The sequence below is a fragment of the Triticum urartu genome, chromosome 3A, assembly GCF_056163025.1.
Source record: "Triticum urartu cultivar PI428250 chromosome 3A, HENAU_Tu73, whole genome shotgun sequence".
Classification (NCBI taxonomy): domain Eukaryota; kingdom Viridiplantae; phylum Streptophyta; class Magnoliopsida; order Poales; family Poaceae; genus Triticum; species Triticum urartu.
This window is the reverse complement of record NC_141875.1, coordinates 738,922,009-738,993,397: the sequence shown is the minus strand read 5'-3', so window position 1 is coordinate 738,993,397 and position 71,389 is coordinate 738,922,009. Positions and strand designations below refer to the sequence as shown.

At 46.7% G+C, this 71,389-nt stretch overlaps 2 protein-coding genes, 2 long non-coding RNA genes and 1 pseudogene across 9 annotated transcripts in view; 3 read left to right on the top strand and 2 right to left on the bottom strand.

Moving 5' to 3' along the window:
- Positions 1-17,383: 17,383 nt before the first annotated feature.
- On the bottom strand, positions 17,384-20,099 carry LOC147982507 (uncharacterized; annotated as a pseudogene).
- Positions 19,368-26,016, top strand: LOC125546346 (protein ACCELERATED CELL DEATH 6). Of its 2 annotated transcripts, none has more exons than XM_048710590.2 (4): positions 19,368-19,499; positions 23,055-23,689; positions 24,060-24,595; positions 25,249-26,016. In XM_048710590.2, the coding sequence occupies exons 2-4, from the start codon at positions 23,071-23,073 to the stop codon at positions 25,846-25,848; spliced, it is 1,755 nt and encodes a 584-aa protein (XP_048566547.2). In that variant the 5' UTR covers positions 19,368-19,499; positions 23,055-23,070; the 3' UTR covers positions 25,849-26,016. The 2 variants fall into 2 exon arrangements, with proteins under 2 accessions (XP_048566547.2, XP_048566548.2); XM_048710591.2 differs by lacking the exon at positions 19,368-19,499 and adding an exon at positions 22,092-22,212.
- A 21,071-nt stretch (positions 26,017-47,087) lies between these two features.
- On the top strand, positions 47,088-49,403 carry LOC125527453 (uncharacterized). Its single transcript, XR_015617855.1, has 6 exons — positions 47,088-47,137; positions 47,554-47,624; positions 47,829-47,916; positions 48,092-48,259; positions 48,336-48,404; positions 49,012-49,403. It is a non-coding gene; the product is annotated as an uncharacterized LOC125527453 (long non-coding RNA).
- Positions 49,404-63,228: 13,825 nt separating this feature from the next.
- LOC125546352 (uncharacterized) overlaps positions 63,229-71,389 on the top strand; it is a 12,418-nt gene continuing 4,257 nt past the window's right edge. For 3 of the 5 annotated variants that reach the window (XR_007300609.2, XR_007300607.2, XR_007300606.2), the window contains exons 1-3: positions 63,230-63,848; positions 64,082-64,629; positions 65,191-65,314. This is a non-coding gene — a long non-coding RNA (uncharacterized LOC125546352). Of the gene's footprint in view, positions 63,849-64,081; positions 64,630-65,190; positions 65,315-71,389 lie in introns of all 5 variants that reach the window. The other 2 variants (XR_007300608.2, XR_007300611.2) reach the window with 2 other exon arrangements.
- Positions 66,365-70,881, bottom strand: LOC147982506 (uncharacterized). The gene is made up of 5 exons (XM_087545772.1): positions 70,794-70,881; positions 69,801-70,724; positions 69,689-69,714; positions 67,333-69,607; positions 66,365-67,137 (listed from the first exon to the last, which is right to left on the bottom strand). Exons 1-5 carry the CDS (start codon positions 70,879-70,881, stop codon positions 66,365-66,367), a joined length of 4,086 nt encoding a protein of 1,361 aa, XP_087401898.1.

The window sequence follows — 71,389 nt, the reverse complement described above, 5'->3', positions numbered from 1 at the left end:
AAAATTTCTTCAAAAATTCTAAAAAATATTTGCATCTTCAAAATTTGTTTATCAGTTCGAGAAAATGTTCCTCTTTTTAAAAAAATGTTATTGTTTTAAAATTTCAAACCTTTTCACTGAATAAATAAGTTTCCTTTTTTATGAAAAGAAGTTGAGTTTTCTAAATTTGGTTCACAGATTTGAAAAATGTTCGAGTTTCTAAAAAGTTTTCTTTTTGAAAAGTATGCATGTTCGAAATTTAAGAAGTTTCGGATTTGCCGTTATCTTTAGTTCTAGAGAACTCACGTTAGTTAATTTGTTAAAGTGTGCGATAAGCTCTGTTGGCTAGCAATGCCGACACTAGTTCAGGAGATCCAGAGATTGAAACTCAGCAGCCTCTATTGGGCCGGCCGAGTTCTGCTCGCCCTGTGCGTCGGGTCACTGTTTGACGCAAAACGCGTCAAATAGGAGGTCCGAGGCAAATGCGCATATTTTGTTTGCATGCAATGTTTATTTTCTCTGAGCCCAGACGACATGGCAGAAGAAAACACATTTTTCGCTTATGTTTTTCCCAAAACCTAAGGAAAACCAGGGAAATACCGGACAAGCCAAAAAAAACATCTAAAAGGCAAAAACGCGTACAGAAAAAATAAAAAAAATAAAATCTGAACTGAGCGCCCCTCACATGACACGTGGCGACGACTGAGAGCGTGCTCCCAGCCCATCGAAAGCGACCCTTGGGGGGCTCGCCAAGGAATACTCGCTGAGTATTTGCTCTCCTTAACCGGCACGGTGTGCGCCGAATAGGGTTTGGCAAGGAAATGCCCATATTTTGTTTGCACGTAATCTTTATTTTCTCTGAGCCCAGACAACGTGGGCTTGAATCCAGTCAGCCTCAAGTTAAAAGGCCCATCTCGCCGCTTCCCGTCCAGTCACACTTCGCATTACCCTAAAAAACCCATTTTCGCTAAAAAAAGGGTTAGCTCGATCGGCGCCACGTATGGAGGACAGGGCGACGGCGGCCATGTAAAGAGGCGAAGGAGGAGGACCTTCCGTGACGCCATCTTCTAGGCACGTGCGTGGGCGCCTCCCCGTCGTTCTTCGGTTGTCCGCTGGTGTGCACACACGAGAGTGATGTATGGAGCGTACACTGTAATGTGCTAGGAAGGGCGAGTTTGGGCTGACAGAAAAGCTCAACGGGCTAAAGGATTCATCAATCAGCACAGGGGACTCGAGGCAAGTCTTTCAAACATTTCTTCAGTCTCTTGGCATTTTGCGGTAATGGAAAATGTATATTGCAATCATCTTCTTTTATCCATTTTGATGACAAGTATTTCCGGACGGAGGGAGTAGTATTTGCTTATTTTTTGTTATGAAAGGTTCACCGCGTGCACTATTTGATCGATGTTTGATTTCATACTGGTCTCTCCTGAATTCTTGTAAACTATCTCTGCAGCCAAACTAAAGAAAAGATCCGAATGTAAGCTGACCGGCGAGTCAGATCTCGAATCCAAACTGTCCAGGCTGAGGGGTTCTTTTGACATCCTAGCTTCAATACAACCTGAAATCTACATGCCTTGGGACACCTTTTTTTATCGCAGCTATCGAAGCCCTTGAAGCTAATATTGACACGAAGCTATTAATTATGTGGTACACTAATTTTCTTGGTTTTCGAGTTTTTTTTTTGAGGGTAGGTTTTCGAGTTGTTGAAGGGTTCCAGTACATGTTCCTTTAAGTGAGCTTCAGGCCATAACTTGTGACATTTCTTCTTTTCTTTCTTTTCATGGATTGAATTTGTCTTCAATAAAGTTGCCATGCAAAGTCCTGACAACGAGTATTTGTTTCGCATACACTGCGTTTGGATGTCTGTATTACAGCCTCGAATTGGATTTGGTATTCCCGAACCGCCTATTCAGCTGTTTGGATGCGCATTGAAACATCGAATGGAATGGAAATGAGACCGAATACAGCGCCGTTTTCGCTCTCACGCGCGCTCCCCTCCCACAATCCGGCTCCGATTTCGCTGGATTTGCTCTCACCCGCAAAACGTACCGCTTCGACCCCTCTCTTTCCCCCCGCGACCAGAAAAAGAAAACAGAACCGCGTCATGCTCCTCTGCGCATGGCTACTCCCGCATCCCGGCGACGTTGCAGCAACCGCGGCGTTCCTCGCGGCGGTGGCGTCTGGATCCTCTCCATAGAGCGTGGCCTATCTTCTCAGCCATTACTTCCGGCGGTGGCGGCGACCGCAACATCACGGAGTGGCGAGTGGCGGTGGCGGCGACGGCGGCCCAGAGCCAGCACGCGGGCGGAGATTCTCCCCACAGCCGGCGTCTGGATCCGCGCCATGGATCCATGCCCGACCTTCTCCTCACAGCCTGAGATCCGCGCCATCAGGGGGCGTCCGCATCCGTAGGCGCGGGCGGAGATGCTTCTGACGGCAGGCTGAGCGGGTGGCGCGCGGCATAGGGAGGAGCACGACCGCGCGCGGAATTAGATCCAGCCCCTCTGCGGGGTCTGCTTCGTCCTTTGATCCTAGCTAGCTGAGTCTTCTTCGTCCTCTGAACTTCTCCCCATTCACTAGGAAGCAACACTTTCAGTTCGTTGTAGCCAAGGCAGACGGTGGATGGTCCAGATCGAGTTTGCTTCTTCCTCTGAATTTCTCATTCACTAGCTAGCTGTATTGTGATTCCAAAAAAATGTATGGTGATATGAAACTTGTGATTTGTGAAGTAAACAATACATGATAGCTTTTACTCCAATTTGTTGTGCAAATTTCATTTTGATACACGAAGAGCAAAGCATAAGCCACAGACCGTATATTTTCTGTCATTTTTTATTGCTATATAATCATTTTTATTCTAGATTGTATTAAAAAAAAATTTGAGTCATAAAGAACAAAGCATAATCTTCATACTCATGTAAATATACAATTCCATAGTTTGCCATCCAAACAAGATTTGGTATTGAAACCTCTATGAGATTCCATGAGCCAATTCGATGAACAACCAAACAAGCGAATTCGTATTCATTCTCATTTCAGTTTCCTTGCTGAATTGGTATTGCAACCAATTCAATACAGACATCCAAACAGAGCGTAAAGGTCAATAAAGATGAATACAACTGTGAGTCACAAGTTTCTCACCTAAGCTCTCTAATATTTATACTGTTTGAAAATGTATAATCATCAAAGTTCTCATTTTCTCTATAACAGTAATTCAACGTATTCTATTACTGAAACACGCTGAAGAATTGGTGAACGATTTGAACTACATTAACGATCTATTCAAGTCAAGTTCGTTAGAACTTGAAAGCAAGATTCCAATCGGTTGCCATCAAAGGTATTCCATTTTCCCTTGCAGAACTGTATCATGTCCATTTTCCCCCAAATGCCAATTAGAATTTGGCACTGTTTCCCCCCAAGAGTAACTCTGTTAATGTTGCTGCAATAATGTTCTCTGTATGTATCGAGTATTTTACCTAAATTTCCACCAATTTGTTTTAATTAACTGAGTGTCGAGATGAACTGTTATGTCTGTATGATGGGAGGCTGGCAGCAGGTTTTACGAGCTATAATATCATGGGAACTTGAATTGTAACGTCATGTATGGCCTAACCTTCCTAATATTCTCGGTAATATACTCATGATTTAGTTTTCTGCTCTAAAGATGTTGGACTTCCACTTTGTTTTGCTCATTTGGTTCACAAATTTGCCAAACTTCAAGGAGTTTTAAACTACAAATAACCTGACCACTAACCGAAAGGAATGTCTAATGCCTACTGCAGAGCAAACTCTTTTCTGCATATTCCTTTTTGATACCAGTTATAGAGAGTTCTGCTTGTACTGTCTGCAGGGGTTCATCCTGCTATTTCATTGTGCACAGACACATCATCCACAGCAATGTCATCACCACCGGCTGCGTCAGTTGATACCACAAGCGAAGGCACCACCAATCAAAGTTATTCCCGAAGCCTGTCAAAGAATCAAGATCCACGTGCAAAGAGAGGTGCCCCTCCCCGATCAACAGCATCTCCCCTTACATCGGGATCTGGCACCTGCCACTCCCCACGCGTTGCTGTAAGTACACCATATCATCCCCTGGGTAGACTGCTAGCTGTTTACTATTATCATGTATACTCCGTAGAGAACAGCAAAATAGCATCCGTGCTGATGTATCACCACGGGTTTTATCATTCACAGGCTGCTGATGCAGGGAGTAGGCATTAAGCAATAGACAAAAAACCACTTGGGTTGATGCAGTTTGGCTGTGTCACGGTTTAGACGGCCCTCGTCGAGCAAATTTTTTTTGATAAAGGGTGGATTTTATTGCCTCAAAATGAAGCATCAAAAGAATACAATCACACTGAGCACACACCCGGTCTCTGTATAACTAAGATGCACACAGCCAACACCAACACACGCACACAAAAACATGACAGCAAATAACAAAATCATGTAAGATCAAAGCTATGCATAGGCGAGGAGAAGAAAAAAAAACAAAGCGATCAAATCAGCATTAGGCAAACTACACCAATGGTCATATCCGCACCAACCATGTCATGACACCACACGGACGCCGTGATTCTTCAACAACAACGCCTTCAAGAAGGAAATAACGCTCAAGCGTCACCATCACCGGATTCAACCAATGAAGGTCAGAATCTAGGTTTTCACGAATCAGTCTGAGCATATCTATGCAATGCCTTCAACAAGGTAACGGCGTAAAAACGTCGTCATTGCCAAGTATAACCAACTCGGGCCAGACCTAGGCTTTCATCCTGGAACTCAAGACCGGGTGCTCGAGTAGCACCACCATGGAGTCACAAGTGTTGCCACCACCACTTTTCCATGATCCCAATAGCCACAAGCGATGCACGATCACCACCACTACACAATCATCCCTCTGCGTCAAACTGTTGTCCATACTTTGCATCTCCCCGTCGAAAATCAACCACCGGATCCGGAGGAAGAAACCTCACGAAGACCTTTCGGTGGCCACCACAATCACGTCGGCCGCCATGCATCCTGATGAGAAGCCACACATAGGCCCGACTGCCGCATCCGGCAATGCCTACTCCGCGCCACACAGACCCACCATTACTACCGCCAACTCTTGATGTGCAACCATAGTGGTCATTGCTGAGATTAACTCCAACGCCTCGCCCCGCCATCCACCATGAGAGCTTTGCTCGGCAGCACACATGCAACGGCGAGGGGGGATGCATCGAGGAGACGAAGCTGGTGGCGTCGGCCTGATCGATGAGGAAATCCAGCCACCCCTTGCCTCCACCACCACCGCTCGATATTTTGGAACATCTCCCATGCCGCTTGACTCGAGGTTGGTGTGGAGGATGATCCATGGCTCCCTCGGCCAGCCCTTAACGAGATAGGCGCTAGGGAGATTGGTACTGGCGGCGGCTTGGAGATGGTGTTTTCGATCTGGAGCTCGATTGCAACGCCCCGGATACAACTTTTCATATTTGTAACTCCGACTCTTGCCTTTTTCGGAGATGCGATATGTTATTCCTTCGTGGTTGGGTTTTTGTCTTTCGTTTTGCATTTTGTTCATGTCATGCATCTCATATCATGTCATCATGTGCATCTTTGCATTCGTGTTTGTCTCATGCATCCGAACATTTTCCCCGTTGTCCATTTCGCAACCCGACACTCCCACATGCACCCGGGCACCCCTCTTGTCTCTTTTCGTGAGCGGGTGTTAAACATTCTTGGAATAGACTGAGATTTGCCAAGTGGCCTTGGTACATCACTGGTAGACCGCCTGTCAAATTTCGTTCCATTTGGAGTCTGTTTGATACTCCAACGGTTAACCGGGTAACCGCAAAAGCCTCTCATGTGTTGCAGCCCAACACCCCTTCAAAACGGCCCAATAACCCATCTAAACCATCTCCATGTCCTCCGTCGTTGGATCACGATCGTGTGGCGAAAACCGCACCTCATTTGGACACTCCAAACTCCCTCTATCTATAAATATGTGATCCCCTCCGAATTTTCGCGGATGAAACCCTAGCGTTCTTCCTTCTCGCGCAGCCGGACGCGTCCCTCCGCGCCGGACATGTCCGCCGGCCACCTCGCCCTGACCAACCACAAGCCGCCACGTCACCCCCGCCGCTCTCCTCCAACCACGCGCCGCCACGTGTCCCCGCCAGATCCCCACCGTGCCGCGGCCCGCGGAGCCCATCCAGGGCCCGCGCGAGCTCGACCGCGCCGCCGCCCGGCCCGAGCGCCGTTTGCCTGCGCGCCTCGCGCCCCGCCGCCCTTGCGCCGCCGCCCGGCCTCCCGCCGGCGAGCTCTGCCGGAGCCGCCTCGCCGCTGTCACCGCCTGCCGGCGCCCGAGTGCCCATCGCCGGAGACCAGCGACGCCGCCGCCCTGCCAGGTCGCTGCCTCCCTTCCCTCTCCTTTCTCCTCCATCTACCTCTCTCTCCCTCACTACCTCGCCGGCGCATGCAGGAGTTCGCCGAAGTCGCCAAATCGCCGCTGTCCTCGTCCATCGCCGGATCCGGGGATCTCGCGCCCAGATCCGGCCTCCCTCCGTCCGGGAGCACCCATCCCCACCAGAGCCGGCCTCGTCCGTCGCCAAAGACCCCTCGCACCGCTCGCCGGAGTCCTAGCGTCACCGGCCTCGTCCCCGGTCTGGAGGAAGACGATGCTCGCGCGCCCAACCGCCTCCCCTCCATCGCCCTGGTGGGCCCCGAAGGCGGCCCAGTCCTTCCGGCCCATCTCACCTCTCCTCTCTGGGCCGAGCCCATCTGGTGAGCGACCCCCCTCCATTCTTTGCCCGGTGCACGCTTTAGCTATTCAGCGCCCGCCTATTTTTTTCAAAACGACTAAGTCCCGAGAATCTCAGTAATTTTCATGCCCTGTTCGACATATCATATCTCCGTGCTCGGTGGTCCAAATCATGCATATGATATGTAAAATTATTCGTCTCATTGAGCTCTTCATGTTGGAATCATTTCCATGCATGTTACTATCTGTTATGATGCCATTTTCATTGATGCAAGAGTGCTATAAAATGTTAACTGCTGTTACTTATCAGATCATGAGGTTTTGTCATTTTTGTTGCATTTGATGTGTGCATCGTATGAGCTTGAGGTCTACATGTGTTTTGAACTACATCATGCCATATTGACAGATGTGCTTGTCTTGTATTTTTGTGATCTATGTGGTGACTAGAACAAGCATGCAAACTAGGCTTCGTGATGTTGCTATTTCTAGAGATAGGATTTTTAAGTCTTTTTCCTGCTGTTATTTTGATGCCATGTAAACTTGATGCTATAGTGATATCCATGCTTATTTTGAGATACTTAATTAATGATGTTTTGAACATGTGGTTATGATCTATCAATCCATGCCCCTGTTTGCAATTATGGAGTTGCCTAGCATGTCTTATTCTTGCTTTATTTTTGCTATAAAATGTTCCTGGCAGAATGTTAGCATGTTAATCAATATTGCCATGGTTGTTGCTAGTGATGCATGCATCCTATGAACTTGATCTTGCCATGGTTAGCTTCATGAACATGTCATCTTGCTGTTGGTATGCTTATATTGTCATGCAATGCTTTGTGGTGAGTGGTTTGAGCTCGCAAAGTTGCCTCCATAAATCTGTTATGCCATGCTCTGTTTTTCTGCTAAGTCTGCAACTGTTAATAAAACTTGCTATGTTTATATGGGTGCCATCATATCTTCTGTGCCTTTTTGGCTCATGTTCAGTAAGAGACTTTTGTTCTATCTTCTATGCATTTAGTAGAATCATTTCGTGCCTTTGTTTTCTATGATATCTTCCTGTAGCATGTTGTTTGCTTGCTCTAAACATTGCTTCCTGATATTGTTTTTGACATGTTAGTATTTTCACTAAGTTTGTGAAGATGATATCTTTTGCACTTTTGCCATGCTTGTTTGAACCTGCTCTTGTGTGTTTTAGCCGTAGCTCAATGTTCATGTTTTGTCAGGCATCTCTTGTACATCATTGCTATATGCTTTGTTGTTATGTTGGAGTGCAGTAGTTTAGTTTCTTGTTGCATTCTAAATGGAATCTTGCTGTTAATCACAGTTTTGCGTCATTCTTGTGATGCTTGCCATTTGCAAACCGTGCACCTGTTTACGGTGATCTTTATATCGATTTCGACCGAAATTACCTCATCTTTCCAGCGACATACTTGGTTTGCCAAGTTGATGCCTTGATCATTCTTTCCCTTCCGGAGCTCGCATATGCATTGCATATCATATCTTGCATATCATGCCATGTATTGCATCATGTTGCTTGTGCATTGCACCGTGATTGATTGTTGGTCCTTTGCTTGTGTTCTTGTTTTGGGTAGAGCTGGGAGACGAGTACGTGATGAGGAACCTGTTGAGTACGCTTAGGAGGATCAAGCTTTCGACGACTCTGAGAACTTTGCAGGCAAGATGACCATACCCTCGTAATCACTTCTATCTTTGCTTGATAGTTGCTCGCTCTATCGCTATGTCGCGCTACCTACCATTTGCTATATCATGCCTCCCATATTGCCATGTCAAGCCTCTAACTCACCTTCCTAGCAAACCGTCGTTTGGCTATGTGACCGCTTTTGCTCAGCCCCTCTTATACTGTTGCTAGTTGTAGGTGAAGATGAAGCTTGTTCCGTGTTGGAACATGGATATTGTTGGGATATCATTATTCTATCTTATTTACTTTAATGCACCTATATACTTGGTAAAGGGTGGAAGGCCCGGCCTTATGCCTGGTGTTTTGTTCCACTCTTGCCACCCTAGTTTCTGTCATACCGGTGTTATGTTCCTTGATTTTGCGTTCCTTACGCGTTTGGGTGTTATGGGAACCCCTTGACAGTTCGCTTTGAATAAAACTCCTCCGGCAAGGCCCAACATTGGTTTTACCATTTGCCTCTCCACCACCTATACTTTTCCCTTGGGAGTCGCGCTCCCAAGGGTCATCTTTATTTTAAACCCCCCTTGGGCCAGTGCTCCTCTGAGTGTTGGTCCGGAACGAGCTGCCTGCGGGGCCACCTCGGGGAAACTTGAGGGTTGGTTTTACTCGTAGCTAGTCTCATCCGATGTTGCCCTGAGAGCGAGATACGTGCGACTCCTATCGGGATTTGTCGGCACATCGGGTGGCTTTGCTGGTTTTGTTTTACCATTGTTGAAATGTCTTGTAACCGGGATTCCGAGTCTGATCGGGTCTTCCTGGGAGAAGGAATATCCTTCGTTGACCGTGAGAGCTTGTGATGGGCTAAGTTAGGACACCCCTGCAGGGTTTGAACTTTCGAAAGCCGTGCCTGCGGTAATGTGGCAGATGGGAATTTGTTAATATCCGTTGGCTTGAAAGCCATTGATCTCCACACGTGATAGCTCGTTTCTGAGAACACTTTTTTAAAATAATTGCCGTATTACAAGTTTTTTATTTTTCCTGGGAACTTGGCCACATATGATGACGCAATGTGAAGGTTCTCCAATTTTTTTGATTTTTTTGAATTTTTTATGCCCGTTTCAAAATGCGGTCAAAACGACGGGAATGACCGTTCCTAGCTAGTGGTTGAATCTTGGAATTTTTTTGGTGTTTCTCTGATTAAATAGACACTTATGTACCTAGAAATGATTTTTGGAAAAAATAAATAGCAAACTATGAGGCAGCTGCAGTTCAAATTTGACCCGCTTCCAACTGAATCGACGGAAATTTGTCTTTTTCACGAGAGGTGGATCAAAACTTTTTACACCCCAACCATTTTGTCAATTGTGCATTAAATATGTCCTAGTATTTTATAAAAATGATTTGGTCCAATTTTGCAACAATTATTTGGGAGGTCCTTCACAAAAAACCCTCCTTTAGGCACTCAAAAAATGGAAAATTGTTTTTTCGTCCAAAGAAAATGAAAACTTCCTTAGGCAACATTGTTTGCCATTCCAATATGCACCCTTGTGCACAATATGAGATCATTTGAACAAACTATGCCATGAATGTGGCCATAAGATTGACCATTTGGCTTGAAAGCCATTGATCTCCACATGTGATAGCTCGTTTTCGAGGACACTTTTTTAAAATAATTGCCGTATTACAAGTTTATTATTTTTCCTGGTAACTTGGTCACGTATGATGACGCAATGCGAAGGTTTTCTAATTTTTTGATTTTTTTGAATTTTTTATGCCCGTTTCAAAATGCGGTCAAAACGGCGGGCTTGACCGTTCCTAGCTAGTGGTTGAATCTTGGATTTTTTGGTGTTTCTCTGATTAAATAGACACTTATGTACCTAGAAATGATTTTTGGAAAAAATAAATAGCAAACTATGAGGCAGCTGCAATTCAAATTTGACCCGCTTCCAACTGAATCGGCGGAAATTTGTCTTTTTCACGAGAGGTGGATCAAAACTTTTTACACCCCAACCATTTTGTAAATTGTGCATTAAATATGTGCTAGTATTTTAGCAAATTGATTTGGTCCAATTTTGCAACAATTATTTTGGAGGTCCTTCACAAAAAAACCCTCCTTTTGGGCACTCGAAAAATGGAAAATTGTTTTTTCGTCCAAAGAAAATGAAAACTTCCTTAGGCAACATTGTTTGCCATTCCAATATGCACCCTTGTGCACAATATGAGATCATTTGAACAAACTATGTCATGAATGTGGCCATAAGATTGATCATTTGGCTCGAAAGCCATGAATCTTCACACTTGATAGCTCGTTTTCGAGGACACTTTTTTAAAATAATTGCATTATTACAAGTTTATTATTTTTTCTGGTAACTTGGTCACATATGATGACGCAATGCGAAGGTTTTCCAAATTTTTGATTTTTTATGCCCGTTTCAAAATGCGGTCAAAACGGCGGGCTTGACCGTTCCTAGCTAGTGGTCGAATCTTGGAATTTTTTTGGTGTTTCTATGATTAAATAGATACTATTGTACCTAGAAATGATTTTTGGAAAAAATAAAGAGCAAACTATGAGGTAGCTACAGTTCAAATTTGACCCGCTTCCAACTGAATCGGTGGAAATTTGTCTTTTTCACGAGAGGTGGATCAAAACTTTTTACACCCAACCATTTGGTCAATTGTGCATTAAATATGTCCTAGTATTTTAGAAAATTGATTAGGTACAATTTTGCAACAAATATATGGTAGGTCCTTCACAAAAAAACTCATTTTGGGCACTCAAAAAAATGGAAAATGAATTTTTCGTCCAAAGAAAATGAAAACTTCCTTAGGCAACATTTGGTCAACTGAACATTAAACGACCTAAGATTTTATAAAATTGATGTGGCCCAAATTTGCAACAAATATTTGCTAGGTTCTTCATAAAAAAATCATTTTGGGCACTCGAAAAATAATTCTCTTACAGAAAACTTATTTCCGAGAACACTTTTTTTTTATGATATTTGCATTATTCAAAGTTTGTTCTTACTGAAAAGTAGGTCACACTTGGTGACACAACGCAAATTTTTTGATTTCTGTTTGTTTTTATAAATTTTCTAGGCCGTCAAATAGCAGACATGTTTTAACATCTTATTTTCAATTGATTATAACCAATTTAAATGGTCTTAAAATCATCAAAGGGGTACTGTGTTTTGATTGGTCCAAAACCATCTCACGCGGATCATGGATTAGCACCGTCGAATGCGCCTGGATCCAACGGCAGCCCCCACACCCCCCTCGTCGCTCTCCCCCTCCCTCTCATCCTCATCCACCCACGAAAACCTTAGCTCACTTATCCCCATCGCCGCTGCCGCTCCCGCTCCCTTTTCCCCCGCCGTCGCCTGTCTCCTCCCTCGTCCTCGTCTCGTCGCCGCCGCCGCCACCTCCTCCCTGTCCCCGGCCTCCTTTCCTCCCCGTCCCCGGCCACCCCCACCCACCACCTTCGACCTTGTCTCCGCCATGGACCCTCTCCCCTAGCCTTCACCCCCCAGACCCACCAGTCCAGGCACGGCCATGGCGTCGCGGTCGGCTTTCTTGCCGGGGCGCGCGTGCGTGCTTCACGCCGGCCACGGGCCTCCGGCAATTAGGACGGCGACGACGTCAACGGGATCATCGGGTCTCCGGCGGCTCGTTCCCCTCGCGCAACTGCTCCCCTCCTCCCCGCCCTCCCTGCGCTCCAGATCCGGCCCCGACGAAGCCATGGTGAGTCCTCTCGCGGCGTTTGGCCTCCCGGCGACGGCGGGGATCCGCTGCTGCAGCGCCTCTGCGCGGGGACCTGCGAGGCCGCGCCGTGGCTGCGGGACGCCTCCAGGAACTCGGCCCGCGACCTGCTCGCCTGGACCAAGCAGGGCAGCGGCCTCCGTGCCATCCTCGTCATCTCGGTGAGCCCCTGCTTTCCTTTTCTGCGCCATCGTCCCCCTGCTTTCCTTTTCCACACCATCCTCCTAAAAACCTGAAGATGCTCTTCAGGTAGTCGAAGGCTTTCCTTGTCCTCTGTGATTGATGATGATGCTAATGTGTGCTCTGCTCACAGTGTAAGTACATCCATTATCCGATTATTTGTCAGCTTCAGTCAACTACTCGACTGTTTGGTTCTCTCTCACTCATAGAATTGATGTGTTGCCTGATTGATTGCAGGCTCGCTCGACTTGCCTGTGTGTTCTCCACGGCCATTCTTTTGCAGAGCCTGGTAAGCTAGCTTCAGTAACTCTTGTTTCAGTTAATTACCCGCTGTCTGCGCTTCAGTAACTCTGAGATGAGACAGTCTGCTTTCACCTTCTATTCATTTCTACACTTGGTTCATGCCGTTACTCTGTCTATGCATTGTGGGAGCACTTGTGCTCAAGAGGCACTGGGTAGTGGCTGGCGTACCAAGCTGGGAGGATGAGAGAACCAAAGGAGGGGGAGGAAGTGGGTATGCACCTGTGTTTGATACAAGAGTTTTGCTGATTGAGTTTGCTGATTGAGTTCTGAGTATTACGCAACCCTTCTTTTCGTATGATAATTCTGGAAGTATCACAAAGACTTCTACGCTTTTGTCATGGTATTTTTCCATTGATGTTTCCTTGATGTGCATTAATATGCATAAAAGGGCGTATGCTAGTTCATTACTTGTCTGCTGATGCATTAGTTGTGCAGCTGCTTGTGTCTAGTGTCAGTGGCAATTCGAGCACTGTAATTCACTAAAAAAATGTGGTGTGACTGTGCTGCTCTAAAATGTTTTCCCTGTTTGCTTTTTTCCATTGGATACCATGTTGGTCTGCTAGTCTTAAACAAACAGAAATTGAGTTGCATGTCCAACACAACCACAGAAAGAAACACGAGTTCAAGATCGGCGACCAGTTTTTTCGGAGGCATATATAGTACTGCATTATAAATAAGTTTGTATGTCGTTGGTCTAATTAGTTTGTATGCTGCATCATATATAGTACTGCATATCATATATAGTACTGCTAATTAGTTTGTATGCTGTTGACTTAGCTTGACCCAGAACATATCATATAGTACTGCATTATAGTACTGCAAGATCGGTGAGAGAGAGGCATAGTCTAATTGCGAACCCATGTGTGTGCATTTCTGTCTTATTGGAATATGTTGAGTACATATTGGAATATGCTAAATGCTATTGCCTGATATAGTATAAGTATGAGCTACAGCTTTATGCATATTTGTTTTGTTATTTTTATAAATGATGATAGTTTGTGCAAGATGTTCACATGTTATTTTATTTTTTGACTAAATTCTCTTATGCCCTTGACTTAGCTTGACCCAGAACAGCAGCATCCTTGATGCGCGTACTGACCTTCACCTCATTCTTTCTCTCGCAGACTCGAAGGAGACCATACGCAAGGCACCTCCTCTTCGGTTGTGAGAGTGTCCAAGGGTCGTGGGTGCGGCTAATGCCTATGTATGTGGCCGCACTTGACACTGCCCTCTCTTTAAGGGCACATATCATTTTTTAACTCTGCTATCTTTTCCCAAGTCTTCATTATCTTTCCTAGCCTTGTACTGATATGTATTGTTTGATGCTAATTACCCAAGTTAGTGCATGATGTTAAGGATAACCAGAGAACACTTGCCTAAGTTTATAAGATATGACATGTGACAGCCCTAGCCTGCTAGCCTCGCAGTCGTAGCTTCACAAGCAACCCAGCATCCTCTCATCTTTCCTCAACCTATACATCTTTTATTCTTCAGATTTTCTTCCATTAAGCTACCGGTCTGATGGATGGTGCTTGCTGGCTTGCTGCTCTTTGAATGCTTGTGCTGCTGTACTGTGCTTCTCTAGTTGTTTGAATGCTTTTGCTGCTAGCCTGCTGGGCTGCTACTAGCTTGAATAAGTGTGCACTTGTGCTGCCGATTTAATGCTTATGCTCACGCTGCTATTGATTAATTGAAGAGAACCAACTCCAACAAGTGATAAGTACATGTTAATTATTATTAGCTTCAAAATCTGATCGATGCCTTCTTGCAATAACAATAAGCATGAGAATTTTTTGGTAGTTTCTATGCCACTTTTCTACTCTGATATTTTCTTGTGTGCTATACCAGAATTTATAATTTCCTGAGCAATGCACATGGATGATATCCGGAGCGGTCAAGAGGATGAGCTGATTTTTGAAAAAAAGTTTGAAGAGGTATCTACTGCCCTTTTGTTTTGGTGCTCATTCTTCTTAAACTGCTGATGCTTGAGGTGGTATTAGTGATGTTGAACTGATAGCCTTGCTATGAGTTGTTGATGTGAACCTGCAATGCAGGATGTACTGCAGGTGCATGTCCTTGTGGTACTATGAGATTTATTGGCTGTTTGGAGATGTACTGATATTGTGCCATGTATTTTATTATCTATATGATTACACATCAGTTTTACTATCAAAATATGAACTGTAGCAGTCACTATATTGGGTCGCTCTTCGGGTCACTTCTGGATGGTCTTGGTTAGAGTCTTGTTTAGAGTCTGGGTTGGCAAACATGAATAGTTTTACTTATTCTGTCTTCTATGAAAAGCACCTATCATATGTCTCAGAGACAAACTTGTAAATCATGCTTTCAATAACATCATGCTCTGACACCTTGCTCTTTTCGAGCTTTTCCTGAGATGTGTACGTATGCGTCCTGCATAATAAGTGCTTGTTCATTTTTGGTTTTCTCTAAACTGTGTTTGTATGATTGAGGGCAAATTTACTTGGTTCTTTTCTCTAAACTGTGCTTGGAACATTCATTTTTATGATCTAAAATTGCCTTCCTGTGATGATGCAGGTGCCCAGTTTGTGCTCGCTACCGAAGGAGCTCCATGTTGAAGAAGATTGAAGACACTTGTAGAGCTATAGGGTTAACACCAGGGCACCGTATCACGTGTAGAGCTTGTATATGTTAGAGCTTATTATGTGTAGAGCTTGTAAAGTATATGTTATTTGTACAATAGGAGCTCTGTACTGAATCTGGCTGATAATATTTGGAGTATTATGTGTGTGTTTTGTTTGTGCCAATTTAAATACTGGTTATTTATTTACTGTTAAATTGAAATATGAAGAATATGAACTTGCTAGCTAGGACCCCCGTACCTGAACCTGACATCTGAGACCCATTTGACTAGTGGACCTTTTTTATATTACAAAAAAACTAAAACTTTCTAGCAGAAAAGGCCACGGCCCCAAAATGAGAAGGCTTAATTGTTGGGCTTGGCCCATCTACCTAGCCAAAATTAATATGAGAAGAAAACACAAATAGGCCGAATTGTTGGGCTAGGCCCATGTAGAAAATCGAATTGGACCGGGCTGAATCTTGTGCCACATCAGATTGCCACGCTGGATGCCAACGTGGCCTGGGGAGGTTGCTAGTGATCAAAACGCCACAGTAGACGTATTTTGGTCATAAACGTCTACGACCATTCCAGAAGAAAGGTCGCTATAGTCAGTTTACGACCGTCAGCTTTTGACCTTATGTTTTTGGTCATAAAAAGGTCACAAATTGAAAACAGTGACCATTCAGTGACCAATAGTGCTGGTCACAAGTTGACATATTTCTTGTAGTGATATGTCTTCTGATTCTTTTCGTGCTGTCTTCTCTCCGACCTCTTGATTCGCCTGTTAATATTCTTACCGCCGATGGAACGCCTCTTCCTGTTTCTAGTCGTGGTATTCTTTCCACTCCATGTTTTCTGTTCCCAGTGTTTCACATGTTCCTCGCCTTACCATGAATCTTTCTTCCACTGCCCAACTTACTGATTCTGGTTGTCATGTCATTACTGATTCTGACTCTTGCTCCATTTAGGATCATCACACCAAGGCTTTGGTTGGTGCTGGCACCGGGCGCCGTGAGTCAGAGGGCCTTTGGGAGGTTAACTGGCTCTGTGTTCCTTTCGCTGCCACCACTTCTGCCAGCTCTCATGCTCTTGCTGCCTCTTCATCTGCATCCTTCCAGCAGTGGCATCATCGCCTTGGTCACATCTGTGGCTCTCGCTTGTCTTCTTTTGTTCGTCAGGGCCTCCTAGGGTCTGTATCTGGAGATGTTTCTTTACATTGTAATGGTTGCAGACTTGGCAAGCAGACCCAGTTACCTTATCCTACTAGTGAGTCGGTACCTCAACATCCCTTTGACTTAATTAGTTCATTCCGATGTCTGGGGTCCTGCCCCCTTTGATTTGAAAGGTGGTCATCGCTACTATGTTTTGTTTATTGATGATTTCTCTCGCTACACTTGGCTCTACCTCATGAAATCTCATAGCGAGGTTCTCTCTATATACAAATGATTTGCTGCCATGGTTCACACCCAGTTTTCCACGCCTATTCGCATTTTTCGTGCTGACTCCGCTGGGGAGTTTATCTCCCAGCTGTTGCGTGGTTTTCTCGCGGAACAGGGTACTCTGGCTCAGTTCTCTTGTCCTGGTGCTCATGCTCAGAATGGCGTTGCGGAATGTAAGCATCGTCATTTGCTTGAGACGGCTCGTGCGCTGATGATTGCCGCTTCCCTTCCTCCACACTTTTGGGCTGAGGCTGTTTCTGCATCCACCTACCTCATCAACATTAAGCCATTGACTGCCCTGCAGGGTGGTATTCCTATGGAGTATCTCACTGCTCGTTCTCCTGACTACTCAGCCCTTCGTATGTTTGGATGTGTGTTCTATGTCCTTCTTGCCCCGCGAGAATGCACCAAACTGACTGCTCAGTCGGTTGAGTGTGTTTTCCTTGGCTACAGTGATAAGCACAAGGGCTATCGCTGTTGGGATCCTATTAGTCGTCGCTTGCGCATCTCGCGTGATGTGACCTTTGATGAGTCCCGCTCTTACTACCCACGTCCTTCTTACTCGAGTTTCTCTGTGGACGATATTTCTTTTCTTCTTCTCCCCAATACACCTTGCCATGTGCCTCATGTTGCACCTCTTCCTCCTGCCCCTCTCATTCCTCCTCATTCACCACCGACACCATCTTACCCATCCTCCTTCCACCTCTCCACCATTATCTCCAGTCCGTCGCCCTCTCTCACCGTTTCCTCTCCACTATACTCGTCACCCTCGTTCTGAGGATGTTTCTCTTGACACGCCTTCCACCTCTGGTGCACCTCCCTTCACGCCTCCCCCGGTTCATAACCTCCATGCTCGGCCTCGCCCCTCGCCTGATCGCTACTCTCCTGATTAGTACGGTCTCTCTGTTATTACCGAGCCCACTTCCTATCGGACTAGCCTGAATGGCAGCTTGCGATGGCCGAAGAGCTTGCTGCCCTTGAGCGCTCTGGCACATGGGATCCGGTTTCCCTCCCTTCCGGTGTTCGTCCCATCAGCAGCAAGTGGGTCTACAAGATTAAGACTCGCTCTGATGGTTCTCTTGAGCGCTACAAAGCGTGTCTTGTGGCCCGTGGTTTTCAGCAGGAGTAGGAACGCGATCATGATGAGACATTCGCTCCTGTGGCCCACATGACCACTGTCCGCACTCTTCTTGTTGTGCCTTCTGTTCGTCATTGGTCTATCTCTCAACTTGATGTTCAGAACGCCTTTCTCAATGGCGAGTTGCGTGAGGAGGTTTATATGCAGCCACCACCGGGGTACTATGGTTCTGATGGTATGGTCTTAGACTTCGCCGCTCCCTCTATGGTCTTAAACAGGCCCCTCACGCCTGGTTTCAGCGCTTCGCCTCTGTGGTGATTGCCGCTGGTTTCTCGCCAAGTGATCATGATCCTGCGTTGTTTGTTCACACATCTCCTCGTGGTCGGACTCTTCTCCTTCTCTATCTTGATGACATGATCATCACTGGTGATGACTCTGACTACATTGCCTTTGTTAAGACTCGCCTTCGCGACCAGTTCCTTATGGCTGATCTTGGTCCACTTCGCTATTTTCTTGGGATTGAGATCTCCTCGACCTCTGATGGCTTCTACATCTCCCAAGAAAAATATATTCAGTATCTTCTTGCTCGTGCTGCTCTCGGTGATGAGCGCACAGTTGTGACTCCTATGGAGCTCAACGTTCAGCTTCGTGCCACTGATGGTGACCCTCTTCCTAATCCCACTCACTATCGTCACCTTGTTGGCAGTCTTGTCTATCTTGCTGTTACGCGTCTTGACATCTCCTATCTTGTCCACATCTTGAGTCAGTTTGTTTCAGTCCCCACCTCTGTCCACTATAGTCATCTCCTCTGTGTTCTACGATACCTTAGTGGCACGATCTCTCAGCGCCTTTTCTTTCCCCGCTCCAGCTCTCTTGAGCTCCAGGCCTACTTTGATGCTACCTGGGCTAGTGATCCCTCTGGTCGACGCTCGCTGTCTGCTTATTGTGTCTTTCTTGGTGGCTCTCTCATTGCCTGGAAGACAAAGAAACAGACCGCAGTTTCTCGCTCGAGTACAGAGGCTGAGTTGCGAGCCATGGCTATGTTGACGGCTGAGGTGATCTGGTTACGGTGGTTACTTGAGGATTTTGGTGTGTCTGCTACTACCTCGACTCCCTTACTGTCAGACAGTACCGGTGCTATCAGTATTGCGTGTGACCCGGTGAAGCATGAGCTCACCAAGCACATCGGTGTGGATGCCCACTTCGTGCGTGCTGCTGTGCAGGATCAGACTCTCGCTCTTCACTATGTGCCCTCTGAGTTACAGTTGGTTGACTTCTTCACGAAGGCACAGACTCGAACGCAGCATGGCTTTTTCCTCTCCAAACTCAGTGTTGTTGATCCGCCATGAGTTTGGGGGGGGGGTGTTAGATGTGTATATTCTCTGTTTGGTATGTCCCCATTGTATAAGGGATTTTCTGCACTTCACTACACATGTATATGTAATGGCCTTTGGCCCTCAGTAAAGTTAGTTGCTCACTTATCTAACAAACGGGTCTATTTCTGATGCCAAGGGACTATTAGAAGTGGTACCAAAAACCGAAATACAATACGAAAACGAGGACTTGGATCCTAAGCAGCTGGTCAAGGACATTACTAAATCAAGTGCGGAGGCCAATGCAAGGGGTCATTAGTTCAATGCTCCATCACATGGCTAATCAACTTGATGACTCCCAACGCTCCATTAGTTCCTCCGCTCGCCTTCTCCATAGAACATTAGTGAGCGGGTGTTAGATCTCTTCATCTTTGCGACTACGTGTCTCTGCTATTGTGTGAGGTGAGTACCTGCTATTTCACCATATTTATGCCCATTTTTCTTGTTATAGCTACCTTGTTTCTTCCATTGCGACTTTGATTTTACGACATTTTCTTGCATCTCATGTGAGACATAGTGGTCTAGTCTAACTTAGATGTTTAGATTCAAAAATCACAATGGAAACAACAACAAAATGAAATGCACAGGTAACGGAAGGAATGAACTTTGTTTGCTTGCTTTGTATATATAACTGTATTGCCTTGTTTGCTTTAGTCTTTAGAGAACATGGTTAGAACTTAGAAGAGAAGTATTTTGGACAGCAATTAATTCTGCTTCACACCTTGAAAGTTGCTGGCAATGGATCCAATCCAAGACAACTGGATGACAAACATCACAAGTTCACAACTGCATGCAGCAAACACAAGAACACATAAATCACATTAAAAAATCACAAAAACCGCAATCCAACCATGCAAAATTCTCACCCAACATCAGAAAAGAAGACACCAGATCCACCTTCACGCTGCCCATACTCACATCTACCACCTCAGCTGTTCTTGCTCCCGTACCCACCGTCTCCTTGCCCACGGATCCACATCCATTGGCTACATATGTAGTCATTCCCCCCACTTCATTAACCTAATAATGCCGCAGCCGCACTGCCAGAGCCAAACTGTGCAGTATTAGGTGAAAGTTCATTACCAAGTTAAAAAACACTTGCTGTTGAAAGTTCATTACCGGGCTAAACTCTGCAGTACTAGGTGAAAGTTGATCATCTAGTTTTTCCATCAAAGTAATTGTATTATTCATAGTTAAAACTTGAATCATGTATTATGTTTTCCTCTTTCCATGCAGAAGGCGACTCCTTCATATTTTTACATTTTCAAGTGCTATAGTAGTATATCTATTTTGCAATGGCCATGTAGGCGCCAAAGCCATTCGACCGAGGTCAAATAGAGTATATATAACAGCAAACCCAAAATAGCATCTTAAAAAAAAGGAAAAGGAAACCCAAAATAGTTGGTTTGAACATGTTACTGCATGTTGCCATTCAGCTAATCCACAGGTCATTATCTGGACCTGGTTTCTTTATTCGAAGGGCTGCTGTTCATTAATTGATTGGATCTAGCTAAACCCAACTAGTTAGTTGCAAAATTGATCTTTGAGGGATAAGTTTTTATAATGAATTAATCACACATACAAAACTAGGACTATGGGGGCCAGGTCAAAATTAAGGGCCAAAGCCCATGTTCCCATCCTAGCTCATTGAAAATGAAAGGCAGTCTGATCCAGCAGGTCATCATGGTTTTCATTATTGATCGTAATAGCGTGCGGTGGCACTCAAGGTTCCATCTTAATTATGGGGAATCAACTGTTACTTGCCAAAAAATGAGTGCTACAACAGTAATGTGTATCAGTAGCTTACTGAATGGGTACACAAAACTAGGACATTATTCTTGTATTTTTTTTAAGTACTAGACCATGACCACGTTTCACGGAGTCTGGAACTCTGGATCAGGTCAAGTTCACTATTGAATGAAGATGCCATCAACGTGCTAATCAACTACTTCCTCTGAAAACTAATACTCTCTTCGTCTGAAAAAGCTTGTCCCAAGATTGTCCCTCAAATAGATGTATCAAGCGCTAACTTGGTGCTAGATACATTCATTTGTGGAACAAACTTTTTCGGACAGAGGGAGTACATACTAAGATAGTGACCTAAAATGTCTTATATTAGTTTACAGAGGGAGTACTACATAAATCATCTTATAATTACTAAATGATTGAGTACTTAATCTTTTGGCACTAGTTCAGTGGGCACCCAAATTTTGTCTCACCTCTGCATGCAGAAGTGGACAGGCTGGGGCCTGTACTAATTTTTGTGGATCGATGTACTGGCAGCTCCTCGATCCATGTTGGGTTTTCTTTACTAGTATGAAGCAGGTCAGTTTTTTGGTAGATGAAAAGGGCCAAAGCCCCTTCTCTTTGAAAACCAAACACAGTCTGATCAGGCCAATTTTTTTATTGGATCAGTTGTGGATCTCGATAGCTGTCAAAGGCGTGCTGCCGCGTTAAAGGTTCCATCAAAGGGCTAATATCAAATGATCTATATGCACAAATGTCTAGACAAATTAAGCTACCAATATCAAAGGGTTGCGTAGACTTTATAACTGCAGCTAGCTTTCGCCCCAGTAATGTGTTTAAGCAACATTTGAGTGCTAGAGGGAAATGTATCTGGAAATGGCGGGCGTAGCTAATTAATAGAATCAGCTAATATTCTCTGTCTCTAGTTAGCAGTCGACCCCATCATCCCTCAATTCTGATTGTGGAGACTCTAGCCAAACAAAATGGGCTATATTTCTGATCAAAAGGCAACATCTTAATCTTGTAGCTCATCCTTCCACACCGATCTAAGACAACTAATATTCATTACAGAATAAGCATGAGGAGGACTGCTAGACCGCATTTATTTTACGAAGTCAGGTCAAGTTTTATACTACTAGTAAAGAAAAGTTCCCCTAATATGGCCACTGAGTATTGATTAAAAGTTCCCCATTACATGCCTAATGAAATGATACATGCACAAATTAACTCAAACTGAACTGGCGCGTTGACTTCCCACTCCTTAAGCTGTTGCCATCCGCTCGCATGGAACACTAGTGTGGGGTGTGCCTGCTAGCTGTTCTCTTCATTGTGCCACTACGTTCATTCTCTCTGCGGTTGTCTGAGCGAGGTGTGTACTTCTACGCCGACGAGATTAATCATGCCTAAGGATGTCTTTTTGTTTCGTTTTGACTGTAAATGGCTTGTTTCTTCCGTTGCTGACTAGTTTGTTGTTTAGGGAATTTTCTTCCATTGTTAGTTTGATTTTGATGGAATTTTCTTGCGCCCCCCTTGACTTGAGCCCCGCAAACGCCATTGACTGTTTGTCACGACCTCGCAACGAACTGCCACCACCTCCACCCTCTCCCTACCCATTAGCTGAGGCCGCCTGCTACTCATCCTGTCATGGGCGTTGCCTTCTCTTCTTCCCCATCGCCAATGCAAGCTATTCTTCCTCCTTTTACGCGGTGCAGTCATGATGTTAGGCCCGGATCAGTCGGCAACCCAAATGTGTCTCAATTTTGCACAGAGTGGTCAGGCTGTGGATTGTTGTACTCCTACTAGCAGCTAGCTTCTCCGTGTCGGGTGTTCTTTACATATGTGTGCATTTACGGTCAATAAAGCTAGTAGTTCATTGGTTATTTTTCACTATATTATAAGCATAGATATCCCCATTGGAAGAGAATTAAGCAGCAGCAAATCTAGCTAGCTAGCTAGCATTTATCTTCTCCATTGGAGTACCCCATTCACTTTCCTTTGTAGCCAAGTGCGTTACTTAGTATTTCATCGAGTTAATTTATTCTTAAATTTGCTATAACTACCCCGTTTTCTGTTGCTACCATTTTGAATAATTTTGCGGAACCTTATTGCAAGTAGAATTAATGTTGGCATGATTTACAGATTTCCTCTTCAAAACTAGCGGCTACTCATTTACCTATCATTGCATTTGTTCCCATTTTTCGCCTCCTGCAGTTAAATCAGAATATAGATGGAAGATAATACATCAACAACTAGTTCATTGGAAGGACGACGTGAAGAGCTATGGATGGACCAACACCTCCTGGAAGCAGCCACATCCGGGGATTCCGCATTAATGAAGGCCATGGAATTGCAGAATCCAAGCATGCTTCTTAGAACAACTCCAGCTGGGAACACCTGTCTTCACATATCGTCCATCCATGGCCATGAGGCATTTTGCATGGATGTGGTGGCCCTGGAGGCGTCTCTTCTCACTACAGTAAACTTGGATCGAGAGACGCCACTTCTCGCGGCGGTGAAAAGTGGATTTGTCATCTTGGCTTCCGTTCTACTCCGATTGTACCGTGAACGGCGATTGAGCAAGGCAATCTTGGAAAAAGACATTGATGGCTGCAATGCACTGCACCATGCCATTCGCAGTGGCCACAGGAAGCTTGCGCTGGAGCTGATAGAAGCAGAGCCGGCTCTGTCGACACATGTGAATAGAATGAACGAGTCACCCATGTATATCGCAGCGATGAGGAATCTTACTGATATTTCAGAGAATTTACTTGAAATTCCTGATTCTGCTCATATGGGACCATGGGGCCAGAACACATTGCAGGCTGCTGTGAAAAATGGAAACGCAGGTGGGACTGAACCAGTGTGTGCATGTATATATTTCCCGAGTTTGGGACTGTAGCAATTGTCCATTGATGCCCTACAACCGCTGTGTGGGTGCATGTGGTTTCGTAGCATGGTTGCCTGCTCATCTCTATAGTACAACGAGATGCCGAATTATTGTTTACTCTTGGTATTTTGTTGCTCTATTCCTTTTCGAATTTTTTTTATTGCTCTATTAGTTTACAACCGGGAAAAAGAATTTGAATCTACGGTATTATCTAGCGCACGGTACATTGATGTTCTAGAACTATTTTAATATACCGTTACTAGTCCTCACAAGGACTATCACCATCCCTTTGGTAATTAACCGTTGTTCATGTACTGATTTCTTTTCAGGTTTGGCTAAGAGAATTATGGAAACACGTCCTGGGCTGGCCAAAGAAGCCGATAACAATGGGTGTACTCCACTAAGTTCAGCTGTATACCGTGGCCTGGTTGACGTGGCACGAGTATTGCTGGAACATGATTGCTCTTTAGGGTATGAGGTGCCAAGTAATGGTAATCCTTTCCTTAGTTGTGCTGCATATGAAGGTCACCTCGATGTTGCTCAAGAGCTTCTTAAACACTGTCCTGATACTCCTTACCGTTCAACACAAGATGCCTGTTGGACATCCCTCCATGTAGCTGTATACGATGATCAAGTGGAGTTCACAGAATTCATTTTGAGGACCCCACAACTTCGGAAACTCATTAACATGCAAGACTCCAACGGGAAAACTGCTCTGCATTTGGCAGTAGAGAAGTTCAATCCTAAAATGGTTGTTGCTTTGCTGTCTCACGATGATATAGACACAACTGTGCTTGATAACAAAGGTGTTACACCAGCTTGGGTATTAGCTCACGTCATTGATCATGCCAAGACTTTAAACTGGGTATGTATATTATCAATACACACGCACGGTTACAAATAAGAAAAAAGAAACTACTTTACTATATTGTGCTGAAAGCAACTCACCATAGAACCATCAATGCCGCAACATACAAATGTTTTTCTAGTCCACTATTTGGCTCTGTTCTAAGTCTAATAGTGATATAGAAAACTTTATATTAAAAATTGAAATTTTGTTTATAAATGTATATACTCCCTCCGTTCCAGAATGTACCATAATGTAGTGCGTATAGATTTTATTAAAAGTCCAACTTTGAAAACTTTGACCAAGTTTTACAGATAACTATTTATATCTACATACAAAATATATAAAGTATGAAAGTTCATTTTGTAACGAATCTAATGATATAGTGTTAGCATTCTAGATGTAAATGTTTTTCTTGATAAATTTGGTCAAAGTTTGTGATGCTTGACTTTTTAAAAAATCTATATGTACTACATTATGGAACAAAGGGAGTAACATATTTGTACTTCCCTATTTCCAATATTGTCAGCCACTTTGCTTATCAGTTTAAATATATGCTCAAATTTAATTTTTGTTCACTTTTTCTCAATACTATAGATCCATGTAATAGAATTGCTAAGCTCTGTTATTACACTATGATCTCCATCTTCGCCTTCTTTGAATATATGCAGAATGAAGTGAGCATGCTTATGGTGAGAGCTGATCCCCGAGATGCCAACACTCTTTATAATCTTCACACGCAAATCAAACACAAAGCGACCTTGGAATCAAGGAAGGAAGCGAAGTCACTAACTCAAACATACACAAGTAACACTTCGCTAGTGGCGATCCTCATCACGACAGTCACCTTTGCCGCTGCCTTCACCCTGCCAGGAGGATACAGCAATGACGCCGGAAGTGAGGGACTTCCCATCATGTCTAGGAAGTTTGCATTTCAGACATTCTTGATTTCTGACGTCTTAGCAATGTGCTCCTCGTTTGCTGTCGCCTTCATATGCATCATAGCAAGGTGGGGAGATTATGAGTTCCTGATTTATTACATATCCGCCACTAAGAAGCTCATGTGGTTTGCATACGTGGCAACAACTACGGCTTTTTCAACTGGTTTGTACACGGTGCTGGCTCCACATCTCCATTGGTTGGCTACTGCAATTTGTCTTGTGGTGGCTTTGTTGCCTATTCTCACGAAACTGTTGGGCGAATGGCCAGTTTGGAAGCTCAGATTACGGTTGGGTAAAGCTTTCAACTCAGACCTCCTTGATATGGTGTGACCTCAACAATTCAACTTATGGTTATGCTTTCTGATAATACTTTGCAATATGTAATCAACATTGTTTGACCGACTACTCGTTTTGTTAACTCATTGGTACAAAATATTACTACAATTCTTCAATTTGTTTCAAACTTGGGAGAAACTATTATACTCTTCTTGTGTTCTACTCAAATCTTATGCATTGATTCCATCTCTCTAGAGATGATTCATGGCATCTGCAACGGCAATGGCCTCTTTTTGCCATAGGCATGGTGCATTGCAGCATCACATCAAACCATCAGCAGGGACAACAAAACGGTATTTCTCACCAACATTTCTTTGAAAAACGGCAAGGTTTAGCCATTGGGAAACCAAGGATGACTCGCAGGTCAGAGAAACCGACACAACAGACTGAGCGACAAACAACACTGAAGAACCGACCACCTAACCGACAGAGAAACCAACACCACATGAGCCAAAGAGGACACAGTAGGGACATGGTAAACTGATCTGGTATGAGGTAGACAACGACCTCAAGCACTGTCCACCACCTTCTTCTTCCATACCCGCCACTCGTGTGTGAGTGCTTAACACTAAAACCCATGCTGGGCTGGTCAGAGATGACATCCGGATGCTAAGAGCAACTCCAACGCGGTGACCCATTTCATCCGCCGCCATCCGTTTGGGTCGCTGTGGACAAAAGTGCTAGCCCAACGTGTTGACCCATTCTCAAAAGGCGTCTATTTCGCGTCCGCACAGACCCATTTCCTGCCCAAATTTAGGCCTGAAATGCGTCGGCGTGGACGCAAGACGAACACGCCACGCGTACTCTAGTTGTCTGCCACGTCCCCGCATGGCGGCCAGTCAACTACCTCCCGCGTCTTTATTAATGGTGACCGCAGAGCATGAGCCCACGCGTCAGCGACGATGGGCGACCTTTTTTAATCCGAGTGTGTGTGTGTGGGGGGGGGTGGCGTCCTCATCCTCTTCCAACCTCCCGTCCCCACTTAGCCACACTTCTGCTCCCCCTTAGGAGACAACCCTAGCCACCATTCCACGCGCCACCATGGGCTTCTTCGCCGGCAAGAATAAGGGCTAGGCCCCGACTTGCCTTTCGCGTGCGCTCCCCCCGCCTCTTTCGGCGACCGCCTGCCTGACGAGGCAACAAATAAGTGTCCCAGTGCACCAGGCGAGGTGGCATTGAGAGCACCCCGTCCCCATCCCACACCCCGACGTCACCATGCCACATCACTGGCATTTGGATCCGGATTGGATCCCAGTGTCGGCGGTGCCGCGGACGACGCGGGCGCACTCGGTTGAGGTGCTGTGCCGGCGGCAGTAGGTGACGCCGACAGCGCCTCAACCCCGTCACGAAGCAGACTCTCCCGATTGGGAGGTCTAGTTCGCCCTCAAGCACGAGGAGCAGCACCGGCTCGGCGTCGAGCACGTGTGGAGGAGGAGGCCGCCTACCAAGCGCCGTTGGCGGTTGCCCTCCATAAAAGCGAGGAGGAAGAGCGGCACAAGGTGGCGGAGGAGGCGGTGTACCAGGCACGCCTATCGGAGGCCATCGCGCTCTCCGCTCCCGGTGACTGCATCATGTCGCCGCTGATGCCACCGTCCCCCATCAAGACCGAGCGGTAGACATGGGACGGGATGGTGCGTGAGTGGTTCAGCGTGCCACCCGTCTGGTATGGGACGACGCCGGCGCGGGAGAAGATGTACCTCGAGCTCCGGCGGCGGCACTGGCTGGCGAGCCTGCCGCGAGGGCGAGTGGCTCAAGCAGTGCAACCGCGACGAGGAGCGGCACGAGGCAGAGGAAGAGGAGCATCATGCCCGCGCTGCCCAGTCGGCTGGGATCGCGCTGGTTCAGGAGGACGTCGCCACAACCTGGGGGACGGTGTTCCCCTAGGCTGGCCCGGCTCCGACGCTCATCGACCTTACCAGCCCCGATGACGACGACAAGGATGCCTAGGGTAGCCCACCTCTTCCTAGTTTGTAGTTTTTATGAAATGTAATTATTTAATGTAATGTGGACTCACAGACTCTGGCCGGCCTTTGTGGCCGGCATTTATGTTAAATTAACGTTTTTTTTTAATTTTTAAATATTTGCGTTATTTATTTTTTCGCACGACGTCAAAAAATAGGTAGGGCCAGTTTTGGACGCAAGCGCCGACCGAAATGCGAAAGCGGACATGTGTGTCTGCTGGGCTGACCCAAATGGACGAAAAGCGGACAAAATTGATGTCCGTTTGGGTCGGCAGGTTGGAGTTGCTTTAAAGTCGGCTTTGGACGAGTAATGTCCACAGCTCGTGATTGTGGCTGTTAGCTGTGTGTATGCTGAGGGTTTTGTGTTTTCCTTTGTGGCCCTGTAATTCCCTTGTACTGGTTTCCCTCTTCTGTAATGCAAAAGCGGTGGCCTCCCTGTCCCTGAAGGAGTATACTGGCCCACAGCTGCTTCCACTGCACGACATGGATGAAGCCGCGCAGAGGACGTGCACCAATGGGCAGTGCCTCACCTTGTCTTCTCTGCCAGCCATTGGGCGTGCCAGTAAAGCGTGCAGACACAGGGTACGGACGTGCCACTTATCTATCTTGTTGCTTTATTTGGTGTACGGATTGTATCCTTAGCTCGACTAGAAGTGTGCGCACGCGTTGCCGCGCCGTTTGTCTCTCCACGATCTCTTTGTCCTCGTCGAAACTACATTATTTACTCGTGCATATAAACATAAGCAATGATTTTGTCCTCGTCACAACCTCCTCGATCTCTTTCCGTGGTGGCGCAGGAGGGCACAAGAAAGCAGGACTACAGGAAGAGCAGCAGGGGGCAGGAAGAGGGCGTGTGGTGACCACGATAAAGACAAAAGACGTGCAGGCCGTCTCGCCGGTCACTTGGAACAAGGCATGGAGAGAGACTCCCTTCCATCAACCATACAAGCGGTGGTCCCACATCGGTGACAGAGCATGGACAGAATGGCGGCATGCCACCTCAAAGCCGTTACCCCCTCTCCAACGACCACCGAATCCCTCATCACCTCCCCCAGATCATTCATCTTTCTTTCCCTCCCTCCCCTCTCCCTCTCCCTCTCTTTCTTTCTTTCTTTCTTTCTTTCTCTCTCTCAACGCAGAGCAGAATGTGAGCAGGGAACAGGCAGGGGCGTGAGGACTTTGACCAGATCGATGGGAAACACCGGTTGCGTTTTTTAGCAGGAAACATCGGTTGCTTGCACCGGCAGGAGGAATTCACACCGAGGCCTTACACTGACGTGCGGGGACCACCACGAAAAAAATCACCAGATTGCTCCCAGGGCTTCAATTCCTGGGAGCTTAGTAACTCTAGTGATTACTGCACCTGTGTATGTACAGAACCAACCAACATCTCTTCTAATCAGTCTGTCTTTCTGTCGCAAGATGATATAGATTATGTAAGTAACACCCCTTCCTAACTAAGAAATGGTGATGAAGAAAAAAAGAAACAAGCTTTTACTTGTAGGGCTGCTGCTGTATCCAGGAGTTTCCTGCATCCCTTCAGTGTGATCATTTCTTCAGAGGCAACAGCTGAAAGCTTTGTTACCACAGGGTGTGTAGACTCTAACTACATACCACAAGTAACTATGCCGGGTGGTTATATACATCCATGTGATTCCTTAACTATTTCGACTAGCATAGTGCAAAATCTGCAAGAAAGCCTATGAATTATACCTTTGTGCTTTGGCAGCAATTAGCAAGTGGATAAGCCCATTGCTTGCATAATGTCAATTGCTGAAACGACCGCGTTATTAACATTAACTACATCAGCCTATAAGAGGTACACATAAGCGTCATTTGAGTTTCAACACTTGGACAATACTTGCTAGCTTGTCCCCATCAGGAGCCATGATACATAAAGGTATTGTAATTTCAAATTTCAACAGCGCTTTATGTTACCTTTGCACCTCCTGTGACCAGGAGAGGCAGGATACTCGTTTAAGCGCTTCAGTTGCACCAGACAAAGTGCTAGAATGATCTGTTTCAAACAACGCCAAGCGATCGAGGTAATGCATCTGCATCATGAGTTCATGACAACAAAATATGTAATTGCAGCAACCAAGTTAAAAAGTCAACCCGAAGTTCAATGAGTAAATTGCTAAAAGCCACCACATTTGTGGCTAGGATACTCCAAAACCACCGCTTTTGTTCAAAATAACAAATCACCACCGCTTCTGCAGCAAGTGAGTAACAGATCGCACTAATTCAAAACTGAACAGCAACTAAGCAGGAAATTAACAGAGCTGGCCCACCTATCAGGCTGACTTGGCATGCATATATGGACAGTATGGTTGATGTGGAATGGGCCCCACCCGTCATACTCCCATCTTTCCTCTGTTATTTTATTATGTTTTTCTTCCTCGCACGAATCCATGCCACACTGGCTGGGGCTGCGGCGCTGCCTGGCTCGGCCACGACCCACAACACGCCATGGATGGGCATGACCGCGCTGGACGGCCCTCTGCTGGCTCCGCTGTCGCCCAACCACCGCCTTACCAACGCGCCCTGCTAGCCTGCACATGTAGCCTCGCGTCCAACCATGACCAGGCGTCCACCATCGGCTCCTGTCTAAGCACCAGCCACGACCCAGGCCGCCGCCGTGAGCCCCATGTCGCTGCCTCTGCCCAGGCCTGCCTGCAGTGCCTCCTGCTGTCAACCATGGACAAACTAGGGTGAAGGGCGCCACACAGGTGCGGTTGCCACCGCAAGCCCGGGCATAGCCAAGGTGGTCCGCCACGGCGCACGCAGGGAGGAGGCGGGGAGCAGGGTCAGATGGCCACGGATTCGGTTGGCATGAGGCGCCGGGAAGGCGTGCTGGGAGGCCACATCGGTGCGGTCAACGCCGCGAGCATGGGCACGGCAAAAGCAGTCCACAGCGGCGCGCGCATTGAGGAGCGGCAAGCGATGATGGCCTTAGATTCGGCCGGCATCAGCCAGTAGGAAGGCGTGCTGGGATGCAACGCCGGTGCGGTGGCCGCCGTGAGGACGAGCGCGGCCAGGGTACCCCACCACGACACGCGCAGGGAGGGGGCGGCGGGCACATCTGGCCTCAGATTCGACAGACCCCAGATGCACGGGGAGGCGTGCTGGGAGGGGTTGGAGGGCGCAGGTGGCCTCGGATTCGACCGGCGCTAGGCGCGCGGGGAGGCGTGCTGGGAGGGGGCAGCATCACAACATATTCGGCCAGTGAGATTCAACGGGGAAGCGTGCTGGGAGGGGCAGTGCCAGGCGACGGGAAGGGGCAACGATACTGGATGACCGGTGGTGAGGAAGAAGGACATAAGGTGTGAGGGAAGGAAGAAGGAGAGGGGAGGGGATATAAGGTGTGGCCGACAGGTGGGACCCCCATCCACCTCAACAAGTCAAACATTGATTAGGACTAGTCTTCGCCACATCAGCTCAGACATATGGGTCCCACCCGTCAGTTTTGCTATTAACACGACTTACTTCCGAATTAGTGTATTTTGTTATCCACTTGGCGCAGAAGTGGTAGTTTTGGAGTACCCTAACCATAAATATGGCGGCTTTCAGCAATTTATTTAACTTCAACACGCGGTTTTAGCTTGTGCTAACATTGGTGCAACTTCCACACACGTTGCCTTCCTTACAAATTTGGGTTTAGCTGTTAAAGTAAGATAATTGCACAGCGTGACTGAATTATACTATTAAATAATGTCGAAAAATATGTGTAAGAGGGAGAACTGATGCTACTTTTTATCTCAACGTACACCAATCTTCTGGTTTGATTGCATTTGATTTCTCTAAGCATTTAAATAACGCCACTATAAGTTACTATTAGTGTACATGGACAAGCAGATCCTAGTCGCTCGCCAAGAGGAAGTTGGTGTCCCTTTTGGCAGCCAGCTCAAGAAATTGATGAGTAGTTACATTGCGATCACATCAACGCTTTCACACACGGGCAGTACGCACCGCACGGTTTCCCATGCGAGGAGTCGCGTCGCCGGCGTTCCCGGCAAGCATCTATTAAAGCATTTTATAGCCACATGGCGGCGCACCGGTGTGCACCCACTCTTGTCCCAATCCCCTCCCCTCGCCGCCCCACAGCCTTCCCTGTTGTGCGCCTCCACCAAACCCTAGCCACCTCCACCTAACCCTAGCCGCCTCCCCCTCCAGCAGCCGCTACCATGGTGGCTGTCGCGCGTATGTCATTCCTAGCCTGCCACACACCCTCCAGGTCGAAGAGGCGTCGCTCCTCGCCCGCTGCGGCATCATGGTGCCACCGGACACACGCATGCCGGCTGTATGGCACCTGAGCATCGGGGGGCGGGGGGGGGGGGGGAGGGGGTGCTCCTGGTGGAGCCTGTCCCAACAGTTGGCACACTTGCCATGACGCGCGCAATACGCGACTTTCGACAAAGCCTGCCGCCGGTGGAGCTGTTGAGCAGCGCTACGCGCTCGGCAACCCGCAATGGCTGGAGATCCTCGCAACGGAGAATGCCTTTGCGTGTGCCCAAGCCTGAGCCGGGCACGAGCTTGCGCGGCCCCTACGTGTGCCCGAGACGGAGTCGGGGACGAGCTCGTGCGCCCCCCTGATCGTGCCCAAGCCCGAGCCCGGGGCGAGCTCGCTCGACCACCTGCTCGTGCCTAAGTCCGAGCCCACACTACTAGATAGAACATCCTCTTCTTCTTCTTCCTCTCTCACAGGCCGTGTGTTCTTCTCTTGCGTGCTCTCTCATTTTCACATGATAGCCATCATCATACATGGGTGAAGCAATTAGGGTTTTTTTCCCATCAATTCTCTTGGAGGCACATAAAACCGTTGGATGCAAATTAGATCAACAATTCACACGTGTTGAACTTTTGTGCGCTGATGTTGGACTGGCAATACACCTCCATGTGAAGGGACTTGGCCTAACAGTTGATAAGGCAATAAAATGACAAGAATTGCGCTTGTTAGACTAGCCATAGTGAAGAGTAACTTCAAAAGTAACATACCCATTATCCTAGACTATCTTACTACCTTTATAGTGGATAGTAACATAAGTATGATGCCATGTAAAAACTTTATTTATTAGGTTATAGACTCATATTGTATTAGGATATGTGATATTAGAGTAACTACTAAGTTATTTAATTGGCCTTTCTCCTCATTAACTCAATGCTATAGGCAATTCTGCTGAGTTGAAACTTATGTTACTCTTGAAGTCACACTCCCACTAGTCTTAGATGGATTGAGACCCCTGATCGGTAATAAAGTATGATCCATGGGTGACGACCAAGAAAGCAAGGACGTCGGTATCACCATTGACTGCAGCTTCTTTTTAGCACTCGCCTCAAGGAGAGGAATCAAAGCATCCACTGCGGACGTTCCTTTAATCATGCTTCTCTTATTATTATAACAAATTAGATCTAAACTTTAGCGCACAAGACAACTTAGTGGTGCATTACCAACTCTAGCTTTGTGGTTGCCACCTTTGTTCGACAGCAGGTCGCTTCATTAAGAAAAGAAAAGATTATTCTAAAAAAAGATTTACTAAAGCACATCTAGAGAAAATTCTTCTTTTTGCGGGAACATCTAGACAAAATTGAAGTATTGCACATCTAGGTTTTGCACCACGATTAATTATTATTAGATTGGTGCAAACTTTTGTCTCAGCACACAAGCAGTGTTGTTTCTCTTCTTTGTCCAACATGACCGTTTGTGCTTAGTCCCCCGCGACCCGCATGGGTTGTATGGGCCACATGTCTTGTTTTCTCGTGCTTGTTTGGGATTGTTTTTTCTTTTTTTTCCCCGCAAATACAGTTTGCACGAACGAAAAACCGAAGAGTCAAGACAGCCCTTTTATAGGCATGTATCCCTGATCGGAAACGCTCCTTCACGATCTTCCCTATCCATCCCGCCACACGATTGCAACTTGGCCAGGAAGAGGGTTGCCTCTAAGGCCCCGTATGCGAAATTATTAGACTTAGCGTGTTGCTGCCAAATCTAGAATATACCCGCATCCGATACCTGCTCGATTCATATAGCTTCAACAAATGCATGCATGGCTATTCGGTTAGGGGTGAAAAATAATCAGTATCATCACATACCAACTAATGAAGAAGCAATATATGATAAATAGGTCTCATGTTAGACAAGAGCGAAAATACATCCAAGTCAAATTGCATTACGTCCATTACATCGCGGATACATGGCGAGTCCGACTATAGACAAAAGCCAGAATGTCTAGAAAAGCTAGAGCAAAAGGTAGGACCTACGCTCGACCCCCGCGTCGCCTAGGGCAAGCGACTCAGGCGGCAGCCCCCAACCGCGCCGCCGCCGGGCCCCCCTTCTCCAGCTAATCCCCTCGCCGCCGCCGGAGGCCACAACTAGGCGAAGCCCGCGTCGTGGCGGCGGCGGCGGGGTCTTCCCCGCGTGGCGCGGCTCTCCTCTCCCGCGGCCCCCCGCGGCTGGCGGCCCGCCTACGGCTCGGATCCATGGCGGCGGCCATGGCTGGTGGCACGCGGCGCTGCTTGGCGGCGGGCGGCGCCGGTGTGGTCAGGTGGGCCACTTCCCTGGCTATGTGGATGGCGGGGAGGTGGTGGGCTTCGGCTGCGGCGGCGGTTCCTCGCTGGATGTTGGTGGCCATGGTGATGTTCGTCCTCGACCCCGATCTACTCCGATCTGCAGCGGATCCGGCCTTTGGTGGCTTCGGTCACCGTTCTTGGGTGCTGGCCTTGCAGATCCGGTGGCTGGAAGGGTTCCAGGGGAATCTCTTGGCCGGTGTGGCGGCCACTCCGATGGCAGTGCCTTTGGGTGTTGCTTCCCTCATTGGAGGCTTCGGAGAGGATCTCCTTCCTTCCACCCCTCCCAGGAGCTCAGGTGAAAACCTCAGACCCCCCTGTTCCAAGCGACGACGACACCACGGTGGCGTGCTCCCTCCTGAAGGCGTTGCTCGGGGGCTGCTCAAGCGGCGGTGGAGGTGGCGGCGGTTCGGTGTCGACACATGCATTCTGGTCAGCTTCATCTTGGAGGCTGCGGCGACGTAGGCGACGCTTGTCTGGTGGAGCTACTACCGATGGTTGAGGCATCGTTGGCAGTCTGCGCCATCAGGTTCGGGGTGCTCAGGGGGAAACCCCAGATCTGGGTCTTCCGGATCGGATGATGATGACGTTCTATCGCTTTCCCTTCTGGGGGCATCGTCTTGGAGCAAGTGCTGGCTGGAGGGATGGTGGAGCGGTGTTTCATCCCACACTTTGATGGTGGCGAAGATCGATGGCATGGCGCTGTGGAGACTCGGCGCCCGACGTGCGGAGATGGGCTCGCGCAAGAGGAGGTTGTTGTCTGGCGTCATGGTGACGTCGATGGCAGAGTGGCCAGACAAGGTAGAAGCCTCAATATGATCTGAAAACCTGCGGAAGATGGCGGCGACGACACACGAGTGCGTCTGACCGGATTGTGCCCCAGACCCGGTATGTGGCTTGGCTGGGGCTTCCGAATGAGTTTCGGCTTCCGGCTTTTGATGTTAGGCTTAGGTGAGTGGTTTGGGTAGTGGCCCAGCTAGCACCCCTTCATCATTTTGCATAGGAGTAGCGGCATATGTTATTAAGATGGTGGATTCAGGCACATTGTTGTAATACTTTGTCAGGTCCTCAAGAATAATCAATAAAGTGGTCGTATGCATCTCCCAGATGCAGAGGCCGGGGGTCATCCTCCTTTTCTAAAAAAAAGAGCAAAAGGTAAATTAGTCCAGCCAATTGGTCCCCAAGACATCTCGGTCAGGTTGCCGCTCGGGGTTTCCTATCTACTCATCATCATAGTAGTCCACGTTGTAGCACCATAGTAGTAACCCTTTGAAACTGTGATTATAGCAAGGGTGAGTATATGACTACTCCGCAAGACTCATGCGGATCTACGCTACTTATGCACCTTGTCTCAAGGGAGGGGTACATCGGTTAAGTGGTGCAAGCACCTAAGCACTCTACAAAGACACCCTACAAATTGCGTCTATAGGGAAGAAGAAAGAGCGCATAAAAGTAAAGAGACACAGACACTACTCTATTCACCTACCTACGCAAGTATAGTACTTTTGACTACAACTCCTTGTGAGAGATCTAGGTTCCAAACGGAGGTTCTTGTGGGCATGCATTACCGACAATTCCAGCCAAATCTATGCTTTCACAGTTGTCTACCAAACAACATGTAGCTTTTTCACTGTTCTCCGCTCACAACAGCTTTCTCACAGTTCACAACTTACATCAGCTTTTTTCAGAATTTACAACTCAACCAAACACACCCTTAGTCATATTTGTTAAATTCATATCTTGCAATGGGTCGATGGTAGCTGCCTATGTTTCTTGTTGATGACTTTGACCTCGTTGCCTTGCATCATCTTCACTAAAAATAATAAAAAATAATTATGTGCACCACAATGATGCAGAGGCCGGGGTTTCACCTCCTTTATTTTGAAAGAAAAAAAAGATACCCTTTCATACACATACCCTTTCATCTTCACTAAAACTAGACTGGAGATCCCATTTCGAGCGGCGAGAGGTTGGAGGCAGAGATCCATGGCGGCTGGAGATCCCACTCGCTGATCTCTCGACCCCGTCCCGTGCCCTGTGTACCCCTCCTCATCCTCCATCCATCCTGTGGTTGATTTATCTTTGATCGGAAAGGTGGGTCAGGGTCGACTGGGCGGGCGACCATGCACCCGACCGCAACGGCGCCGTCCGCCGTCGGTGATCGCCGGCGCGTCGGCGGGCGGTTCTGGGCTCTCGCCGAGTCCGACGAAGAAGACGCGGACGACGATGGGGATGCATCTCCGGCGGAGGCGCCGCCCTCACCGACACCTTCAGATCTCGTTTGCGATTTATTCCATGCAGGCTATTGCGAAGATGAAGTGGCCATGACGATCGATCAGGTTCTACCACCGGACGATCCGGCGCGTATCGGTCTTCACGTGGGCAAGAAGATCAAGATGATCCGGCGCGTTGTTCATCGAAAGACGGCGGCGTCGGCGATCCGTCCCTGGAAAGGACCCATTCCTAAGGTGAGTCTTCCAAATCTTACATTATTTGATATGATTAGACCGGAATCTTGGATTACGGTGAAGAAGCGGAAGAATGCGAGGCGGCACGCCGGTCGGCAGGCGTCGGCGCCGCCCGTCATGGCTGCGGCGGCGACCGAGATCTCGACCGCGAGGTCGATTCGTTTGAATCAGCTGCTGGGTGCGGCTGGGCCGGTTCGGACAGATTTGGGCCTGCGTGAAGTTGGGCCGGAGTCAGATGGGTATGAGGCCCATGCTGCTCCAGGCTCTTCTGCCCGTATCATTATCGATGCCCCATGCACGTACGAGGGCGAGCGTGATTTCTGTCGTGCGCCATCGCCCCTTCCTTCAAGGGTTCGCAAGCTTGGGTCGCGAGGTTTCCCGGCTTGCAGGGCTAGTCAGGCAAGGAGGATCCCTCCACTCCGTACGATGGCCGGCCGTGGGGCAGCTCCGCCGCCTGCTGGGAAGACCACCGGTGCGGTGGGAAGGGGCGGGGCAGCTCCGCCGGCGGCGGCAGGGCCTGGGCGAGGTGTCCTGGCGCCGCCCGGACAGAGACCGCCGGCGGGCGGTGGAGGGGCGCTAGGTCTTCCGGGCCGGGGCGCTACTCTCTAGGGCGCCCGGCCACCGGGGCAGCAGCTCCCTGCTGCAGGGCGGGGTGGGCCAAGGCCGCCTGCGCCGGGTGCGGCGCCCGGAGCTATACCGACAGCGGGTCGTGCTGGCATGCGGCCGACGGCGCCGGGCGTGGCCGGAGTGGCTCCGGCTGGTTGTGGTGCTACTGCCCTTGGGGTGGTGCAGACTCCCTCTAGTGGTCCGCCTCGCGCCGCACCTCCGCCCCACTATGTCACAAGGCCGACTCAAAACTGCGCGGGTCCAACACAGACGAGGCCGAACTCTAGCAACAGAGACCCCAAGGATCCGCCCCGAGGCCAGTGGGGGGATGATGGGTATGATGCGTATGGTGACGGACAGCACCGAGGATCCTCTTCCACGGGAGGAGGTCGTGGATTTGCCTGGCAAAGCGACGGGTCTGCTGAGAGACCGTTTCTTGGCCCGGCAGGTGGTTTTGTCGAGGGGGCCTCCGGCCCAGATCACCGTCAGAGAGGAGGCTTTCGTGGCCATCGTGGTGGTCGGGGTGGGGGCCGTGGGAGATTTCGCCGACCGCCCCCGCCCAGGGCAGTTGATCCTGCGGCGTCTATAGTGGAGTCCGACCATACTTGCACTGAGCTTCCTCCCCAGGCGATGGAGGTGGTGAATGCCTTGGCCAGTGTTGAGGTTCCTGAGGCTGGGACGGTGGATGAGGCTACCGACAGGTCTGATGCCGAGAGGGCGTCCAAATATGCACATAAGAAGGAGAGGATGATTTGTTACCGTTGTGGTGAGAAGGGCCACTTCATTGCTGAGTGTGAGGCCCAACTGTGTGAGTCGTGTGGCAAGCCTGCACATGACTCGGGGGAGTGCCCGTTGTTGCGTGACCTGCCTCCGACGCTTAATATTTATGGAGTCTATTGTGCTGAGCTCATGTTTTTTTAGTCCCCGGCGGCGAGAGAGGTCCCGGAGGATACCCTGAGCTTGACTACCGGGATTGTGAAAGCGACCCAGGGAGAGGTGACTGAGGCACCGATTGTGAGGAGGCTTCAGGAGCTGGCCCCCGGGGATTTTAGATGGGAATTGGTGCTCATCGAGGACAGGGTTTTTAAGGTTGATTTCCCAACTATGGATGATTTGCAGAGATTGTTGAGCTTTGGCTTGTGCAGAGTCCCCGGTACTAAGTGTATCCTGGAGTTCCACGAGTGGAAGCAGGTTGAGCCTAAGGGGAAGCCGCTTATGCAGGTCTGGTTGTGGTTTAGAGGGGCTCCATCTAAGCCTTTGCAGGATGCTCGAGTGGTGGCTAGTATGGGCATCTTGGTTGAGAAGACAGAAAAAGTCGATATGGCTTTCACACGTGCCCATGGGGTGGCCCGGCTTTTAGTGAGTGTTCTGGATATTGAGTTCGTGCCTGATAAGGTCAACTGGACCTATAGGGGAGAGGTGTTCCCGCTAGAGATCGAGTTTGAGGACACTGATTTATTTGCTGATGCGGTTAATGGTAACGATGTTGACATGCACGACAGTGATGGAAATGCGGGGGCCAAGGGGGCACCGTCAGATGAGCCCACGCGAGAGGGGTCTCACGGTTCTCACCCAGCTACTCAGTTGCCTGGGGATGGGACCGGGGTTGAGCCCGCAGCATCACCAGCGGTGCCCATGACAACTCTGCATTTTGGGTCCTTTGAGCCAGCCTCGGCACCTCCCAGACTATGGAGTGACCGGGTAGATTCTGATGATTATCTTGAGCACACGCTCCCTCCGTTGGAGTTCGAGGGGGATGCTGGATTGTGTGCTGGACGGTCGGCAAGGACTTTGGTTGGAGCTACGGAGAGGAGGCCGGAGGGTGCTTCTCTTGTCCTGGCGCCTCACGTGGACGCGACTCCGGTGTCGGTGACTGCGGGCGAGATGGGTCATGGGGGAGGGGGTTCGGGGCAGGTGGCCTCGCCTTCTCCCATCCCCATCCCAATCTCGGTGGCGTCGGTGACGCCGACCCCGAGGGGGTCGGCCGGTGCTGGGAGAGGGAGCCCGAGGCAGGCGGCCTCGGCTCCTGCTACTCCGGTGGTGGCGGTAACCACCGCGGCAGCAGCTGCGTTGGGGGGTGCTGGGGCAGGAGGCCCTAGCTCCTCCTTCTTCCCCGACGGTCAGGAGGACCGCTTCTCCTTCACCGATGGCTCATCCGTCTGAGCCGACGGGTGGGGTGGGAGGAGGGCGCGGGCAGGCAGTCCCCGCCATCCCCTCTTCGCTCATACCCATGGCCGGGGTCCCTGGTGTGGGGCACCCAGCTGAGGGGCTCGGGAGCCCGCAGACGCCTTCTCTGGTAACCTCGGTAGACCCTTTGAGGGACTCTGTGCCAGGTTTTACTAGGGAGGAGGTTGTCGCGTTTGGCGGGATCCCGGACCCTATCTCCGAGGGGAGACGGATGAGTGCTCGCATCCTCGACATCTCGAAGGTGGATGATATGCAGCAGCGGTGCGCTATGAGGGAGGCCAAGCTTCAGGAGGCTGCATTATCTTCTGGTATGTCCGTCAACTTATCTAATTCCTTATTGCATTTTTCTAATGAGGAGATTATAAATAATGCAAATCAATTAGGAGTTTCACTAGGTGCTACGAATAGTGAGATTACCAATTCGGTAAATGATCTATTAGATTTGGAGGCGGAACGTGCCTTAGAGACTATTCGTAATCTTGCAGCAGTTAAACCAATGAATGATGATGAGATTGATGCGTTAGGGGTTAGAGTGCTCGATAATTTGTGTGCGGATCTAGCACCCCCCAATCATGACTCTGAGGAAGATGATGTACCCCTAGAGAATGATGCTAGTAATATATGTGAAACTGGTTATGAGGATCGGGCGACAGAGCCTAGTAAACCTAAGCGTAAGTGGAAAAGGAAGATCTATCCCGATTCCGCAGTTCGTAGGAGTGCTAGGATTCGAACCACTAAAAAATTCCATGATGAAATATGAGAGGAATCTTTTGGAATAGCAGAGGTCTGAAGGACTTGGCTAAAAGAAGATTCCTAGCTGAGGCAGCTTTAGAGCAGAGGTTAGATTTTGTTGCTCTATCGGAGACGGGTAGAGATAACTTTGCGCCCCAGTTTCTTTCTTCTCTTGTGGGTGGTATTGATTTCGATTGGCATTGCCTCCCTCCGCGAGGAAGATCGGGTGGTATCTTACTAGGTGTGAGATGCGACTCGCTTGAAGTCCAAAGTGTAGTGATGGGCGACTTCACGGTGAAGTTTCGAGTCAGGTCTAGGATAGATGGTTTTAACTGGGCTTTGGTGGCGGTTTATGGTGCCGCACAGCTCGAGCTTAAAGGGGAGTTTCTGGCGGACCTTGTTCGAATCTGTGGGTCAGAACAGCTTCCAATTTTAGTTGGAGGTGATTTCAATATCATCAGGAGGAGAGAGGAGAAGAACAATGATAACTTTAACGGCAGATGGTCGTTTATGTTCAATACCATTATTGAAAGCTGGGATCTAAGAGAGATAGAGCTTTCTGGTAGAAAGTTTACCTGGGCTAATGCTCTGCCAAACCCTACCTATGAAAAACTTGATCGAGTTCTTGCGAGCGTGGAGTGGGAACAAAAGTTCCCTCTGGTTACGGTGCAAGCTCTTTCGAGGGGAATATCTGATCACACCCCATTGTTCGTGGACTCAGGGGAGCCGAACCACGTGGGTAACAAGAACACCTTCTCTTTCGAGATGTCATGGTTTGAACGTGAGGGGTTCGTGGACTTGATCGCCAGGGAATGGAATAGAGGTGTAGGAGGCAAGACTGCGATAGAGCGTTGGCAGAATAAGATTAGGCATTTGAGAAGTTTCTTACGGGGTTGGGCTAAGCACCTCAGTGGTGTGTATAAGATTGAAAAGGATAGACTCCTTACTCTTATATAGGCCCTGGACATACAGGCCGAATCCACTATTTTATCGCCAGCTGAGCTTCAGGTTAAAAATAAGGTGGAGAAGAGGTTGAAAGAACTGCTCCGCGAAGAAGAATTGAAGTGGGCTTTGCGTGCTAAAGTCCGCAAAGTGGTCCAAGGGGACACGAATACTCAATTCTTCCATTTGATAGCTAATGGCAAGCACAGAAAGAAGCGTATCTTTCAGCTTGAGCAAGACGAGGGCACTATTTTAGGTCAGGATAACCTAAAAACATATATTACCGACTATTATAAGCAGTTATTTGGACCTCCGGAAGATAATTGTGTGTCCCTCGATGAGTCCAGGACTGAGGATGTGCCCCAGCTATCGGCTGACGATAATGATATTCTGGTTGCCCCGTTCTCGGAGAAGGAGGTGTTTGATGCTATTGCACAGATGAAAAACAATAAGGCTCCCGGACCGGATGGATTCCCGGCAGAGTTCTATAAAAAGTGCTGGCACATTATTAAGGGGGATTTACTACCTATGTTCCATGACCTGTTCTCTGGACAGCTTCAATTGTTTCACTTGAATTTTGGGACTATCACACTGCTTCCCAAGAAAACGGATACTGTGAGAATTGAGCAATTCAGGCCGATCTGTCTCCTCAATGTTAGTTTCAAAATTTTCACCAAGGTCAGGACTAACAGGCTCACACAGATTGCGCATTCTGTGGTGCAATAGTCCCAAACTGCTTTCATGCCGGACAGAAATATCCTTGAAGGGGTGGTCGTCCTGCATGAAACACTCCATGAAATCCATTCCAAAAAATTAGATGGAGTAATTTTTAAGGTGGATTTCGAAAAAGCGTACGATAAGGTCAAATGGCCATTCCTCCAACAGTCATTGCGTATGAAAGGTTTTGATGAAGCCTGACGCCGACAGGTTGAATCATTTACGCAAAAAGGTAGTGTGGGAATTAAAGTTAATGATGACATAGGTCATTACTTCCAGACACATAAAGGCCTAAGACAAGGAAATCCGATGTCCCCTATACTGTTTAACATTGTGGTGGATATGTTAGCAATTTTGATAGGAAGGGCTAAGGAAAATGGTCAAGTAGGTGGATTGGTACCTCATCTTATTGATGGAGGTGTATCCATCCTTCAGTACGCTGATGATACAATCATCTTTATGGAGCATGGCTTGGCCAAGGCAAGAAATATGAAGCTTGTGTTATGATGCGATTTTCCTTTATGGTACAATCCTTCAGTATGCTGATGATACAATCCTTCAGTACCTGATGATACAATTATCTTTATGGTATCTTACTAGGTGTGAAATGCGATTCGCTTGAAGTCTGAAGTGTAGTGATGGGCGACTTCGCGGTGAAGTTTTGAGTCAAGTCTAAGATAGATGGTTTTAACTGGGCTTTGGTGGCGGTTTATGGTGCCGCACAGCTCGAGCTTAAAGCGGAGTTTCTAGTTGGCGATTTGATGTGTATTCGGTAGTGAAACACCTAGAGCTAAGATCCAGCACTTCGATGTTCCATGGAGACAACCCATGCTTACGGTTGTACTTTTATCTTATCTTCTCTACTTAGTAGGGCAAAAATGGAATCATCCATTAAGTATTTCATTGATATTAAAAATACAAGCGAAGAAAACAACAATTATGCCACGCTTGGGAGCACTGTAGAAACTAGGGGATGCCCAACGGGCTGCGGCAGGAATTTGTACCAAAAAATATTGAAAATGGTAGAAAACAAGAACGAAAGAGCCGCGCTTTGATTCAACCCTCCTCACTAAACATATAAAGGGCAATATAGAGGAATTACAAATTATACCCATTTTCATATGTACGGCGGGTCACCGACGGAAATGTATAATCCTAGTGTACAGCATCGCTCCAAAAAAACTCCCGTGCGCGAAGCATCAAACCCAAGATCTCTTGATATAGAGGACGTGCTACAACCAATTCGGCTAGCGAGAGTTCTTGTTTTTGTAGCAGCGCAAACCCATAAGGATAATACCAAACACAGATTCGAATATTTTTTAAAACTTCGAACGCAATTTTTTTTGGAAAAAAGAACATGTATGTTTTATGAATCGCGAACACTTTTCGGATTCCTGAACCGATTTTAAGAAAGAAAAAAGAAACAATTTTATAAAGCGGACCATTTCTTAAAAGTCATGAAATGTTTTTGAAACGCGATCACTTTTTCAAAACATGATTTTTTTTATAATTTCAAAAAAATTGGGAATGCGAACAATTTTTGAAATACCCAAACAAACTTTGGAAAGACGGATATTTTTTAAAGTTCATGATTTTTTTTAAACATGAACATAACACGAACATTTTTGGAAAAAATTGAACAATTTCTGAAAAAAAGATGTTTGAAAGTGCCGAATATAAGTTGGAGACATGAACATTTTTTGAAATCCCAAACATTTTTTTAAAGTTGTGAAAATTTTGAACATACCTAAACAATTTTTGAAAAACACTAAAATATTCAGAAATTCCCAAACAAAATTTTAAATGTGAACTTTTTAAAATTTTATTAACAAATTAGAAAAGATGAACATTTTATGAAAATTCTAAACATTTTAAATGAAAATATTTTTTAAAGAACTTGAAAAGTAGAAGAAACCATTGTTCAGGAAATCGGTAACTGGTAGCTGCTCGGTCGGCTTGGGAGTAAAGATTAATCGCTGAATCCGCCTATTAACTAGATTAATCGGTACACCATTAATCGGTGGATTAAATAGGAACTTGCCAACATATATCTAGTTTTTTATGTATTATACCATACTATCATGTTCTCAACTATGTAATATACCAAAATATGCTACTGTTTGGTCAAACCCTAGCTACTGAGGAGCGAGAGGGGGATGGGAGGGGTTATAGGGCAAAATTTTGGGCTCTGTTTGCCCACAAGTTAATGGGTCAACAACGATTAATCGGCCTAACAACGGATTAATCGGTCTGACATGCCAATTAATCAACCTCACAAGTTAACATGATGAATAAGTGCTAAGACTATCTAAGTGGAGTATTTAGGGCATGTTATCTAAGGATAGGGTCTATCTACACACCCCCAGAAAATAGTTGCATCAAAGAATGGCCAGCACCTAAGACTATCACTCAGTTGAGGAGTTTTCTTGGTATGGCTGCCGAAACAGAAGATTTGTCAAGAATTATTGGATCAATTCTAGGACACGTCATGACTGTCTAAAAAAGATTCATTCCAGTGGTCAGATGCTCAAATTGAGGCCTTCACAACATTGAAGAATTGTCTGGTCACTGCTTCTGTTGTGGCTTTGCCTGATTTGACCCTACCATTTACTTTTTAAACAGATGCATCAGGTCAACATATTGGTTCTGTCCTCATGCAACAAGGCAGACCAATTGCCAGAAAAGGAAATGTTGTCATGCAAAACAGGGGTGTCAAAGTAATAATCAAGTGGTCTAAACAGGATTCTTACCAATTTAAACTAAATGTAGATGCATCATATTAAGAAGGAGATGGGTCGACGAGTGCTGCTTTAAGAGATCAGTATGACAATTCTGTGTCAATTCAGTACATTGCCATTATATTCCAAATGCATCATCTGCCTGCTAGTGGATCCAGGGTCACCTGTTGCACCCGAGTCCAGAGGTCAGCAAACTGTCGGAGTTGCGTAATCTAGGAAATCTGATGGAGGCACAGCATCCATTTGTTGTTGGAGACTGCATCATGGACAGAGACGTTTTTGTGGGAGCAGAGCTTGAAGACATCCGGAGCAAGGAGCCATGGCACATTTCCATCGAGCCAACGATCGTTTCAAAAACTGGCAGAAATTCTGTTCCCGACGGAAACCACAGTGGATGCAGAGAAGAGAGCAAGTTCATCCTTATCACAAGGGATCTCAGTGTTGGTCTAGGGCCGATCCTTGTCAGTCCATTCGTACCATTTCCACCTGAGGCGAAGTGCACGGGACCTCCCGTTGCATGGTCCAGCCAGCGTTTGTTCCGTGCACGGGACAAACTACTCCAATGCTTTTTCTTGGCACTGCTCCGTACAACACCAATCAACCCATCTTAGAAATCGTGCGTCAACATTAGCAGTGGAACAGTGATACGTCAGTCGTGCTGGCTGAGCAACGCAAAAGTCATCCTCTTCTGCCCATCCAGAACGACTCTACACATAGGAAAACTAGCATTTTATTTGCTTGTGCGATATTAATTCATTGATATCTATCGAATAAAAACTCTATTTTTTAATATTTGAATTTCTAACGAGAGATAATGCCGGAGACAGTTTATGTCGTAACTGTAGTGTGAGCAGGAAAAGAGAGAAAGACAAGCCTGCATGCGTCCTTTATACAGCGGCGTGACGTAAAGTGGGGTGATGGCCTACCATAATACACAACCGAGCGGCTAGGTGACAGTCGACTGAAATTTGAAAAGGGTAAGTCGATTCTCCTTTTTCTATTCCAACCGTTTGATCAAAATTCAGCGGACGTCGTTCATCTTCAACCTCCTGCCTCTTCTTCCTCTCGCGCACCCGCCGATCCACCTCAACCCTAACTGCGGGCCACCGCCTCCCGCGACCGCCTCGCCGCCCCGCCCTTCCCTAAACCACCCCCTCACCGCCGGTCTTCCTCCGCCCCGGCCATCCCTCTAGGGCCCCCCAACACCGAGTTTTTTCTCCGGCCACATCCCCACCACCGCCGGCTACCACTGCCCCCATCCTGAACCCTAAGATAGATAATGGGGTGATGACGGCGAGCCCATTCCTTCTCTCCGGCGAGGCCCTTCCTTCTCCTTCCATGATTCAAAAATCGACTGACCCAAACTCGAAAAGTCAGTAGACTGAAATCTAGCTAAACTAATAGCCAATACTACACGTGTACATTGAAGGCTAGTTTGGATGCACTATGATCACCAACTATACCAACAGCAGATGCATGCATGGGAGAATCTATTTTCTCTCGGTAACCCGCATTAGTAGAAAAATGGTCAAACGAGAAGCACATTAGTGCCGGTTTGAATTTGAGCTAGCCAGGCCGCTCTCATTAGTACCGGTTCGTGGCGAACCTTTAGCACCGGTTCGTGCTACGAACCGGTACTAATGAGAGTGGTGGCAGGATGTCAGTCTGGGCCCCTCCAGCACCTTTAGTCACTACCAGAAACTGAAATATTTCTGTGAGTCTCTTATTTTCCTGTCGGGCCCGCGTTAGCGCACAGGAAAATGGGCTTCTAGTGTCGGGCCGCAACTGCACGCCAGGAATAGATTTCTTTTCCTGTGCGCTCATCCATCGACCCACAGGACTAATAATATACCTGTCGGTCGGTTCTCGGCCCACTGGAATAGCCCATTTGGCGCCACTGATTCATCTAATTCGCGCCAAAGGTAGCCCATGTCCCGCCGCTTTGCCAATTCGAGCCCGCCGTTTTTCTCAAAAAAAAAGAACATATGGGCTCTATCCCCAGATCGCTTCCAGACCTAGCTCACTCACGAACATTCTCCCCAAAATCTCAGCCCTCCAACCTAGCTCTCTCTGCATCGGCCGGCGGCCGGCTGCGCCCCAAATCCCTCGCCGTCGGCTGCGCCCCCAAATCCCTCGCCTATTCCATTCTCTCGTTCGCCCCCTCCGCCCCCAAATCCCTTGCCTCTTCCATCCTCTCGTCCACCCCCTCCGCCTGATTCGCTGGTCAGTAGCCCAACGACCTGCTGCCTCCGAAGTGTTGCCGGCAAAGCTTCCCGCGGCGTCCGGAAGAGGGTCGTCGTCAACGACCCCGTGGCCGCCGTCACTCGACCACTGCATCCTTCCCTGAGCGGCGCCCTTTCCAATCTAGGTAACACCCTTTCCTATACAGGTGACGCTCATATGGTATATGAGATTTGTTTGTGGTAAGTGGCGGAGGAGCCCATATGGCCGAATCTTTCATTGTGCTGGTAGTACATGCCTAATCCATCTAGGAATAAGATGGATTTGATAGAGTTCGGGGTTGTGGTTGTTATCCCCGTTGCTGGTAGTACATGCCTAATCCATGTAGGAATAAGATGGATTTGATAGACTTGGGGATTGTGGTAGTTACCCATCCACGGCATAGTATTAGGCCCTATCAGATTTGTGCTGAAAAAAATACAAATCTGTATGCCTATCCTGATTTGGCACTTGTTTTTTTAGTAGACTATCAAATACTTTGTCTTGCTGATTAGACTACCAAATACCAAAATCGAAGTCAAATCTTTTGCTTACATCTCCCAGGTTACAGGACTTCTGAAGTTATTTCACTTGTTGACGAGAAAGAAAACATAGTTAAACTGCTGATTGTCAAGGTAGTGGTCAGTACTACATGCTTGTTGTCGTTTAATATTGGTTGATTTCTCAAATATATTCTATGCATGTCTTGTTTTCTGATCTGATAATGCTTACCAAAGGTTTTTATTATTTGTTGATGTGATTGTTTTTTGAGCTCTTTCTTTTTCATTTCCTACTATCCTTATGCTAATTATCTTAAATTGTTATGCTGTGTGTAATAGGATTAGATCTTGGATTTGCTAGTGGATTTTGGGAGTTTCTTAGCCAGCTTGGTGACTCCATATTTTTCACTATTTCAGCAAGTCTTTGGTAAGCATTAAACTTTCAGCATTACATTTTTATCTTATGTGTACATCTGTTTGCTTCCAATTGCTATATATGTATTGTTGTTGCTAAATAACTCATATTAAGTATGATATGTTGAGGTTAAATAAGCAAATAGCTGATCTATTCCATTTTCAACACATAATTTGTTAAATGGCAGATCGTGCATGGAGAGAAGAAACTGAGGCCGTTATCTTTAGCATCATTTCGGCGAACTATTCAAGAAAACGAAGAACTGAAGCGACGAGCTATTCAAGAAAATGAAGAACTGAAGCGACGTAATGAGAACCTTCAAAAGATAGTGGATATGCATGGAAGACTTTTCTTGGTACTTGCAAATTTGTGCACATGTTTCAGATTGATTGTTCAAACCAGCTATTCTAATGTTGCATACTTGTTCATAGGCCCTTTTTAAGGAGATGGGAAAAGAACTACCAGAGGAGCTACGCCAAGGAGAAAGTTTCCAACCACATGTAAGTACATTACTTCCTGAAACTTTTTTCTCAAACTGATGGTCAGCCAACCATTGCAAATAAAGAGTATTATGTTATTTGAGTAGCCATTAGCCATGTCATGAATATCTTAGATCTTATTGATTGGTAAGGTACTTTATACAGATTTAGCTTGATAGACGGCACTACTTCCTCTCAATCCCCCCCCCCAAATATGTTGAGATATGCTTGTGGGAGTGCATCTTGATTCCGGCATGCACATGTAGTCCCAACTTAAGTGAATTTACACCATGATTCATTCTATTTTTCTAGGATCTCAATTTTTGATCACTCTCATTTAGTTAAATTTATCATACTTAAGTTCTTGGCCAAATCTGTTCGAAACACCATTTGTGGTAGATGTTCATTGTTTATTCTGACCATCCTCTCTTAGTTAAAATTACTACTAACGTTGTTGGCCAAATCTGTCCAAAATGGATGTGTTGATGGTTTACTCACAAAAGGCCATTTGGTTTTATTATCATTTATATTTTCTACCTGATGGTTTACTGCAACTTTTAATTGAGAAGCCTTTTCTGGTTTGCTTCATAACCTCTCTTGGTCTGTCTAAATAAATAATCTTATGTAGGTGGGCACTAATTCATCTCAAATTGGAACCCAAGCGCTTGATGACAACACTGGTGATGGTGATTTGGGTGGAACTGTTGGCGGTGACAACTCCAATGGGAATATTGGCGACATGGCTATTGGTGCAACTAACCTTCACTCCAACAACCACGAAAGCGAGACTTAGAGTGGTAGTAACCTGGGCAGTGCCTTTGTTGACTTAGAGCAGGGTAACACAACTTTGGAACTAATGGTGGTGTTGGTAACAGAGTAGCATTTTGGAAGTTGCAATAGACACTAGAGGCAGGTTATCTACTTCTGTGAATTATGTTGTATTTTGTTTGTAATGCACTGAAGCTTATCCTTGCAACTTGCAAGTTGAACAATTTATCTTTTGTTGTCGAGAACTATTATGTACTTAGATGTGCAAAACTAAATCTTATCAGTCCAATTTATGGTAGTGATTGGCACAAGGATCATCATGGTATAATTTGTGTTGATAGATGCAGTATACATATTTTAAATGGATCATTAAGCTGCACCATCCATTGCTGGCGGTTTTGGGCCGACAGGACTAATAATTCTGGTTGTGACATGTACAAATTCCTGTCGGGCACGAACTCACAGCGAAATGTAATGAGTATTCCTGTCGGTGATGAACTGACAGCGAAATGTTGCGAATTTTCCTGTCAGTTCGGACTGACAGGGAAATAACGGATACTCCTGGATACCCTATACCTGACGAAATCATATTTTCCTGTCGGTCACCGTCAGGGAAATGTTTCCTGTCGGTCGGCCGACAGGCAAAAGCAAGTTTCCCTGTCAAGCTATCTCTGTCGGCTTTCCCTGACGGGTGACCGACGGGAAATACTTTCCCTGTCGGGTTCGGCTCTTTTCCTGTCGGTTTCCAACCCACAGAAATATTGCGGTTTCTGGTAGTGAGTACCGGTTCGTGTCACGAACCGGTACTAAAGGTCGTCCTACATAAACCCTTCGTCCACCCGCCGAGCTCGCTCTGTTCTTCCCCTTTCCCCTCCCTCTCTGTTCTTCCCCTCTTCCTCTCGAGCTCATCACACATTTTGCCCAAAATTTGTCAAGATTTGAAGGTCCCCATCGATTCAAATGATCACAAAGGTTAGCAACTTTGTCCTTTCATCTCTCATTGCTAGATTAGCTCTTGCAATGCTTTATATGGTATTTAATTTGTGGGTTTAGTAATTTGGGAGGAATTATATGTGCTAGTATTTGATTTATATGCAATTTGAGGTCAAAAATAACACTTAGTTTGCATATGTAGGTGTGGTTTACTTAGTGCCTTCAAAATCTCCGCCGTAACCACCGTCGATCGCCCGCACCGTCCCGTCGCCGGCACCACCTTGTAGTGAGCCTCTTGTTCATGAAATTTTATATAAAAATTAATGTTTGTGTGATTTGGATATATAGTTACTCGTATAATTATCTTACCCGTACGTTGTTTGTTATACATAGTGCCATGGTTTTGATATCCGTCCCCGCCGGCCCTCGTCCTTGTTATGATTCGGATGTGGTATATATATTCTCTTTTAAAACTAGTTGCATTTCGTGTTTATGACAAATTATGCCCACATAGATATTTTTTCTAGGAGGTATGTGAACCGGAAATTCCAACCGACCCTATTGTCGAGAGGTTAAATTTAGTTGAAAGAGAAAATGAGTAATTGAAAGAAAAATTGAAAAGAATTGAGGGGGAGAAGATGGAATTGGAGTTGCATGTTGCCGATGTCGTCGATGATCACAAGATCAAGATGGAGAAAATGCGCTTGAAGATTAGAAAGATTAGAAAATATGCCATCGATAGTGAGGCTTGGTATCATTATGCTGTTGGATCAATTGTTACCTTAGTTGCGATCTTGATCGCATTTGTTGTTGCATTTAAATGCTTTAGCTAGAGAGTTATTTGTTTGTTGCATTTAAGTGTTGTATGAACTTTATGTATGAACTTGTATTAAGTTGGTGTTTTTGGTGCTGTGTATTGAAGATGAGCCGACAATGGATGTACGATGAACGATGCTCTCCCGAGTTCATTAATGGCGTGCAAACTTTTCTGCTTGCGGCTGAGGCAAACAAGCGGGCGGATGGTTTTATGCCTTGTCCATGTGTTGTCTGTAAGAATGGTCAAAATTACTCTAAGTCAAGAATCATTCATGTCCACCTGTTTAAGTCTGGTTTCGTGCCCCACTATAATGTTTGGACTAAGCACGGAGAAAGAGGGGTTATGATGGAAGACAATGAAGAAGAAGAGGACGACGACAGCTATCCTGGCCATGGGTTCCCTGAATACGATGATACAACAATGGGGGAAGAAGCTGAGCCGGTAATGCGGGAAGAAGCTGAGCCGGCAATGCGGGAAGAAGCTGAAGAAGAGGCATCAGATGAGCCCATTGATGATCTAGGTCGGGCCATTGCCGATGCAAAGAGAAACTGCGCAAGTGATTTGGAGAAGAAGAAGTTGCAGCGCATGTTAGAGGATCACAAAAAATTGTTGTACCCGAATTGCGTAGGTGACAAGAAAAAGCTGGGCACCACACTGGAATTGCTGCAATGGAAGGTAGAGAATGGTGTATCTGACAAGGGATTTGGAAAGTTGCTGGTAATGATAAAGGATATGCTTCCAAAGGACAACGAATTGCCCGAGAGTACGTACGAAGCAAAGAAGGCTGTCTGCCCTCTAGGGTTAGAGGTGCAGAAGATACATGCATGCCCTAATGATTGCATCCTCTACCGCGGTGAGCACGAGGATTTGAACGCTTGCCCGGTATACGGTGCATTGCGCTATAAGATCAGCCGCGATGACCCTGGTGATGTCGAGGGCGAGCGCCCCAGGAAGAAGATTCCTGCCAAGGTGATGTGGTATGCTCCTATAATACCATGGTTGAAACATTTGTTCCAAAATAAAGAGCATGCCAAGGCGATGCGATGGCACAGAGAAGACCGTAAGAAAGACGGAAAGTTGAGAGTACCCGCTGACGGGTCGCAGTGGAGAAAAATCGAAAGAAAGTACGGGAAGGAGTTTGCAGATGACGCAAGGAGCGTATGGTTTGGTCTAAGCGCAGATGGCATTAATCCTTTTGGGGAGCAGAGCAGCAACCATAGCACCTGGCCTGTGACTCTATGTTTGTATAACCTTCCTCCTTGGTTGTGCATGAAGCGGAAGTTCATTATGATGCCAGTGCTCATCCAAGGCCCTAAGCAACCCGGCAACGACATTGATGTGTACCTAAGGCCATTAGTTGAAGAAATCTTACAACTGTGGAATGGAACAGGTGTACGTGCGTGGGATGAGCACATGGGGGAAGAATTTGACCTAAAGGCGTTGCTGTTCGTGACCATCAGTGATTGACCTGCTCTCAGTAACCTTTCAGGACAGACAAACAAGGGATGCCGCACATGCACGCACTGTTTGGACGATACCGACAGTATATATTTGGCTAATTGTAAGAAGAATATGTACCTGGGACATCGTCAATTTCTTCCGAGCAGGCATCCTGTAAGAAATAAAGGCAAGCATTTCAAAGGTGAGGCGGATCACCGGACGAAGCCTCGCCACCGTACTGGTGCTGATGTACATGATATGGTCAAGGATTTGAAGGTGGTCTTTGGAAAGGGTCCTGGTGGACAACCTGTTCCGAATGACGCTGACGGACGCGCACCCATGTGGAAGAAGAAATCTATATTTTGGGACCTGCCCTATTGGAAAGACCTAGAGGTCCGCTCCGCAATCGACGTGATGCACGTGACGAAGAATCTTTGTGTGACCCTGCTTGGCTTCTTGAGCATGTATGGGAAGACAAAAGATACACCTGAGGCACGGGAGGACCAGCAACGTATGCACGGAAAAGACGGCATACATCAGGGTCATGCAAGCTATGCTCTTACCAAAGAAGAGAAGGAAATCTTCTTTGAATGCCTGCTCAGTATTAAGGTACCGTCTGGCTTCTCGTTGAATATAAAGGGAATAATAAACATGGCAGAGAAAAAGTTCCCGAACCTAAAGTCTCATGACTGCCACGTGATTATGATGCAACTGCTTCCGGTTGCATTGAGGGGGCTTCTACCGGAAAACGTTCGATTAGCCATTGTGAAGCTATGTGCATTTCTCAATGCAATCTCTCAGAAGGTAATCGATCCAGAAATCATACCAAGGTTAGAGAATGATTTGGTGCAATGTCTTGTCAGTTTCGAGTTGGTGTTCCCACCATCCTTCTTCAACATCATGATGCACGTCCTAGTTCACCTATGCGAAGAGATTAACGTTTTGGGTCCTGTATTTCTACACAATATGTTCCGCTTTGAGCGGTTCATGGGAGTCTTAAAGAAATATGTTCATAACCGTGCTAGGCCAGAAGGAAGCATCTCCAAGGGCCATGAAAATGAGGAGGTCATTGAGTTTTGTATTGATTTTATTCCTGACCTTAAGCCGATTGGTGTTCCTGAATCGCGGCATAAGGGAAGACTGGATGGAAAAGGCATGCTAGGAGGGGAAAAATAATATGTATGGACGGACATTCTCTCACTGAAGCACACTACACAGTTCTACAGAATTCCGCCTTGGTGGCTCCGTATATGGATGAACACAAGAATTTGCTACGCTCCAAACACCCGGAGCGGTCTGATGACTGGATTACACGTGAACAAACCAGGAGTTTCGCCAGCTGGTTGCAGACACGTACCATGCATGACACCTCTATTGAAGATGACCTGTACTTGCTGTCCCAGTTACCATCTTCGAATATAATGACTTTCAAAGGGTACGAGATAAATGGTAATACATTTTACACGATCGCCCAAGATAAGAAGAGCACCAACCAAAACAGTGGTGTCCGCTTTGATGTAGAAACCAAGACGGGAAAGGAAACATATTATGGTTATATACAGGACATATGGGAACTTTACTATCGACGTGGTTTGAAGGTCCCTTTGTTTCGGTGCAAATGGGTCAATATGACACGAGACGGGGTAACGGAAGACCCGCAGTACGGAATGACAACAGTGGATCTCAACAATCTTGCGTATGCAGACGAACCATTCGTCCTAGCCAATGATGTGGCACAGGTTTTCTATGTGAAGGACATGTCTACCAAGCCAAGAAAAAGAAAAGATAAAGAAGCGAATGCATCGTACGATGAGCCAAAGCGGCACATAGTTCTTTCTGGGAAGAGAAACATCGTGGGAGTGGATGACAAGACAGACATGTCAGAAGATTATGAAAAGTTTGATGAAATTGCTCCATTCACAGTGAATATTGATCCGAGCATCCCGTTAAATGATGAAGATTTTCCATGGTTACGGCGCAAAGGGACACACGTGAAGAAAAAGTTTCACACCCAAAGATCTGGGATGTGATCAGCTTCACTATCATCACTTTCTTCTGTGTTTCACACCCAAGAGGGAATCTCTGTAATAGTTAGGGTAGTTATGTGTTTTGGCATTTGAAACGCGAAGAAATTTTATGTGCAAACAAATTCTTTCATGCCTTTACTGATTTTTAAAGTTAAGTTATTCACAAACTAGTGATTCACACTAATTTCAAATAATTCAAAATTTAAACTATTCAAATTTGTAAACTACGGGCACTAACAGAAAGTTTGTAATTTTTTGTACCTAAAGCAAAAATATTCACAAAGAAACTCTAAATACACAAAAAAACAACTCAAAAATAAATAAAGCAAAAAAAATAAAAAAACCCGCCTATTGAGCCAGAGCGGCCTGCATACGACTAGAAACCCAACCTGTTGTTGGGCCAGGATGCAAGCCCGCAAAGGCCCAGTAGGCCCATAGGGCAGCACAGAACATGTAGGCCCAGTAGGCCTGCTTTGGAGAGGAGCTCGAGAGAGCTACCGCACGGGGGGTTATAAACCAGTGCGGACGCCCCTCGGCTAGCGAGGTGGGACTAAACTTGCCGCACCGCACCTGCGCCAGCGCACCCCCTTTAGTACCGGGTCGTGGCACCAACCGGTACTAAAGGGGGGCCTTTAGTAGCGGTTGGAGCCACCAACCGGTAATAAAGGGGGTGCGCTTCCCGCCGCTTGGCCTGGTCAAAACAGGCCTTTAGTACCGGTTGGTGGCTCCAACCGGTACTAAAGGACCATCCTATATAAGAAAACACTTCAAAAATTTCAGTTTCTCATCTACTTCTTCTCCTCTGCCCCGTCGCCCGCCGCCCCCGTCTCCATATCCCTCGTCGCCGCCCCGTCCCTGTCGTCGCCGCCCCGTCGTCCCCGTCCCCGTCGTCACCGCCGCCCCGTCCCGGCCCGTCCCGCGTCGTCCCTGTCCCCGTCGTCACCGCCCCGTCCCCGTCGTCACCGCCCCGTCCCCGTCGTCGCCGTCCCGGCCCGTACGTCCCCGTCCCCGTCGTCGCCGCCCCGGCCCGTACGTCCCCGTCCCCGTCGTCGCCGCCCCGTCCCTGTCCCCGTCGTCGCCATCCCCGTCGTCGCCGCGCCCGTCGCCGTCCCCGTCGCCGCCCCCCCGTCGTCGCCCCCCCGTCGCCTCTCGCCTCGCCAGTGAGCACACACACACATACATTTTTTTAGTTTTTTAGTTATAGAAATAGTTATAAAAATGTTAGAAATTTTTCTTTTTTTAGTTATAGAAATAGTTAGTTATATAGCATTGTTAGAAATGTTAGAATTGTTAGAAATTTATCTGTTTTTTAGTTATAGAAATAGTTACAAAAAAGTTAGAATTGTTAGAAATTTTTCTGTTTTTTAGTTATAGAAATAGTTATAAAAAAGTTAGAAATTTTTCTTTTTTTTAGTTATAGAAATATTAGAAATGTTATACAAATGTTACTTATATATATAGAAATGTTATAATTTTTTTCTGTTTTTTAGTTATATAAATATTAGAAATGTTATAGAAATGTTATAGAAATGTTAGTTATATAGCATTGTTAGAAATGTTATAGAAATGTTAGTTATATAGAAATGTTAGAAATTTTAGTTATCAAAATCCAATCATTAAAAAAATGTTACTTTTTGCGGGCATATAGCTAGTATTTGTTCTCGACGATGCCCGGCCCGCATCCTCGCCGTCAACCCGTCCGCAACGACGTCCGGCTGACCCATGTCCGGGACTGGGCTCCGCCGGGCTGCACTGGGAGGTGCTGCCTGGAGGGGCGCGCCGCTTGATGAGGAACCCAGCCCCGGGTCCCGTCGCCGACCCTGATCTTGTTTGGTGGCGTTCGCGTGGGCCAGTTTTGGTGCGGAGGGAGCCGGCCCCGCCGGAGGTGGTACGTCGCCGTATTAGGGAGGAGGACGAGCACGTCCATCGCTACATGGTTGCGTTAGAGGGCGGCAGGTTCTCCAATACCTGGCAGTTTCTTCAGGGATCTCACTTCAGCTATGATCCTGTGAGGGTTCCTTCTCTTTGGGTGTCCACCGCCCGCGCCGCAGGAACCGCGAGTGTCCTAGATTCTTCTGTAGTATTCGATCTTTATTAGCTACCTAGCCAGTGATGTATTCAATATATAATATTCGAGACGATGTATTCGAGATTATATATTATTCGAGACGATGTATTCGAGATTATGTCTATTATTTGAGACGATGTATTCGAGATTATATCTATTATTCGAGACGATGTAATTTGAATACTAAATTGTTTTATATTTCTTTTGGATTAGTTAAATAAAAGCTATGGCGGACAATACCGGCAGAGAGGGAGAACAGGCCCTGTTCGATATGATACGCCATCCTCACAGGCCAGATGATGATCAGAATGAAGAAGATTATGACGACTCCGAATTTCTAAACAACACCGGGGAGGGTGATATGATATTCGATCGCGACGACCGAATTGATGAAGTCATGAACTATGATTATGATGATGACGAAGAAAATGTTGATCTCGAAACATCAAAGACCGGCGAGGTATATATATTTATATAAGCAGGCATCTGGTGATCAGCACAAGTTTTAAATGACTTAAAGATATATTAACGAATCGATCTTTCTTCTTTCAGCCATCCGGATCGAGCAAATCTTCAGGCAACAGGACGAAACGAGGCCCGAACAAAAAGTTGAAGGAGGGCGTAAAGTACAATATCGAAGCCATCAGACCTAATGGCGAACCATTAGCGCCTAAGAAGATTGCGAACAAGTTCGTTCGTCAGTGCGGAGTTCTTGTGAAGGACCAACTCCCGATCTCCCTTCAAGAATGGAGAGAGCCAGCAAAGCCACGTCCAAATCTTACTTTTGTCGACGACAGACAAAAAAGTCTGCTTTGGGATTCTCTCATGGAACATTTCACCCTACCAGATCATTTCACAGAAGCAGATGTGGAGAAAGTCAAGGACGCTGCTCTTAGGAAGATGGCGGTTGCATTCAACAACCACAAGAATCGTGTATGGGACAAGTACGTCAAGGGAGGAAGGAAGACTCCAGTATTCGAGGGAGCACTAGAGAAGCAAAGTGCTCATTGGGACGATTTCGTGAAATTCAAGGATTCGGAATTAGCTAAGAGAACGGTCGAGAATAAACAAGAAGAATGCCGAAAAAAGGATAAGTTCCATAAGCTGGGGCCAGGTGGCTACGCGGTGGCAATGCCTAAGTGGGATAAGTCTGAGAAAGAGATGGAGGATGCAGGTGTCACTCCGGTTACTAGGAGCTGGCCCCCCAGGTGCAGGACTTGGTTCTATGCGCATGGGGGGGAGTTGGACCCGAAGACAGGCAAAGTTTCGACGAAGGCATGTCTGAACGGAGCCGACGATAATGGAGTTGGATCATCTTTCGAAGGCCACCGACACCGCGTCAGCCGACTCCTCGTCGAAGTCCGCCACCGAGTCAGCAGACTCCCGCTCCTACAAGTCCACCAACGCGTCAGGCCACTCCTCGTCGAAGTCCGCCACCGAGTCAGCAGACTCCCGCTCCTGCAAGTCCACCAACGCGTCAGGCCACTCCTCCTCCTCCAAGTCCGGCAAAGCATCAAGCCACTCATCCTCCAAGTCCGACACAGCGTCAGACGTCCACTCCTCCTCCAAGTCCGGCACAACTTCAGGACACTCCTCCTCCAAGTCCGGCACAGCTTCAGGCCACTCCTCCTCATCCAACTCAGCCCCGTTAGCCGTCTCCGCCGCCTCAGCAATCGTAGAAGAGACACCCCGCAGCTATGGTGCGTAGCGGTACGAGTCGAGGTAGTACAGGAAGTACAGGCGGAGGCAAGCGAAATAAATATGGTCCAAGCCTCACTACTCCTCTTCCTCAGAGGGCTTACGACAGGACCGAGGAGTAAACCAATGCCATAGTGCGGGCAGAAGTGGACGCCCATTTTGAACCGAAACCGCCACCGCCGCCAAGGGAGAAAGTGCCTGCGAAAAAGATTGACCACTTCATTCGTATGGCTCAACCACCAGCTCCCAAGCCTGTTGACACAGACTATGAGCGCCACATCAGGAAGTTAAATCGAGCACGTCTACAGAAGGAGGCGAGCTCGAGCTCGAGCAAACAACAAGCAGCTGTCAAAAAATGCGGGAAAACCGTTCCCCAGCTGGGAGAACAGGCGGCGCAATCGATCCCCTCGCTTGTTGTGCCAACAACACGTGACAGTACGCGCGCCCAATATTATTGTGGGCAAACAGTTTACGTTCCCGAGGTGGGCAATGTGGTAATAACCGAGGAGCATATAACGCAGGCTGAAATTCTCAACATCACTGTTGGACAACTCCTCGAGATCGAGCCCATGCATGTGCTTACAGAGGAGGAAATAAAACGGAAATATGTCCGGGGCGAACCTTTGGTCAAGCCAGACGAGGTCAAGAAGCTCCCAACGAGAATGTATGAATTGCATCAATGGTACATGGACATTACCAAGAGTTCCAATCGAGAGTCCCTCATGGTGGAAGTCAAGAAGGATCATTACTACCATCAGAAAGCTGTGGCCGTTGAGTATAATGAACTGTTTCAATTATACAATCAAGACGCACTCGACAAATCTATCGTCAGTTGCTATTGTCTGTAAGTGATTTTTTTCTGTAATTTAAGTCTCAAGCTAGCTGTAGTGATCCTTTTGATCAATCATTACCTGTAATTATCCTCACTATATTCTTTTCTGTGGTATTATGCAGGATGAAGATGTATGAAATGAAAAAAGGTGGACGCTATGGCATTGGGTTCATTGACCCAAACACCGTTAATGAATACACATGGAAAATAGATCCATATCATGAAAAGCATGTAGAGGACAGCATGCTAGAGTTCTTGAAGCGCCTCAAATACAATGAAGATATACTACTTCCTTACAACTTCCAGTGAGTCACACTTTCTTGTACTACAAATTCTCTGTTTTTGCCTACTAGCTAGCTACATATTTTTGCTTACATATGCCCGCTTAATTAAGACATGCAAACGTGTGTGCATGCAGATTTCACTGGATCTTGTGTATCATTAAAGTTGACGCCGGAACAGTTGAAATACTGGACTCACTACTCAAAGCAAATACTGACTATAACATCTTGTTTGGGATAGTCAACAGGTAATTTTAATCATTATTAACAATATATCTCAGCCTATTTAGTTCGTCATTTCATGATATGAACTATTTAATAACCCCTTTATTCATTTTCTTTGTCGGCGGGCAGGGCTTGGGCAAGGTTCATCAGCGTCACTAAAGGCGAATGGAAACAAAAGCTGAAATGGTTTCGACCCAAGGTAAGTAATTAAGTAGTACTAGCTAGCTAGCTAGCTGCCATCTCTTTAATTATCATGCTTGATTAATTATTATCTGATCAAATTCCATTCTCGTAAAGGCCCTAAAGCAGGCGCAGGGGACTGATCTGTGTGCATACTGTGTTTGCGAGAACATTCGCATGATGGCGTCCGAAAAGAGCAGATCTCAAAGACAGGAATGGGTACGTTTGTCAGAACACTATTCACAATTTTTACACCATTATCGATATCTAGTCACACAACTAGTAAACATGCATATTGATCTCCTTCTTAACAATTCACAGAGGTGCGGGACAAGCTCCTAGAAACAGAGCGCGTACAAGCACTTCAAGAGGAAATAGCGGGATTTTTGCTCGACCAGGTCATAGATCCGAAGGGAGAATACCATTACCCGCTACCGCCCCCATGAACCACTTCCAATTGTCATCGTGCTCCGAAGGCACCAATTAGGCTAATGCCACTGGCTCCGAAGGCAACATGTAGGAGAAATTGTATATAGCTATACATGTGTGTATGTGTGAATTAATATGGTGGTTTGTGAGACATTTGATGATATATATATGATTGGTTTTACTAGAAATTATATATATATATATATATATATGCATAACGTGTACAGTGTGTAGTATCGTAAAATACCAGCAAACGAAAAAGAATTAAATGAAAAACACAAAATTAAATGAAAAAGAAATCATAAAACCAAAAAACCCCAAACCTTGTAGTACCGGTTGGTGTTACCAACCGGTACTAAAGGGCTCCCGGCCCCCGGAGCTGGCTCGTGCCACGTGGTTGCCCTTTAGCACCGGTTCGTGCTGAACCGGTACTAAGGAGGGGGGGGGGCGCCTTTAGTACCCACACTTCAGTGCCGGTTATGGAACCGGCACTAAAGGGCCTTACAAACCGGTACTATTGCTCAGTTCTGCACTAGTGCCGGACTACTTTGCTTGCGTTGTGTGAGGTCACTCTCAAAGAGTTAGAACTTGTCAGTGTCATAACACAAATTTTCCAAACCTCCTGTCTATTTTCCATGGGATACAGGGACTTTGCTGCAGTCCTGACAAGGACGCTGCTGGAAAAATTCTACTAAGCTGCCTCCACCACCATATCTGAAAGTACATGAAATTTCCAATAGTACGAGTCAGCTATTGTTTAACGTCAATTATCGTGAGGATAAATTTTCCTGAGTATATCACTCGTGATATAACACCCAGCACAAATACGGTCAGTGAATTTTGCTTTACCGTATTTAGAAAACCGTCACTTAGTCCCGTGTGTTCCGGCCAACTCTCTCCTTGTCTTTTTAGCGTTTGACACATGGGGCTGTGTAAAGCGTGCCAAGTGTTTCACACGTATCTTTCACACATTCACACGTCTCTGTGAAGTGTTTCATTCCTAAAAAACACTCACGAAACTTATCGAACTGAACCCTCAATCCTAGTCATACAAGGCAGATTGGTCTTTGCAAAATATGTATGGCTATGGATGAATATCTGGAGCACGCACTGCTAAAGTGTTCACATCCAAAACGTTTGTGGGACCAGCCACAGCAGCAGGTGCGGCTTCCATATGCCTAGGCTACATCCATCAATATGGGCCAGGGGCACTGTGTGATCGTTCATCATGTGGCCAATTTGGCACCTAAGAAATAGATTGACGCAGGAGGGGGAAGGCTTCGACCCGGCAACCTCTATCCGTCTTATTAGGGAGGCCATCACACTCGTGGATATTACTGGACCTCATGCTCTAGTGATGCCCGGCCATGGTTGGTGGCATCCTCGAGACCCAGATTATGCCAAGATTAACACCCACACTGCTATCAAGCGAGAAGATGGGAGAGGAGGGGCTGGGCGTGTTGCTCGATCATCCAGTTCATTTCTGGGGGAGTGGAGTAAGCTATACCCAGGAGTAACTGATCCTCTCATCGCGGAGCCGATGGGTCATCTTCGCCAAGCTTAGGGGATTTACAAATGTCATTCCATAGACGGATTACCTAGAGTTGGTGAACCTCTGGACAACTCGCCATGACTCTCGTTCAGTCGTGGCACCAATTTTTACAGAAATTGGAGAGCTTGCTAGCAGTTTCGATTATTTTGTTATTCAACATCTATTAAGATATTTTGCAAAAAAACATCTATTAAGATCAATTAACAGCCTGGCTCATATATGTGCCAAGCTTTCTAGCACGATTGACGTGACTGAAAGCTGGTTGGACAAAACTCCTAGCTTCCTGACCAGCAGCATGTTGGCTAACTGTTGGGCAAATGTCGGTAACCTACTAGAAGCTAGACAGTAAAAAGATGACGAAAAAAAACAAATCAGTGGTAGCGCTACTTTATTTTCACTGATACACCTGATCGCTAGCTTTTCCTTCAAAAGAAATTCTGATCGTTAGCTTCGAGTGACACAATTTGGATCGCTAGCTTTACTAGTAGAATGCCCGTGCGTTGCCACGGGCTTCTGAAATATTTTTCTAAAGTTATGTAAAGATATTTCACAGGTAGAGACCATATGTAGAGACAATGTAACATGGTCACAAGTGCATAATAATTGAAGTTCACTTCACTTGTAATGTAAAGTGATCACAAAATGGAAAATTAGCAATAAGTACAAACATAGTCTGTCGGCATGATAAAAAAACGAGTGAATTAGGCAATATGACGAAGGAAAGATCTATAACAACATTGGAAAAAAATACCTTGCGCGGTAACATTTAAATTGGCATCCTTTTTTGATTTTTTATGAGATAACACCGCTTCCACATCATTATGTTGTAAAAAATTCAATGAAGCCCCATTTTAGTGACGTCACTTCGGAACCCTTGTCGATGGATTCTTTTTGTGCATCTCCAAATTCCATATCTATGTCTCCTATATTCTGAAAAAAATACATAAAGAATACACCTTTTGTATTATCGTGTATAACATACATACAAAGATTAGCTATATGCACCTCTTCTCGTAGTGTTTCAGTTAGGTCAGTCATCGTTACATCAGTGTGTATGTCAGAACCCATCACTTTTTATCTCCGATGAAAGAAACATATATAATATATATAATAAAAATAAAAGTGAAACTAACACAACTATTTTATTTTGTAAAATAGAAAACCCGTTTTTCATATTATAAAAAAAGATGTTGCATTTATCTCGGAGAAAACAACCAACTATAATGTTCATATATAAATAAGCAGTCATCTGAAATTTCTTGAATCATTTTAGTTTATTTATATAGGCTAAGGAAAATTGTCCGACGAAAGATAAAAGCATGCAAGCAATCCAACACAAACCAAGTATATTCGGTTTCTTCTCTCAAAATTGTGTTTTTTGTGTGATACTTTGAATATATCTAATAAGTATAAAAATATATTTTTTGTATGCTCCATGTTTAATTAATATATGTATACACTTTAATACATATGTCTTTGTATGCCCAAATCAGCTACCAACACGGCCCAACCAGCACCCAATCTACCCCCTAAAAAATCAAAAAAAAAACAGCACCCAACCTCTCCTTCCCCGCACGACCCAAGCCCAACCAGCACCTATCTACTACCTCCCCTGATCCCCTCACTCTCTCCACTCCCAGACTCCCAGTCCACTCACGATGGCAGATCTCGGCGAGTCACCCACCCCACCGCCTCCGCTCTCGCCCCCACAGCCGGCGACCTCGTCTCGCACCGCCACCCCATCTCATCCCCTCCCCAACTCCCCTCCACTCATCCGACGGCGGCTAGAGACGCACACAACCGGCGACCAACATCACACAAAGGTCGCCACCGCCGGCGGTGGAAGGACAGTCTTCTCCCGCCGCTAGCCGCAGCCTCCGCCTCGCCCTGATCCTTGGCCTCCTCGACCGTCGCTCGCTCTCCTGGGAAGCACCTCGCCGCCTCCCTGCCCATGCCGTCTTCGCCGACTGCCCTGCTCGCGCCGACCTCGCGAATCTCGCGGCCGCGCTTGGCAGTGCTCGACTTGTCCTCGCCGCCGCCAGCGGCGACGGGTCCTTCCCGTGCCTCTACCGCCTCGTGGCCGAGTCCTCCTCTCCCCAAATCGACACCCGCCCCTTTGTCGAGCCTGCCGTGCCAGCGACATGAGCAGGATGGTGGCCGTCGAGGCTTCGGATGCGGTCGACGCAGATGAGAACAGTTCATAGAGCCGTACCAGGTATAGCTACTCTTCCTCTTCAATCAATAGCAGGCAATTCTGTGTGTGGAGGTTGCAGCTCACACGGGTTTGTGGAGGTGTTGGCTCCAGTATTTACCAGGGATGTTTGTAGATGTGTTGGCATATGAACCAATACATAAATTGATTGATTGATTGCTTAGCACAATGCTGATTAGACTAAATAATTAGTTGATCGAATTATTTGCATCTGACATGTTGCACACATATATCAGGCAGAACAAGTTGTTCCACGCATGGGGTCTGATTTAAATATTTTCGGAGATGCATAATATGCCAAACATTCTAAAGGTGCCTCGTCCATGGGCGCATGATAGTGGAAAAACATCTATAAATTGTGCAGGATCCTATAGAGCAAATGGGCATCATCGACGTGCAGTACACGCTCTCTTAGGCAGATAAGTAACCTCAGACAACTTATTTTGTGAAGACCGGTGGTTCATGGTCTGAAAGTTTTGTTTTTCTCTCTAAATTTTGTACTTAGATAATCCCTTAAATGCTTTTTACTGCTTGATCACATAATACATGTCCGTGCAAGAAAGGAGTTGTTAACTGAAACAATAATGTTAATTTTTGTTGTTAGCTGAAACAATAATGTTAATTTTTGTTAACTACAAACTGTCTTGGACATTGGTTTTTTCAAATTAACTCCGTGTTGAACTGGTTCTTCTTGTTGTGTGCTGCAGCCCAGCAATCTGTTCATGCCAAATGATTGAGTCCTGGTGAGGTTCATTGCTGGACATGCATGGTCTCCGCAGGCAAGGTATTCGAAGCTGCCCTTTGGTCGCTTTTGTTTTATTTCCAAAGAGCTGCAAAACCTCAAAAGGAAATTTTTGTATTGATGTGATTAGCAAGTGTATTTAACAATGCATATATGTACGCGAGTTATGTGTAGTGCTGAATCTGATGTGGCTGAACTATCTTCAATTTATGAAGACCTATTTTCCTTTTTAGCATTTTGTACGAACAATATACTTATAATCAGTGTGGAGTTTATTGTAATTTTAGTTGTTCTCTCATAAGTAGAGGCATGCTTTACTGCATTTATGACCACAATCTTCAATTGCCTGACCCCAACAACAAAACTCATGATAGCTACAATGTATTTGTTTTGTGTATTTTGGATTTGTTCCTCTATGGCTACATTATCACAGCTTTCTCCTTACATTTAAAGATGAATCTAAAAGATGTGACTCCCTTAGAGTAGCTTAATGATAAATTATTTCCTCCCCCTCCCTCTTTGTCGGAAAATGCTGGTACCGTCTTCTACTTTATGTAGTCAAGAAGAAAACCCATTTTCACTTAATTTGGTTACTCTATTCAGGAACACATAAAAGTAATTCAGCGTGTTATCAGAAACTCATGAGCATGAAAGAGAAATTTGGATCATGTTCGAACATGGGTAGAGAGCAGATCGAGGAGAACTTGAAGATTAAAGGCAATGAAAGGTATGTGCCTATAACCATCATATTTTTATGTTGAATATTCGCTAGCTGGTATGTGCTGATTTCGGACGAAGTAAAGCCTGACATCATTGGTCAGTGAGGTATAACGAAAATAATCATTCTGGTGAAAGTACATGCAAGATAATAAAGAACTTCTCCTTCTTAGGAGCATGCATAGTTTGAATTAATCTTTCAAACTGATTAGGAAGTAGAGATAGTATATACTTTATATCTCAGGGAATGCAAGAGAAGTACTTGCGCGGCAACGAAGGAAGACTTGCTAATTACAGGGCAAAGTACTCTATAGTGGTATTTCCAGATTAAAAGTTTAGCGGTGCTAATTTCGGTATCTACATAGAACAAAGCCTATAATAGAAAAGCGTCAATGGATTTAAGATGCGGGAGGATTCTGGATAGTTGGCCTCACCGGAAATAGAGGCGCTCGGTTGTGCTCGACGCGGATACGATAGTAAGATATCAAATAAATCACAATTTTATATTCATTTACTTATTATCATGGGATTCGATGCCACATTATAATTAACGTATCTGCATGTATATTTTTAACATCGAATTACAGATTGGTCGTCAAGTGGCTCAGGCTGTAGGGTGTAGGCATCGACGTACAAAGATCACGACAATAAGTAAACATACAGTCTGCATTGGGGCCGCATCATAAATATATTTCTCTAATGTAGAACACTTAGTGGAGTCTAGTTTTACAAGAACGAAGTGACCAAGGCAGTGTGCAATATTTGTGCAGAAAAACATAGCGAAGAGGTTTAGATGTAGTAGATCATTGATTACAAAACAACAAAAGAATAATATACATAAGCAAACCATCAAAACGAAAAATAATGTCACATACAACAAAATTTGGCAACTTGCAAAGTCACAAATCCGAGGCAATATTATTAATACTTGCCTTGTACTATAAACATAATAAAGTTCAATTGCAAACATCGAAAGATAGAGATATGTACAAAGACACCAAAAAGCACCAAATTACATGTAGCATAAGAGTAAATCCTCTCATATATTTAAGAGCGGACTTCAGCCTGTAAGGACTTCCTTATAGATGATGTTCTTCATCGAGGTCTGTAAGGACAAGGCGGGTCTTTTTCGCTTCTTAGATTTACCGCTTTGCTTCTTGGCATTCTCCTTCTCCTTCTCCTTCTCAATGAGGATCTTTATATTTCTCTTTGCGGTGGCTCGAGACAATGCGACATAGAGTTGACCATGAGAGAACACCGGATTAGGTAGGTACACGCCAACAATCGGAATCGTCTGGCCTTGAGCCTTGTTAATCGTCATAGCAAAGCTAAGCCTTACAAGAAATTGCTTCCTCTTGAACTTGAATGGAAACATGTCGTTGTCAGATGGGCATAGGGGTATTCGAGGAAGGAATACCCTCCTACCTACGTGTTGTCCGATCACGATTTCTGCATCGATGGCGTTCCTCTCGAAACCTCGCACCACAAGCCTCGTCCCGTTACACAGACCATTAGCCGGATCAATGTTCCTCAGAAGTATGACAGGGCAGTTGAGCTTCAGTTTGAGTGCATGCGGAGGCAGACCGTTAGGAGTCAATCCATTTAGGAACTCAGGAGCGTAGTAGCCATACGGGTCGTCTTCTGCACTGTCAAAGCTATGGTAGATTACTTCTTCTCCCCGAAAACGCTCTACCATGCGTATGTTTATCTTGTCGACATTGTCGTTCGTGGTGGAGAGGATTGCGCGTGAAGTCATGTAATTCGGATCGGACTGGTTGTCATCTAGTCTCGGAAACACATGGTCAATCAGCTTCTCCAGGTCGTCACCCTCGCCTGTAGATGGCACACAAATATCTTCAGGGAGTCGTATGTTTCCTTGATCGTCAACTTCCTCGGTACCATTGCCTACCCTTAGCAAGTAATCGGCAAACCAGGTGTCATTATGAGCCCTCATGTTGGTGACGAGCCTTAGCTGGCGCATACCCTTCCAGAGGTGTCAACTTCGGAGGGTTGCATCGATTATCTGACCTCGGGACCCCCTCCTGACGACGGGAAGCACCTGCCTGAAGTCCCCGCCAAACACAACAGTTTTTCCTCCAAAGGGTCGGTCTCGTCTTCCCATGATGTCGCGCATGCTGTTGTCCAGTGCCTCGACCGCCTGTCGCTTAGTCATGGTGGCCTCGCCCCATAGTATCAATGAGGCCATCCTCAGTAGCTTGGCGGTACCACTCTGCTTTGTGAAGGTGCATGAGGCGCCATCGTCGCAGCTCAATGGGATCTTGAACCTCGAGTGGGCAGTCCTGCCTCCAGGCATGATAGAAGCGGCGACGCCTGACGTCGCGGTAGCGATAGCGATGTTTCCCTCGCTTCGAACCTTGGCGAGCAGTGCCCTGTACAGGAAGGTCTTCCCTGTACCTCCCGGGCCATCAACAAAGAACACACCCCCATCACCGCGTTCAACAGAAGCTAGTATCTCGTCGTATGCAGCCCTCTGCTCTGAGTTTAGCAACGAAGCCAATTTAGTGTTGTTGATGTCAAAATCGATGTTGGATTCCTCGATCACTTCTCTGGCCTCGCCCTCGGTTGGGTCGAAAGCATCGTCAATGCATGGAAGAGCGAAATCAGCTATGTCTTTGCCCATGGATTGCAACATACCCCTAATGTCAAGCAACACCATCTGTTCCACCCTAATCGGGCACGTGTGTGATCGCCGATAGTCATCAGACATAGGCTCGAAGTGCCTATCCCATAAACCACGCACGTCGCCTGGCTCACAGTGCACCAAAATTGTTGCGAAGAGCCTCCTGAGCGAACATGGCATCGCCCACTGCTCTGACTCGGTAAGACAGTCGTCGAGCGTGTTATCTGCCTCGATGAGTCCCAACCTTTCGGCAGCCTCTCTAAAGCTCCCGCATAGCCTACCGGCGACGGTGAGCAGGTCCTCATAGGATGTCTTGCCAGCAACATGGTTTAGCAGCACACGCAGATAGTATCGCTCCCCCTCGGCAGGATTGGCAGACACAATTCGACCTATCTGATAACGCTCCACCCGCTCTTTCCAATACTTCTTACCCTTCTGCCATGTGAACCTTCCAGGAAAATCCTTGTACAATATATTCCTAGCCCACGAGTGGTTTTGGTTAGCTTTGAAATACTCTGTCAACATGGATTTGGAAGCATTCTCAGAGGCGACTACGTCGGTCAAGTGAGCTTGCTCATTGAATGCCACCCTGTGCATATTCGGGAGATGAAGAGGCAACTGTAGGACAGGCGGGTCATTAGCACACAAGGGGAAGCCAAATATCCTCCACATCGCCTCTGGAGGAGTAACCCACCTCGCATCTATGTATCTTTTGATCTCATCAATGTTACCATCGGCGTCGGGCTGGTCGATACTGAAAGAAGCCCTATCATGGCCCTTGTATATGTACTTGTAAAGGTATTTGACGGCCTTTATGCTGGAGCAAACCTCAACGTTGATGTGGCAATTGAACATCCGCAGAAGGTAAGGGTTATACGGCACAACCCATCTGTTGTCCAACATTTTACCCCGGGCCTTAGCCTGCCGACCATTATCTCGACGACGATAAACTGGGTATGAGTCCTTGCCCTGTGCCGTGTTTTCATTGAACGGCCGCGGGTATCTGCACTTGCACTCATTCTGTTGCATGCACACATTTTTGGGGTTGAGAGCACCGCATGGTCCGTGCATCATATGTTTCACCACCAAGGCGTGGAGTTCAGGATACTTCTGCTTGTCTGGGAGCTCGGCAGAAATGAGTCGGTCGTACTGCTCCGGAACGACAAGCTTATAGGCAGAATCCATGATCAACAAAAAGTGTGCGTGGGGGAGGCCCCTCTTCTGGAACTCGACTACGTATACATGTGCGACAACAACACCCAAGATATTCTTCTTGAACAACATCTCTTTCATAGCCTCTAGCTTGCCATGGAACACACGAGCCACAAGATCAGGTCGGTCTTGCGCTGTCCGACCAGGAAACAACTCATTCGTTATCTCTTCCCAGTTAGGGTTGCAGGTCATGGTCAAGAAGATGTCAGGCTTCCCGTAGGTATGGACAATTGCCATGGCATCCATATGCCTCCGCTTCATGTCGCGGTCGCCACCTGGGTACGTTCTAGGGAGCACTATCCTTACTCCAACAGCGCTTGCCCGGGTCTCCCCGGATGTAATTACATCAACAACTCCTTTATACAGGTCGGCACGGATCTTTTTCTGGTTCTTCCTGTACCATTTCAACCTACAACTCTCAATCTTGATGTACATGTCCACCCCCCATTGCTGGAGCAATCGTGCTCCACAGAGTATGGGATTGAATATCCCAGGCCGTGTCTAGAGCATGTAACAGTAGTAGTCTCTCACTGAGACGCATAACCTGCTATTCCCCTCTGCACATGGATGAGTAACGCGGACATTAGGATTCATATGAGAAGTATACAATTCATCTAAACGACAGAATACGCATAAGGCTTACCTGCATCCTCATCATCATCATCACGTCTACCTCTTGGTTGTTGCACAACCGGCCAAGGGACATCACGTTTAGGAAGTTTCGGGTGCCAACCGAGCTCCCCCCTTGGGTAGAAGAGTGGGTAAGAGAGCGGGTCATACGAGCCAGCCGTCACATGTATACTGTGCCTCTGGTTGTCATTCCCGCAAAGTGTAATCCTACGATCGAACCTCTTCGCTAGGTCAGTGCCCTCCACCCAAATTGCAGCGACCTCAGATGGCAGAGGTCTATTATACTTCCGTTGGTCTAGTCTCTGGTTAGTGTTGAGGTCTATCCTGTAATCGTCGAGGTTGTCTCTGTGCGCACCCAAACTCCTAAACTGCTGGGAGTACGGGTTTTCCCTGAGTATGTCCACTAACTTCTTGACGACATCCGGGTCTAATTGCTCGGTGGCAGCCTTGCGATGGGTTAGGCCTGGGTCGTCGTCGTAGAAGTACAACTGTAGATGATCTGGACGTGACGTTGGCCCGAAGGAATGAACGTTGTGGTAGATGGTGCCGTGAGCCCGGAACGTGTACACCCCAGACTTCATGTTTGTGTAGCTTTCATCAAGGCTGACGCCGAGGGTTGTGAAGGAGAAGTGGCCGTTGAAGAACCGTATGTTCTCCCGAAAATGCCTTGAGTCCGCATGCATGCTAGACCAAAGCCTCATTAGCTCTGGGATGGGCTCCGGTTGCTTCAGTTGGATCTGCCCACTGCGACAGCAGAATCCCGGGGCCTCGGACACAAACTTCTTGGCCTTGCAGTGATCGCAATTTGCGGCGTGCTTCAGGATGTGTGTGTGGTCTGGGAGGTTTGAGTAGACATAGTCCAATGGATCATGGTCGACATAGGTATTGTGACTTGAGTCTTCCAATTCGTCGTGCTCCATGTCATCAGCATCTGAGCCTACAAACAATGTTTAAAATTAGTGTGATATTCCCTACGGGTGGATGTTGCTCAAGTGGGTGTACATACCTTCACCAGCAAACAGGTAATACTCATCGTTAAAGAGGCTGTCAGGGTTGACATTATCATTCATGAGACGACTAAGGTAAGCGTCCATGTCGTCTGCTCAGGTGCGAAACCAATAAATGAGGGTTCAGTCTCAAGGGACGCAAGGAGAGTAAGGATGGGAGTGTTACCTTCACTTCTGATCGTGTACTCCGGTGTGCTAGATGAGGTCGAGGCACCGTGTGCTTCCAATACGGTAGGTTGTCCACTTGAGCTCATTTCCGGTATGGAGATGGACCTGACGGTTGGGGTCTTCACCCTACCTGCAAACCTTTCATTACGCCGATCTAGTAGAGCATTCCTCTCACCACGTGGTACCTTCGGTGATGTTTTTTGCTTGCCAATTTTCTCCTGACGCTTCTTCGCCGCCATACTTCCCTTGCAAGCTCGCTCTCTTGTCCTACGCCGAGCTCTAGACTCATGACCCTGCTCGTCCGCTCCATTATCCGCTATTGTTACCGGATCACTGGTTAGCTGGTCGACACTTTTCAGGTGATCATCGATTTTGACTGGGTCGTCATCTACAGCCCCGTCACCGAAGGTTCTACTTAGGTAGGCAC

What these genes read in the sequence shown, in the direction of transcription:
- LOC147982506 (XM_087545772.1), bottom strand. Translation starts at nt 70,881, where the DNA reads ATGGACGCTTACCTTAGTCGTCTCATGAATGATAATGTCAACCCTGAC. An exon ending in TGATGATGATGAGGATGCAG is followed by an intron (nt 69,715 to 69,800) that starts GTAAGCCTTATG and finishes ATCCATGTGCAG; the next exon opens with AGGGGAATAGCAGGTTATGC. An exon ending in ATAGCAGGTTATGCGTCTCA is followed by an intron (nt 69,608 to 69,688) that starts GTGAGAGACTAC and finishes CGATTGCTCCAG; the next exon opens with CAATGGGGGGTGGACATGTA.
- LOC125546346 (XM_048710590.2), top strand. Translation starts at nt 23,071, where the DNA reads ATGGAAGATAATACATCAACAACTAGTTCATTGGAAGGACGACGTGAA. An exon ending in TGTGAAAAATGGAAACGCAG is followed by an intron (nt 23,690 to 24,059) that starts GTGGGACTGAAC and finishes ATTTCTTTTCAG; the next exon opens with GTTTGGCTAAGAGAATTATG. An exon ending in ATGCCAAGACTTTAAACTGG is followed by an intron (nt 24,596 to 25,248) that starts GTATGTATATTA and finishes GAATATATGCAG; the next exon opens with AATGAAGTGAGCATGCTTAT.